The sequence below is a fragment of the Pecten maximus genome, chromosome 2, assembly GCF_902652985.1.
Source record: "Pecten maximus chromosome 2, xPecMax1.1, whole genome shotgun sequence".
Taxonomy (NCBI): Eukaryota; Metazoa; Mollusca; class Bivalvia; order Pectinida; family Pectinidae; genus Pecten; species Pecten maximus.
The window spans coordinates 44682992-44755080 of NC_047016.1; the positions used below are offsets into that span (position 1 = coordinate 44682992).

At 36.1% G+C, this 72089-nt stretch overlaps 3 protein-coding genes across 4 annotated transcripts; 1 reads left to right on the forward strand and 2 right to left on the reverse strand.

Annotated features, from left to right (window-relative positions):
* Nucleotides 1-216: 216 nt before the first annotated feature.
* On the reverse strand, nt 217-21528 carry LOC117322216 (basic leucine zipper and W2 domain-containing protein 1-like). 2 transcript variants are annotated; one of them, XM_033876990.1, is made up of 14 exons: nt 21411-21528; nt 17555-17622; nt 17093-17175; nt 15126-15219; nt 13957-14072; nt 13506-13571; nt 13081-13216; nt 12544-12653; nt 9447-9533; nt 8299-8382; nt 7436-7501; nt 4763-4982; nt 4052-4174; nt 217-2009 (listed from the first exon to the last, which is right to left on the reverse strand). In XM_033876990.1, the coding sequence occupies exons 2-14, from the start codon at nt 17613-17615 to the stop codon at nt 1987-1989; spliced, it is 1269 nt and encodes a 422-aa protein (XP_033732881.1). In that variant the 5' UTR covers nt 17616-17622; nt 21411-21528; the 3' UTR covers nt 217-1986. The 2 variants fall into 2 exon arrangements, with proteins under 2 accessions (XP_033732881.1, XP_033732882.1); XM_033876991.1 differs by having other exon boundaries at nt 21443-21469.
* Nucleotides 21529-21599: 71 nt separating this feature from the next.
* Nucleotides 21600-44703, forward strand: LOC117322217 (39S ribosomal protein L45, mitochondrial-like). The gene is made up of 8 exons (XM_033876992.1): nt 21600-21726; nt 29222-29353; nt 31372-31495; nt 32732-32796; nt 35824-35975; nt 37665-37719; nt 39303-39452; nt 43128-44703. Exons 1-8 carry the CDS (start codon nt 21679-21681, stop codon nt 43419-43421), a joined length of 1020 nt encoding a protein of 339 aa, XP_033732883.1. The 5' UTR covers nt 21600-21678; the 3' UTR covers nt 43422-44703.
* Nucleotides 44704-45589: 886 nt separating this feature from the next.
* On the reverse strand, nt 45590-55677 carry LOC117322218. Its single transcript, XM_033876993.1, has 2 exons — nt 55268-55677; nt 45590-46827 (listed from the first exon to the last, which is right to left on the reverse strand). The coding sequence occupies exons 1-2, from the start codon at nt 55482-55484 to the stop codon at nt 46343-46345; spliced, it is 702 nt and encodes a 233-aa protein (XP_033732884.1). The 5' UTR covers nt 55485-55677; the 3' UTR covers nt 45590-46342.
* Nucleotides 55678-72089: the final 16412 nt, after the last annotated feature.

Sequence of the window (72089 nt, forward strand, 5' to 3'; positions counted from 1 at the left end):
CGTGCAAACAGCTTGTGTTCAAGTATAAAGGGCTTCGACCAGATGTAGTAGCAATTTGCACAAAGTCTGCATGAGTATCAGAAATATAGCTAGATTACAGAATTTCACGGGGAGGAATCCGATTTCAATGTGAAATCAAGGAATTGCTTTCATCAGCCAATTTAGACTGATCCATTACACACAAGAGTACTAGTTTAAATGACAATAAAAACTCTCTTTTCTAACACTGATATTTTAATAGAAAGGATCCATAGAAATTTACAAAAATATTACATGCACTCCCATACGTATAGAGGTCATCGTACCATATAAGGGCTTTGCATAGACGTTGAATTTGGGTTGAGTGAGATCACGACACGAGATCTAGCAGCCTAAAGTAAGTGATGGGTGTTCAAAAATTAGCATTTTCCGACTTTTTACCTATTTTATTTATCTATTTTTTTTCCTTCTTCAAAACAAAAAACTTTTCTCAAAAGAGGACACAATGCATAGCTCTATACAGGAAAACAGTCTTGTTAGTTTACAACCATTTTTCCTCTACAAAAAGAATCACCTTAATTTCTTGTCTGATATTTAAAACATAAGATATTAGTTTTAAAACATAAGAAATGTTTCCTGGGCAAGTATTAAGAATTTGTTCAGACTAAGGATCCCAGCTAATGAGATTCCACCACACAACAGAGACAACCAAGACTAGCCTGACATTTTTTCTTAGAGTTTATTACGTATTTACTTATCTTCAGGAGTACAAAAGGCAGGTTTCATATAATTGGTCTCAACAAAATAAAGTACAAGTAATTCAATATTTTATTATTGCATTGTCCTCTATCAGCTTAGCCAACTACCGGTAGTAACCAGTGACTGATCTGATGCTTTACTTCAAACCTTCAGAAATATTGGAAATGTTTATATTGTTATATTCAGGATCAGCATCAGAAAAATATGTCAACAGGTTTGATGATTTTACTGAATTTAAAAAAAATGTTGATGTAATTGCAGAATTTACAAATTGAAAGATCTTGTTATCAAATATGAACTACCTGAATTGGGTACAACCCTCATAATGAGCTTAAAAATACACAGGACATTGGTCAACCTTGACATTTACATAATCCGTCTCAATAACTTGACCAACGATGAAAATCTTCCTGGTCAAAGTAATACATGATCTGACAAATTAAGATTTTTTGACAAATTGTACAATAACCACAAGATGATAACACATTAAAACAATTAACCATTTTATCACTGACATAGATGTTTTTTGTATTAATACCTATTGAACATTATCACTGACATAGATGTTTTTTGTATTAATACCTATTGAACAGAGATGTACATTTGATTGATAACCAATTTGTGATCAATAGAATAAATAAGTTCTTAAATGTACAACACTTAAAGCAAATGCCTAATGTAAGCAACATGAAATTCATTGGATGGACTGGTTACAATGTTACACTTCAAAAAGAATGGAAATGAAAATAGCTAAAAATTTCTCCATGTATCCTGCAAAATACATCCCAATAATTAAAGATGGACCATTTTATGTACATCCTACCTGTTTCCCTGATCTGAGTGCCCTGTTGACAGTGTCACCCAAGATAAGTAGTCCTCAATACGTTTTCAAATGTACAAAATCTCTATAGCATATCATTTGAATACAAAACTTTCCTCATCCTGTTTTTATTTTGACAAATCAAATCTATATTTTGTTTCCGAGGCTAAATAACATGACCTATATTTCAACCCTGAGCATTGTCAATATTATTAGGTAAAATAATTTCACTTCACTAAAACTCTCTTTTATAACTTACATGTATTCATAACTTGACCTACAGTAACCAATGTCAACTCTGTATAAAGTATTAGCTGTTTTCAGGGGATCTAACTGAAGGTTTTGACAAACATGAGGGATTTTTACAGATTAAATATTGTGCCAGTAACATGGGTACTACATCATTTAGTGATTGTCACAGTTCATGACTAGTCATCATCTTCCTCAGATTCTGAAAAATACAAAACAAGCTTGATGAATTATAGATGACTGACTGGACCTTAATATCACATACATTCTAGATATGTAGCAATTATTTACATCACAAGTACCCTCTCATCAGTGTATGTGTAACACCTAGCTTTAAGTCACAATCGTTACTTCATGCACTGTGGCATTACCAAAGAGGACAAAGTTAATTTAAATCATCATTTCGGATATCATGTCTGCCTGATTAAGTTGTTTTTCAATGAATTTTTACTGAAATGTTTAAAGCCACATACTCCCAAAGAAATATGTTTACATTTTGACCTCTTTACAGTTTTCAGATTTAAAATATACCCAACAAATTATTGTGAATCAAAAACTGGAGGAAAATGTGTATTTATAAAAGTATAGGGGAAATTCCCAAAGATAACAACTTGGTCTGATGGACCAAGTTTCTATGTAAATTAATCCCACAATGCAACAGACAGGTTAATAGTCAACACAAAGTGGCAGAATGCCAAAAGTGTCGTCCTACCAACAAGAGGACCACAGGGCCTGTATCGCTGGCCTGGTTGGATTTGACCATTAACATCAAAATATGTTCATGTGTAATTTGTTAATAGCTTTATTTCTTGATGTCAAACAATGGCATATATGGTTAATGGGAAGGGATCTCAATTGCTTCAAAGATAAAACCCAGAATTGAAGCTCAGACTCCTTAGGGATGTGAAAAGACTCCAGGGACTGTTTTTAATACATGATTGTGTTTAAAGAAACTAAGTCCCTTGGGGTGGGGAAATACCCCAGGGATTTTTTTTACATCATAATTGTATTTATATCTTGATGCCCAACAATGCTGTACATGGTAATGGGTTGGGGATCTCAATGATTTCAAAAATATAACCAAGAAACTATTAAAGTCCCTGGGGTTGAGGAAAGACCCCAGGCCTGTTTTTACATCATGATTGTGTTCATCGTTCAGTTCCAGAGATGTTGCAATATAGCCAAATAGCTTCCTTTTGGCCCAACCACTGAACCCCCTAGGGGTCAGCTGGACCATTTGTAGCTTTTAGAATCCCACCCCCTATCTTAGTTTCAGAGAAGTTGTCATATTGCCAAATGGATCTCTTTTAATCACGCCATCAGGTCCCAGACGGAGGGTCAGCCCCACCATTTGTACAATTTTGAATCCTTACTCCATAGGGGTGCTTCCAATCAAATATGAGCGATATCCACTGGTTAGTGACAGAGAAGAAGTCATAGCCCCAAAAATATTCTACAAATAACATTATTGCATGAACTCTGTCAATTCAACGGTTTTCGAGTTATGGCCATTTAAAACTGTTTAGGTATGACATCATGGCAGCCATATTGGATTTTTCACATGCTTCACCCCTTTGACTTGTGCCATATAATATGAACTAAAATAAATTGACATATGTATTGCCATTTTGTAGCATTTGTTCGGACACGATCGAATGCAGAAAAGAATAATGATAATAAAAATTATAAACAGAACAGAAACAATAGGTCTTTTCAGCAGTTGATGAAAATCCCTAATTATCAAAATCACAGATGGCCGCTTGTCAGCCATGTTGTTTTCCGATCAGTCCCAAAATGCAATATGCATAACTAGGGACGAAGGGAACTTACAGATGAAATTTGAGAAAGATCCCTTCAGCACTTTTTGAGAAATAGTGATAACAAACTTCAATTTCAAAATCCAAGATGGCCACCTATCCACCATGTTGCTTTCTTATCTGTTTAGTACTTTCTGAGAAATAGCAATAACAAGAATTGTTTATGGAGGGACGGACCACGGCCACAGGGCAATTTGAATAGTCCACAATCTGATCTCGCAGCGAGTTATTTTTATACACGGTTGTCACAAGGATTCCCCTGGTCAAGTGTACAATCCAATGGTTATTTTAATGTTAGGAGAGCGTGAATGAGCATCTTGGATTGCCATTAATACACGAGTGCAACTAGAATTTCAGGTTATTTTGGAGTATGTGGCTTTAAGTTAAATGATAAACCTAGGACCAAAATTAAAAGATAGCATCATACCTTCTTCGGCATTCTCTAGCCACTCAACAAACTTGGACATCTGTTCCAAAAAGACAGATTTGCCTTTGGTGGAGTGGGCCTCCTTGTACCACTTCAGGATAACATCCTCACTCAACACATCCACTGAAATGAAGGGAATCAAATGTTGTCAGTGTTTAAGTTTGACATAAAATATCAACTTTATGATATTGCCATTATAACTTTTAACAAACCATATTTCGATAGTAAGAGCAAAGAAAATTCAAACACTAGAATTTCAAAAGCAGAAAACTGATATTACAACACCAGGTTTAATTTTTTTTTTATATATATTTGTTTTATTTTTCAGAAGTTTTCAAGTACATAGTATACAATTGTATTCAAAAGTAATAATCATTATTACAGTATCATAAAATTGCAGAAGATCTAACACACACACACCTTACTCTACATTCATAGAATCATTGATTATCTATTGATGAATTTTCCAAATATTACTTTTACACTATATTTAAAGATAGGAAGAAAGCAGGAAAAAAAAAGTGAAGCAAAGAGAAATCATTATGAGAAAGAAAAAAAGAAATAAGAAACAGAACAGATGCATAGAAGGTATGGACAAGTACATATATAATAACAAAGACACACGCTCTCTCAGTCGGAGAGAGAGAGAGGAGGGGGAGATAAGAAATCAAATATTTACAGTATGATCTGTCTACACCAGGTTTAACTTACTTTTGTACAAAATGACAACAATCTTTTGGAACACCTTCATGAAGGCCATGTTGTCATAGCAATACTCCTGGATTTTCACAAGCAAAGCCAGTTCTGATTTGGGAGTCTTGGCAATGGCAGATAGTAGCTGTCCATATGCTTTGAGGTGGCGCAGAGCTTGTTCAGCCACCAATTCTTCCTTCTTGTTCCATTCTACACAATCCATGATTGTATTCCAGACCTGTCAGGTTCATAGCAGAATAACATACTTATCAACATTTCTGATCAGATTGAGATGGCATGGAAAACAAAAGTCACAAGGGCTTTAATAGTCACATACAAACTGATAGCTGTTGTTTTTGTTTTTAAATTGAAAATTCAACACATTTGAACAGTGTGGTCTTAAGGTAGGTGAAGGTCATATAGTTCGACAAACTTTTAAAAGCATGTCACTGTCCTAATGTCATGACCACTTGAGCTCTGTGACCTTAAATGTACAGTGTACCCTCGACCTATCGCCACCCGAATCTACCGCCACCTACACCCCTAGAACGGACTTCCCTTCTATATAATTCCCTCGTTAAGTTCGCCACCCTCGCATACCGCCATCCGCCACGTTCATAACAATACAAACGTCCCAAATCCCTATATATTACCCTCGACGATATCGCCATCGTGGTCCGTTTTTTCTGCAATCGAGGAACTCTTTAGTGTTCTATTTATAGAATTAGGGTATTTCCTTTTTCACGGGTAACTAAGTTATACGCTTGAATGAGTTTCTATCACTCAATGTTTATATATGTGACATCTACACACAGGTATGGTTTGATTTGTAATAAAGCATGACTGATTTCTGCTCAATAAGTGTCCTTATTTATGGTATGAACAATTTGGCTTCGTCAGTCGAGATGGAAACTCCGAGACGAAAGCGTGTTCTTCGGACTTGATCCAGTGCCGCGTAATTTCCAATAAAATTTGACAGACTTTTTTCAGAAATTACATATGTAAATGTGTATTTGTAAGCTACGAAACGTACGGTCAATACCATGGTGTCTTATATGTTAACTCATTGTGTATTTATTAAAACGTTGGTACAACATCTTTTACTGTTGTAATTTACATGATTCGATAATAACCCCACCCTCGTCATACCGCCATAATTGACACGGACGAAATGTGGCGATATAACGACGGTAGACTGCATGTCAATGTCATATTTTTTTGTTTTTTTAAACAACTTTGGTAGTTTTGGATGACAGCATGAAAAATATAACTAAGAAACTTCCCTCAATATCCGTTATTGGTCCTTGCTCCTCCAACCCCCAGGAAGCCACACAATCCTTTTACACAACATTTGATCACATTTGCCCAATGGTGCTCCAGATCATTCATGTAAATCCATTCAAGTGTTCAGGACTAGTAGGGATTTAAAGGATTAACCTTAATTTCACCTACTGAGCCCCGCCTCTCTGGCCCCTAGAGGAGCCACACACTCTGTTTATACAATGTTTGCTTTGATTTGCCCAATAATACTCCAGACCATATTTCATCAAAATCCATGAAGGCATTCAGGACTAGTAGGGATTAAAAGGATTAACCCCAATTTCCTCTACTAAGCCCTGCCCTTTTGGCCCCAGGGGAGCCACACCCTCCATTTATACGACATTATTTCTCTTTTTCCCAATAATGCTCCAGATCAAATTTCATCAAAATCCATTCAGGCTTTCAGGACTTATAATAGTAGGGATTTAAATGATTTACATCAATTTCCTTATTAGGCCTGGCCCCTCCGCCCCAGGGGAGCCACACTCTCCATTTATTATATACATTTGATCCCCTTTGCCAAATAACTCTACAGGCTAAATTTCATCAAAATCAATAAAAAGCGTTCATGACTAGTAGGGATTTAAAGGAAATGTTAATGGACGCAAGACACAGCACCATGGCATAAGCTCACCAGCCCTTCGGACCAGGTGAGTTAACAAAGGAGTGACGTTTGTCACATTAGACAGGTGGTCGCTACATAGAGGGTTGTTATATAGTAAAATATCATGGGATATCTGAAAATCGGTCGTTATAGACAGGCAGTCGTTATAGAGAGGCAGTCGTTAGAGCAGGTATGACTGTACCCTAGAACAGGTAAAAGTATAGCTGTTTAAATACAAACTCTGATGTGCAAATAGCATTGGAATAATTTCAATAGATTATATATACTGTGTTACCTGTCTAAACCAGATGTTGCTGGGACCAGATAATTTGGCCAGGTTTACACAGGTATCTGGTTTATAGAGATCGGTAATCAACAACATCTGAGAAATGGGTTCTGACTTTAATTTAAAACAAAGTTAATGTACACCCCAGCTATTCAATTACTTACTACAATAAGTCTCTTTGGGTGGGATAAGAACCCTGGGCCTATTTTTACATTAGGATTGTGTTTATCTCTTGAGGATTTAAAGGATTTACCTCAATTACCTCTATTCGACCCGTAATCTGGCCCCTGGGGAAACACTCCCTCTCTTTATACAACACTGGATCACTTTGCCCAAAAATGCTCCAGACTAAATTTAATAATATGTGTTTCTTCAGATTCCACTAGCACATGTCCCCACACATCTGGAAAACCCTCAAAACATCAATAGTAGATCTAGAGTCATTTTGTCCAATTCCCTCACACAACAGCTCATTACTTACCAGGATAGTGGTTTCTTGTTCACCTAGGCCATTTTTCTGCATCTGTTCCAGAAGGAAAGCCTTTATCTGCAAATAGTTTCATATGTAGACAATACCTATTCGATAAATTTGTTTTCGGTAATTTAAGATTTAAAAATCAGAGTGAGCGAGCGATTTTAAAAAAAATTTCAAGATGATTTTAAATTCCTGAAATTGTGGAGCGAGTGATTTTGACGGACACAATATCAGGACATGTCTTTGGCCCTTTAAGTGATTAATCACCATGATAGTGGATTAGGTTTTGGTATTTCCGTGTATTGAAACAAACAATTCTGTTTACCAATTGCATGCCAGTGTGTTTACTTAAATGTGTCAGGAACTTACACCCAAATCCTAAAGGACCCTAGGAATAATGATATGTTGTTTCTTTTCCACAGCTAGGCAATGTAATACACTTTCAACTCGATTTGATCAAGATCAAAACACAGGATTTCCATCTAGGACATGATCATAGATATGTTATCGTTTTAACGGACGCTTTTAGACGTTTTCTCTTCGGATTCATCATTTTTTTGTTGACGCGAAAATTGGAGCGATAAAATTTTGCTCTCATTTTTATTTTCTTAACACACCAACGGTAAATCTGACAAACAAAAATTAAAATTGGTATGGCCTTACGGAATACCTTATTGGTAACATTGTCCTGTAGCATAAACCTCTGTATATTAGCTAGTTAAAAGATAATCCCACTGCCAGTTTTCTAAGCTGTCGTCTGTACTACAGTTTGTGACAATGCAAATTTACATGCATTTCTCAACACTAAAAAATTGTGTTTCTATGCTGAACATTACTCTTTGTATAGAACAACAATAAAACATACAAACCTCATTAGGAGTTTCCTCAGTCTTAACCATCTCTGCAAGTTCTTTCTGTAGATATTTCCTGTTTTCCTGATTCTTCTGAGCTTTCTGTAATGATAAACAATTTTATATTAGAAAATAATTCTTTCTTTTTGTTTTTGGTTAAGGAAATAAATACGATACTCATACTCGTTATCAAAATTCCTTCTTTCCCAGCTTTTCATTATCCAACCTGGTTTTATCCACCATAATGTTATTTGAATCACCGGTCTATCAAAATACTATTTAATACAGTATCTATAACGCATAAACAAAGTGCCAAAGCCACTCATAGGTGCTGTGCATGAGGCAATGAAATACAGGAGAAAAGCAAGTACAGTCAAACCTCGATGATACAAAATTCGTTGATTGAAATTTCTCGCTTGGTCCCGAATTTCCTCACTATATCATGCTAAAACGAACCTATGTATGATTCAAATTTTTACAAATCAAAATTTTCGATGTATCAAACTTTTTTCATGGACCATTAGCTTTGATATTATATGTAAATGACATTTCACGATTTGATTTTTTTTTTCATCTGTACTGACCATTGGACAGGTTGTTTGTCGTGACCCCCCCCCCCCCCCCCCCCCCCTTAGCTACACTTCACAACTCTCTTACTGACAATAGGGATTACGGTAGCATGTGTTGTCTACTCCCGATCATGGGGTTAATTTATAATCATGCCCAATTAATAGATTATGTATTGAGAAGCCATTTGGGTCAGATGACCTAAAAGATAAAAGTATTCCTAATAAGGTGGACCCAAACGGCTGTATTCCTAATAAGGTGGACCCAAACGGCTGTATTCCTAATAAGGTGGACCTAAACGGCTGTAGTCCTAATAAGGTGGACCTAAACGGCTGTATTCCTAATAAGGTGGACCCAAACGGCTGTATTCCTAATAAGGTGGACCTAAACGGCTGTATTCCTAATAAGGTGGACCTAAACGGCTGTATTCCTAATAAGGTGGACCTAAACGGCTGCAAGTATGGGCTCTAATGATTTGGTATATTGTTAGAAAATGAAGACCAAATTGTTGATTCATAAGTTTCACTTGCCCAGTTTTTGTTTTTTACAACCTGAATGTCAGAATGTTGTATGTTAAATACAGAGCTGTAAAACATTACCAGAATATTTGCCATTTGGGGCAAGCCTTCCTTCTCAAAGTGTACCACAAACGCATCATAGCTTCTCTTATTCAGTGGGTACAGCTCCTGATAAACAAACAATGATAGTCTATAACAGATAATGTCAAACAACAAACAATGATAATCTATTACAGATAATGTCAAACAACAAACAATGATAGTATATTACAGATAATGTCAAACAACAATGATAGTCTATTACAGATAATGTCAAACAACAAACAATGATAATATATTACAGATAATGTCAAACAACAAACAATGATAGTCTATAACAGATAATGTCAAACAAACAATGATAATCTATTACAGATAATGTCAAACAACAATGATAGTCTATTACAGATAATGTCAAACAACAAACAATGATAATCTATTACAGGAATAGTCAAACAACAAACAATGATAGTCGATACAGATAATGTCAAACAACAAACAATGATAATCTATTACAGATAATGTCAAACAACAACAATGATAGTCTATTACAGATAATGTCAAACAACAAACAATGATAGTCTATTACAGATAATGTCAAACAACAAACAATGATAGTCTATTACAGATAATGTCAAACAACAATGATAGTCTATTACAGATAATGTCAAACAACAAACAATGATAGTCTATTACAGATAATGTCAAACAACAAACAATGATAGTCTATTACAGATAATGTCAAACAACAAACAATGATAGTCTATTACAGATAATGTCAAACAACAAACAATGATAGTCTATAACAGATAATGTCAAACAACAATGATAATCTATTACAGATAAAGTCAAACAAACAATGATAATCTATTACAGATAATGTCAAACAACAATGATAGTCTATTACAGATAATGTCAAACAACAAACAATGATAATCTATTACAGATAATGTCAAACAACAAACAATGATAGTCTATTACAGATAATGTCAAACAACAATGATAATCTATTACAGATAATGTCAAACAACAAACAATGATAGTCTATTACAGATAATGTCAAACAACAAACAATGATAATCTATTACAGATAATGTCAAACAACAAACAATGATAGTCTATTACAGATAATGTCAAACAACAAACAATGATAGTCTATTACAGATAATGTCAAACAACAAACAATGATAGTCTATTACAGATAATGTCAAACAACAAACAATGATAGTCTATTACAGATAATGTCAAACAACAAACAATGATAATCTATTACAGATAATGTCAAACAACAAACAATGAGTCTATTACAGATAATGTCAAACAACAAACAATGATAATCTATTACAGATAAAGTCAAACAAACAATGATAATCTATTACAGATAATGTCAAACACCAAACAATGAGTCTATTACAGATAATGTCAAACAACAAACAATGATAGTCTATTACAGATAATGTCAAACAACAAACAATGATAATCTATAACAGATAATGTCAAACAACAGACAACTTCAAAACAGATTCAGGTCATATAGGACGTTATTTTAACTCTTTCAGTACCGCTGTCGACTATAGTAGACATAAAAATGTGCTCCCTCTTCCCTGTTGTCGACTATAGACGACATAATTTCAAGCACCCTCTTCCCCACTGTCGACGACTATAGTCAACAGGCTAAGTTGACGTTATTAAAGTGTTGATTTGTTGAAAACATCAACTGACATATACAATTATCCAATGCAATGACATATAAAATGCGTTGAACACTTTTGAAACAAACATTTTGGTTGATGAATTTGTTTTTATTTCGTTTGTGTTACATGTTTTTCCGTTATAGTAATAGGCGATATTTTCTCAATATGTTGTTAATGTAAACAAAATGGTAGCTTGCTACATTTGCATTTTAGATATCAGAGTCTAGGATGTTTCAGAGTGTTCAATCTGACATCTATATCTTATTTTGTTAAATATTTCTTAATCATGTACAAAGATAACACTAATCTTTCCGTTTCTATATGAAAAACACAACACACCAAAAATGCACATGTTGTCTGCCATTTTGTTTAAACTTCTGGGGGCGAGCCTAATAAATTCTACTTCCGGTACGGAATCCGGAAAGATCACAAAGTACGGAAAGAGTTAATGAGAATTTCATTTTTCAATAATTTATATATCCAGTCCAGAATGTACCATGGTTTATGGGTCTATTAGTAAACAAAAACAAGAGGTCAAATCCATTAGTCCATGGGGGTCAGTCGGCCAACAATTGCATACAATCAAACTGCCTTCCAAAAACTGCTAATTTCAACCAAGTTGAATTATTTCCAAAAGAAATCCAATAGATAATAGTCAAAAATGTGATTTCCCTATATAAACAATAGTAAAGTTAACCTCCTCCCCAGGGTCATGAAATTCAAAATTTTGGTAAAGCACATTAGGACCCTTCCATCTATGATGAGTGTTTGATTCTATCTTATTTGGTCTCTTGGGGAGGTGTTTTTTGTCAGTTAATTTGACCTTTTTTGGTCCCGTTCGTCAATCCCCTGGGGGGTATGAGCTTTTTTGGTCCCGTTCGTCAATCCTCTGAGGGGTATGAGCTTTTTTGGTCCCGTTCGTCAATCCCCTGGGGGGGTATGACGTTTTTTGGTCCCGTTCGTCAATCCCCTGAGGGGTATGAGCTTTTTTGGTCCCGTTCGTCAATCCCCTGGGGGGAATGACGTTTTTTGGTCCCGTTCGTCATTCCCCTGAGGGGTATGACGTTTTTTGGTCCCGTTCGTCAATCCCCTGAGGGGTATGACGTTTTTTGGTCCCGTTCGTCAATCCCCTGAGGGGTATGACCTTTTTTGGTCCCGTTCGTCAATCCCCTGAGGGGTATGACCTTTTTTGGTTCCGTTCGTCAATCCCCTGGGGGGCGAGACCTTATGATTAACAATTATTGGTTGACATTTGGCCATGTGAGGTTCCTGCAAAATTTCACTGAAATTGGTTCAAGGGTTTCTGAGAAGAAGTCGAAAACGTAAATTGTTTAGGGGCGCACAACGAAGGACAAAAGGCAGTAAAATGTTGACGCCTGATGGATGGATGGCAGACGCCACACCATGGCATAAGCTCACTTGCCCTTCGACAAAATGGCACTTACCAGCAATCTTAAATCCATCTGTGATTTCTTTAGAGCGGCAAAGACCGCATTAACGTCTTTTTCCTCAAGCCATGTTCTGAACATCAAGGTGGAGAATTCCAATGATATTCCTGTTTAAAAAGTAAGCAGAATTGATAACAAAGACTGGCCTAAACGGTCATATGACCAAGACTTAAAACAGGGACGCGTCCTTCCATCCCAAGGTATCAAACCAACCTCAAATAAATTATGATTATGATTGCCCTCCCTTTATATTTCAGATAAAAACTGGCTGTAATCTGTGAATGCATTAAGGAGGAGCTATATTTTAAAGCAAAATTTCGGCCAAGTTTAACTTTATGGGGACCCACCTCGCTGTTCCTAAGAGTCAGCTCAGCTTAATTTATACAAATTATGACTGCTGTCCCCAAATGATGTTTCAGATCACAGTAGTAAAACCTCTGAGAGCACCAGTCTCACTTTTACGATTATTCCTCCCAGGTGAGACCAAAACCACCCAGCAGGGCAACTATAAACACAGGTTTGGGGAGATCTTACCTTCTTTAACCAAATTATCTTCAAAAAGTCCCTGTAAACATTTTGGTGTGCAGAAACCATTTGCCAGGATGATGCCAGTGATCTTAGCCAATTTTGTCTTGTCTTCATTTTTGAATCCTCTTGTGAACATCAAAATCTGCCAAAGCAAAATAAATCAAATATTCAATACAGCCAATCAAATGTAACCTTAAGTTCAGAAAAACACTTGCAGAGGCAAGAATACAATTTGCCAAAACCATTGAATGTGTACAAAAAGACTCTTGTTTTTGGTACCACAACCTACATTTTCTAGGTACTACATGCAATAACATTGCAGTGGAGAGGTTTTTGATTACTGCAATGTTTTTAAAATTTCATCACCCTGATTATTTCAAATTGATCTGACGAAATACCTGTTATAGAAATATTTTTTTTAGTATGCTTACCTTCTTAAGAGTCTCCTCAAAGGATCTCTCCAGGTACTTGTACCTTCGGAGTAGCTTGCTGAAAACCTGAAATGAATTCCACATTAACTATCTATGGTAAATCAAGACTTAATTCCACATAAACTTTCTATGGAAACTCACTAATTTCCACATAAACTATCTACGATCAATCACTTAATTCCAAAAAGTTGGTAAGTGTTTATATCTATGATAAATCCAGACTTAATTCCACATAAGCATTCTATTGTAAATAAAGACTTAATTTCACATAAAATATTTGTGAACATGAAGACTTAATTCCACGAACTATCTATTGTAAATATAGACTTTATTCCACATAAGCTTGCTAAGGAAACTCACTAAATTCCACATAAACTACCTTTGGTAAATCAATACATGTGATCAATAAATGTGATTTGCTATTGAAGTTTGATGGTTAAAGTACACTTACTTCATAGAAGGCCTTGAGTGATTTAGTGTCTTCTTCACAACAGAAAACACAAACATTAGTTCGTGTAGCCTTTGTTGAGTCTGGGTCTTTGTCTTCAATAATAGTTCCACCAGGGGCTGTATAACACAAACAGAAACTTGTACATTCCTTCATTCCACTTCATACAAGATTGATGTTCATCAAGTTTAGAAACTCCGATTTTCACAAGGAAAAAAGTCTTCAAATTTCCTTTTTCGGAATTTTTTACCATAGCTTTATAGGCCAGTAAAGGTAAAATGTCTACCAATGACAAATGCAAGAACAATAGTCTCAGATTGGAAATTAAAATACAACATTTAACACGGTGGTAGTACAAACATAACTCTAGTACTGACAGCTATGATTAAGAAAGACATTATTGGCTTTCATGTGAGTAAATCTTGTTGACAGATATGACCAGTGTTTGTTTTTGAAGTAATGTGTCCTAGTTGTAATCACAAAACTAACTGACCATGTCAAATGAAGCCACATAGGCACAGTTGCAATGTAACACACTGACACGCTTATGGACTGGCAACTCCTCTTTTACCAAGCCCCAGAACAGCTACACTAATTATAGGCTAACAGGTGGCAGGGGTCTTTTGTTTATATAATCAGGCCAGAACAGCTACACTAATTATAGGCTAACAGGTGGCAGGGGTCTTTTGTTTATATAATCAGGCCAGGGTTGAAGTGTCTGAATATTCCAGGGATATTTTGAGAAATGACTGCCGAGAGCAGAAGTTGCCTGACATTACAGAAATTTATAGCAAACAAACAACCGTCCGCCGTTCAAAAATCAATAGTCAGATTAGAAAGTTGGTCGCTATACAAAGGGCAGTTATATAGTAAAATCTCACTAGGAATCTTAAAATTGGTCGTTATAGACAGGCAGTCATTAGAGCAGGTTTGACTGCAGTTCTCTTTTTAGAATAACAAGCTGATGATCTAAGCCATGCATCAAAAGCCCAACTTATACAATTACAAAGTCTTCATGTGTCCGTAAGACAACAAGATATCCCAGAGGGATCTTGGCGCCCACCATTGAATGATCTTAATAGATTTCATGTCAGATTGATCTTCTCTCTATTTTTCCCCTTCCTCTTACTATCCCTTTGGGCCAGATGAGCGAAAAACATTGAGAGGCTTACCTAAGAGACCTCCGGCAAACAAGATGTCAAAAAGCTCCTCTGCATACCGCCTGTAGTTAAGTTTAGCTCCAGTGATATCCAAATACTTTGAAACCTTAAAAAAAAATGAAATTCAAAATTAATTGCAATCAAATAAATTCCAAATACATATAAGGTTGTGAAACATGGATCCCCCACCTGCTTTGATGTAAATCGTATAAAGTTTGTAGATATCCCCCCACCTGCTTTGATGTAAATCGTAATAAAGTTTGTAGATATCCCCCCACCTGCTTTGATGTAAATCGTATAAAGTTTGTAGATATCCCCCAACCTGCTTTGATGTAAATCGTAATAATATTTGGAGATATATCCCCAATGCAAATATATGTTTCGAAAACCGACAATCAAATCAAAATAATCATTTTAACATGACATTTAAATATGTGAAGCAAACTTTCATTTCATAGGTCTCATGAGTGTTCAGATGGAATCCTGAGTACCCCGCCATCTTGTCACGTCTCGGAGATTTTATTCTAAACTTGAGCAATTGCAGCATGTCGATCTCAAAAACGTTAGAAATATGTTCTTCTTTAATGTGTGTAAGTTTCTGGTTTAATATTTGTTTGATTCATTACAATTGAATGCATGCAGAAAACGGTTGTGAATAATGTCGACAATAACCTATACTTCAGTAAGGTTCTGCCACTAGGGGGTGTTAGTAAGTTGTTGGAACATTTGGACCAATCAGAATGCTAGGATTGTAAGTGTACATAGACTCCAGAGGTAATGACAATAGGCTGCTTTCCAAGAGCTGAGTATAGTTCTTTCCTTGACCTTTATCTTTAATGTTTGTGGAAGATTATTGATACACTTCTGAATCAGTAAAGCTGCTTGTAAACTTTAAAAAAAATCAACTGAAGGACAAATCGGTCTATTAACAGTCACATACATGTACAATATGCAGAGATAAAATCCAAGATGTATACAGCCTTACTGTTTTTTATTTATATTATATGATGTTAATTAGGCCTAGCAAACATGTTTTATGACCCCTAGTAAAATTGAATATTTTACCTCCGATAGAAAACTGCGGTCGTGCTGTCTGACTATAGGCCTACAGTTTTGACACACAAGACACCAGTACATCAGTTACGGATCATAATCGTTAGATTTTTTTCAAATTAACAAAAAATAATCTTATTTAATACAATCCTCATAAAAAACGGCAATGTAATTTGTTACAAGTTGCATTCAATTCCTGTTGATATTTCTTGTGTATTCTAGCGACATACAAATAAATATGAAACTGCAAATGGTCGCTGGTTCAGTTATATTAGACATAACCGCCATTTTGGCCGATAAGTGATGATCATGTGACGGCTTAAGTGTTTGGCTGCACAGCTATTTATAGAATTGTAAACATTTGACTACGTAAACACGGTTGGTTTTAGGCTTATATAAAATGTTCCTGCATATGAACTCAGGATGAACATATGAGTCTAAGATATGTGGATAGTTTCTCTGTGGACACATGTAAATTTCCACGACATTCAAACTGAATTTTTTTACTTTCCTTTTCAAGGCAAGATTGATACAGAACTACGCCCACAAAATTGCATATACTGATGAGGAAAATGTTTATAATTATAATCTTATATAGTCTAGAACACCAAACATTCATATTTCATTTTAAATAATTGCAGTTACATCAGTTAAATCGTGTCAATAATTGCTGTCAAAATAGGGACTATATTAGGTTGCGGGTGTATCTATCATTTTTGTATTACAAGAGAAGTTGTTAGCCGGAAACAAAAGTGTGACTAACAAAATTTACCCACCACGACTATAACGGCAGGTGTCAAAGGCATCCAGACATTAAAAATGATATCAAGAAATGATACGTTTCGATCAACACTGACACATAAAGGATGCAAACTTTTGCACCCCAAAATTGCTGCTTTTGGCAGATTTATTGACAAGGCCCATACCTGCTCTAGATCTGCACCTGTTTCATTGAGACCAAGAACAATAGCATCTCTAAACGATGTAGGATCGTATTTTTCTTTTTCATCTGCAAATAAAATATGTGGTTAACAACAGCAATTGATTTTAATAGTATTCTTCTGATCAGTGACTTAATATAACGGATTGCAATTGATTGATTTTTTTAATTTTCTCATCTTTTATTACAGTATTTCTATATTACTCCAAGCTCAGGTCTGACAAGATTTTCACAAAACAACCAACAATTTTTTCTGCAAGAATCAATATTAATAAACTACCGAATTAATATTGTTTTGCACATTGCAGACATGGATATATGCAAATTCCAATTATCAAAATACATAAGGTTGCTTAATTCATTGATATATCTGGCAAATCTTCTTAATATTTTTACTGAAAACATTTTAATTCACCAAAATGAATCACATTTTGATCTTTGCTCTTACCCCTTTTCCGAGTCTTCAGACGTTGGCCTGACAGCGAGGGTTTTTCTGCCTTCTGACTCATAAAAATTCTGAAACAAATTTTTTTTTCAATATTGTCAATTGACATTTTCAGATATATTTTATGGTTACTTGGATGTCATTTAAGTTAGTGCATTAATAACTACCTATTGTTTGTATTGAAATTGCCTTCAAAGCTAAGAACGACTATACATAAGAGGACGCTGGCCGCATGGTCAGCCAATTTATTGTCTGGTCATTAATGTGCTGATAAGTTTAACCTTATATTTCTCCAGCAATATAGATGCTTTTTTTTCCTGTTCAAAATGAAAAATTCCATAAATTTTCTTTTCATTAATGTTATTTGTAGTCGTAGCTCTGGTGTTAACTCAAGTTTGATTTTAAACAAGATGTCAATGGGGCCTGTATCGCTCACCTGGTTGGATTTGACCAAACGTCAAAATAATGTTCATGTTCAATTCGTTAATACATAGCTCTATTTGTCAATCTCGAACAATGCTATACTTGGTTATAGTGTGGGATCCCAACTGCTTTAAAGAAATAACGAAGTCCAGACTCTCTAAGGGTGTGAAAAGACCTCAGGGAATGTTTTTACCACATGATTGTGTTTAAAATTATGTTTATCCTTTAACGTCCAGCGATGCTATACATGGTTATGGGATGGATGGTCACAGCAACCATTTATGCAAAATCTGTTCCCCTTTCCCCAAGGATGCTTCTGGGTTCAAATCCATTCATAACTTTATGATAAGCACAATTTAAAGGAATAATCTCTATTTCCCCTATTGGGCCAAGCACCTTTAGCCCCATTGGGGATCATAATCAACATTTACGCAAAATGTATTCCCCTTCCCTCAAGGATGTTTCTGACCAAATGAAGTTCAAATCCATTCATAACTTGATGACTAGGAGCGATATGAATCAATTGCCTCTATTGGGCCCCGCCCCTTGAGGGTCCAAGGTTTATACAAAATCTGATCCCCTTCCGCCAAGGATGTTTCTGACCAAATTTGGTCAAAATCCAATAAGAACTTTATGACTAGTAGTGATTTAAAGAAATTATCTCTATTTCACTATTGGACCTTGCCCATCTGAACCCCAGAATCGTCATTAATGCAAAATCTATTCCACTTCCCCTAAGGACCTTCAGAATAAATTGGGTTCAAACCCATTCATAACTTAAGACTACTAGCGATTTAAAGGAATTGCCACAATTTCCCCTATTTGAACCCGCCCCTCTGGCCCCTTGGAGGTCAGAATCTTCATCAATGCAACATCTGTTCCCCTTCCCCCAAGGATGTTTCTGACCAAATTAAGTTCAAATCCATTCATAACTTTACGACTAGTAGTGATTTAAAGGAATTGCCTCAATTTCCCCTATTGGGCCTCGCCCCTCTGGCCCCTTGGGGTCAGAGTAACCATTTATGCAAAATCTTATCCCCTTTTGCCAAGGATGTTTCTGACCTTTGATCAAAATCCAACAAGAACTTTTTGACTAGTAGCGATTTGAAGCAAATGTTGACAGACGATGGAGGAACACCCAACGGACGACGTGCCATGACATAAGCTCATCAGACATTTGGTCCAGATGAGCTAAAAAAGTGTATTTATTATTAAAATTTGAACTTTGAAAATTTGAGTCACCATCAAGTAAATATAAAAATAGGCATTAACAGGTTACTATGGATTAGTGTTGGAAATCGGTTGAGATATCAACATCGATGATCGGATAAAATCGGTTGGTGTGAACCGATCGATTTTCGATTATTAATCGGTAAGCCTATAGTTGCATACTTCTACAAAATAACAAATTTGCTTTTACCCCGGCATTGAATAGCTATAGGTCTATTTTCTCCTTAACAGAGCTCACCACCATTTTGATTTCATACTAGCTTTACTCTGCATAGCTTTGTATCTTTTTTTTATTTAAACTGAAACAGTATAATAATGATTATAATAAATTAAAACTTTAATTTTTATCCAACTGAAAAAATTTAATTAAAGAAATGATATAATTACTTTTTCTTTACAAATACAACTTCTATCTTTCTAAAACTCTGTCTTTATGTGTTATATTAATAATACATGATTTTAAAAACCATCTGTTATTTTTTAGCCCACCCTTAAAATCTACTAGCTATAGACTCATCCGACCAGTGCTCGAACACAAAACACAGTTTTTTGTTGTTTTATTTCCAATACCTATTGAAAAGTTAAAGCTTAATTGTGATTATACAGGACAGACTTACCGTTAGTAATTTCAAGCCTATCACCGTGACTTTTGCACGTTAGTTTATTTTTGGCAGCAGGTCACATGACACCTGTGCAATAGCGGGTATTTACGTAAGTACAGACCAGTGCTCGAACACCCCTATAAAACTTTTGTTTTCAGTTTTTTTTGTGGTAAAGTCGGTTATATTGTAATGTACATACATCCTTTCTTAAAAAAATATTGTTCAGATTATCAAACATCCCGTGGGATAAAAATAGATCGGAACACAGCGGAAGCTGACATTTTGGACCAGTGCGCATATCTTCCGATTCAGATCATAGTAGCATTGACGAGTAAAGATGTCCCATACCTATTATATTTTGCTAGAAATGTCAAAACTTATTCCTCTTGTCTACATATGGTACACAACCATTGGTACTCGTCGTCAATCAAGCTAAGGTCAACCTTTGTTGGGACAGGTGACGGTAGACAATCGTAGTGGTACCTGCTGTCGCACCCAACTCAGAATCTGTCTTCGTCCGTCATTTTGATATTTTTTTCAAAACTATGTCAGATCTACATTTGAATCATTACTTTTCTTTTAAATTATGTATTTTGCTATAATTCTTTCAAAATACAGATTTTTCCATGAATGCTTACCTTTCCGGAAACGATGTTTGTTTGATGATATTTGATTGTACACTATATGATGACCATTGTCGTCTGCTCAAATTTGGATTATCGTCCTTGATAGAGAGCTATCGCTACCGGAGGTAAGAAAGTGCTGTTTACACCCCATAATACTCATATGGAAAGAACGGACGGAAAGTACGATTTAGGAAATGAGAAGCAAAAATAAACAAAGTGTTCGAGCACTGGTCCCGTTCGAGCACTGGTCAGTATAGTCTAGTATAATGTTGGAATGTGTGAATTAAAGGTTTCCAGTTGTGACAATAGGCAATTACATTGATGTTTAATTAAACCAAAAGTTACATCAGAGTTACATGAAATCCGCTTTAAGTAGCATTTTCAAGGTTCATTGTTTTGTAGTGTATGTTTTGAAACACTACCATCAATGGAAGTGAATCGTAGCTCTGACGACGACCATCAGTCAGAAACTGTCCGTCGTCCAGAGAGCTAGACAGCTATAAAATATACTGTATAGAATAAAACATTTATTGAATATTAACTCTAGTTTAGTTGTGCAATCTGGTATCTTTTAAGCGATATATGCAATCGTACTTGAAAGATTTGATATATGGTCCATTTTTAGACTGTGAATATAATAGTTTATAATATCATATGAGTCATTGTGGTGAAATGGTTAACTTTAAACAGAATAAAATTGAGGAAAGTATATGCCTGAAATCTAAATTATTGACTCGTAATTATATATAAAGACAAATTCAAATAAAACAGAAAATACCATGTTAATCCAAAACGGTTAGTGACCAAAAAATACAAGAAAAAATCTTTCTTATGGAAGCGTTCAAATCTTCGGCTTTCAACACGTGATATGTTCAAAACCACGCTCATTAAAGATCAAAATTTGAAATCAAATAAAGCAAGGTGACTGTACCGAATGGGAATGTAAACTACAAATTACAAGATCATAAAGGCCATTACCAGTAAATAAAAGTCCGGTTTTCCGCAGTTACCTTAGAACTTCCTTCTACACTATGTCGCCCAGAAAGAAAAGAATGAATTCTATATAAAGATTGTAATTCACGTTATAAACTCTCGTCATGTGCACAGAAACGGGATTACAAAATTGTCTATATAATGCTTGTAACCTTATGATCTAGGCTGGTAAGCTGTTAAGCATTTAAAGAACAATGATGGTTTTAGTCATTCGGAACATTTCTGCATTTTACATCAAAGAACATTATTAAAAATGTCAGCCTCCTTGGTCAACCTTGTGCGTCACACTGTCAAATTTCAGGTAAGCATCCAGATAACTGAAACAACTAAATGTAGTGTAATAATATGAATGAAGGCAAAGCCTTAGAAGAGCGCAGCTACAATCACCTGACTCGCCTTTAATCAAAAGGAAACACAGGGACCTGCGAATAACAGTCTAAGAACTTGTACTACATTTTAAGATTTTTAGATTATTTGTTTTTGTCATTATTTTTTTTTAATTATGCCACATTGCGTCTGCAAAATATGCTACAAAGTATACCAATAATAGGTCCTAATAAATCCCCCATTCAAAAAAAAAAAAAAAAAAAAACAGCAACATGTAAACACCTTGTAAAATTAACAGTGCAGTACATCTATACGTATATCGGCTGAAATTCTTATTGTTTGTCCAGATGTGACTAGCATTGTCTTCACTTTGCATTGTCGGATTCCAGATGATCGCACATATCATATCCATGATGACATGTGCACTGCATAATGACATCATTATTCTACTGCCACATTACATATGCTACTAACAACGTAAAAGTGCCGACGATACAAGATTGTCATGATATATATAACAGGAAAGCGAATATAGTGCGCCTCCACAGGGGATCGAACCCACGACCCTTACTTACTGGCCTGCCGCTCTACCGACTAAGCTAAAGGGAAAAAAACCCATCACCGACACTAGAAGCAAGACGGCCGTATCACTATGTACTCTATTTACAATTAAAATCTGCCCCACTATTCTCACTTATCAAACGTGTTGGTCTCGAACACACATTAACCCAGGTTTTATCCCCAACGAAGCCTCTCATTTTCTAAAACTTGCTCTCGGAGTGGTCAACGGCACCAAATATAACAGAAAAGCAAGTAGTCTCCACCGGGATCGAACACGTGAGCCCCGGTTTACTAGTCAGCTGCTTTACAGACGAGCAAAAGGGCTAGAAGGCAACTGTATCACTATATAAACTATTTGCGATTAAACTTGCGACGTATATTATCTTTTGTTTTATGCATGTTTTGGGTTTTGGTTCTGTTTTTGTTTTGTTTTTGAAGCACGGACATATATTAGTAGATCTATGTATATCTAAATCACCCACTTAGACTATTATTTGAAATATATTATAAACATCGAGGTTTTTAAATTGAAGTGAGTGCGTATTGAACATGTTGTGAAAAACAGGTTTCGTTTTCCACACATAGAAACAAATTACAAAGTCTGTTTTCTCCTGGAAATTTTGGTATATGTAACGTCCTCACTGTATGCTTAGACAATGAGAATTATAACGTGGAAGTTTGTAATAGAACATCATATAGATTTTGGAAAGATACACGTCTCTGGATAGACTAATACAAACAGAATGAAATCTCCTCATTCACATGTTTTGATACACGCTGTACAATGATAACTTGTGCTATATATTTTTCATTATGCCTTGTTAATCACAATATCTAGTAATTTAAGGCCAGGGTGTAAAGAGGTCGGCACAGTAAGATTTTTTTGATTATGATAAAAAATATATTCTACCATGTTTGCTATGTAACGCCAGTTTTGATTGGTTTAAAACCATGTATTATTTTCCAATAACCCACGCTCGTGCCAATAATACACGCTTGTGCCAATAATACACGGTCGTGAGTCACGGCTGTTACAATTTTAAATATCTAATAGTCTATCAATAAATTTTTATCACGATGCGAGTTCGAATCCTACGGAGGCCCCCCCTTTTTTTCTTTTTTCTTTTCTTTTTTTTTATCTTTTTTTTTTTTAATTTTCAAAATCAATGCCATATGATAGATGCTCTTGATGGTAGTTCTGTATTGCCTGTATATTTCATCAACAAATAATGCAATACTCAAGAAATAAATTACAAGGTTTTCCTGGGGTTTCTTTGCTGTTTTTCTATTAGAAAGAGGTCGATCTCAGAACTAAACAGTACATGGTAGAATAGAAATATTCAACTTTGACTCGTGTATTGTTGCAGGATATACAACTCGGACTCGGATATTTTGCAATTTTAATTAATAACTCAGGCCTGCGGCCTTCGTTATTCATTTAATTGCAAAATATCCTCGTCCTTGTTGTATATCCTGCAACAATACACGAATCATCGTTAATTATTTCTTAAATAAAAAATGCAACAACTACTGCAGTTAATGCAATCTATTCCCACTTAGAAAATACAGAAGATATTGCATTGTTTCCCTTAAATTATCACATATTTCAAAGACATCTGGAAGACGAAAAACTCTTGAAATATATGGGCTTAAAAAGGGTGGGAATCTTTGACGTTGAATTCTCATGACGTCACGCTTGACGACAACAGCACCATTCCGAATGGGATGTTCAACTCGGTAATATTTCAGGGTTTTCGGTTGTAACCTGGAAAGTTGTGCTTACAATGCTGTTATCTAATGATAATACAATTAAAAACTGTTCTATGTAACGCACATATGCAGCAAAATAACCTCTTAGTCCACTCTCGCATCCAATTTGATCAGCACCGAAACTGGGAGGGTTCAAAATATCTCAAGCCAAGCAAAATACATTTACCTCGTCAGTCAAAAGAAAAATAGAAATGGTAACTTTTAAATGAATCAGGCCTTTGACATGGGTTGTGTGGATATTTCGAGAATTGATTAAGTAATTTGAACTAACTTTCAGTTATTTGTTTCGACGAGAGAGAAAAACCAGTCAGATCTCGTCGTGTAGGGAATGAGATTTCAAACATGGCTGCCTCTACTGGAGGCGCGCGACTTTTCCCGCGGGACACGATTTCAATGTTGAAGGGGTATAGATTTGATTGGAAATATAGCTTATACACATGTTGTCTTAAAGAGAGCTTCGCTCTCGCGCCCTTCGGGCGCGATGAGCTGCGCTCTTATGAATGAAGGCAAAGCCGTGGAAGAGGGCAGCTAATATGAATGAAGGCAAAGCCTTAGAAGAGCGCATGCTATGACAGTAATCACGCACCGTTAATCATAATCATTAAATAGCATTCTACCATGTTTGCTATGTAACGCCAGTTTTGATTGGTTAAAAACCATGTATTATTTTCCAATAACCCACGCTCGTGCCAATAATACACGCTCGTGAGTCACGGCTGTTACAATTTTAAATATCTAATATTCACCCGTTTCAGAAAAGGTTACTATAGCCGAGCGGGCTAATGGGTTAGTCTTTCAATATATTTTTATCACGACGCGAGTTCGAATCCTACGGAGGCCCCCACTTTTTTTTCTTTTTTTTTATCCTTTTTTTTTTAAATTTTCAAAATCAATGCCATATGATAGATGCTCTTGATCGTAGTACTGTATTGCCTGTATATTTCATCAACAAATAATGCAATACTCAAGAAATAAATTACAAGGTTTTCCTGGGGTTTCTTTGCTGTTTTTCTATTAGAAAGAGGTCAATCTCAGAACTAAACAGTACATGGTAGAATAGAAATAATCAACTTTGACTCGTGTATTGTTGCAGGATATACAACTCGGACCTCGGATATTTTGCAATTTCAATTAATAACTCAGGCCTGCGGCCTTCGTTATTAATTTAATTGCAAAATATCCTCGTCCTCGTTGTATATCCTGCAATAATACACGAATCATCGTTAATTATTTCTTAAATAACAGGCTATTTTTTTAATTATAGGAAACACTTCATGTTATACATTGTTGGAAAGGTCTTTACAAATAGAGTTAAAATGGTGCAAAAATGAAGACTCTACCTTCAAAATTGACAGAGTTATGGCACAAGAAAAACAACTGGATTCTGCCATCAAAGGATACTTTCCTATTTCTTCAAAAAATAAGGCAACTATCTTCAGGAAGATGTGTTTATTGTTATAGTTCAAGTCAATATAATAGTAAAAAGTTCAGTTGTCTCTTAATTTGAAAACACTCACTTTATACAGTAGGGTAAATAAAATGTTCATGAAGTACGAAGTTTCGCGGACAAAAAATTTCATGATCGAATGACGCCGTTGAAATTTGTCAAATTTGCCTACACTGTTAGTCTGGTGTTCCCAAATTAAGAAATTTCTCGTTTTTCTGTATGAAAATGGCAATATATTTGATTATTGAATTGATTTCTTTGTGAAAAAAATGAGTCAAGTGCAATCTAAATCTGCATTTAAATTAAAGAACATACTGTTATATTATAACCATCCATAAAAACTAGTGATCACCACTCAAATTGACCACTTTTTCGTGTAACAACGCTAGATTAATAGGCCTACCGTACGTTTTTATATTCCATAAGTAGTAAACATCGACTACTAGATTAGAGTTATCCCATCTTCGAAAATCATGGCGAATTACATTTCAGTGTGGAATACTCATCTTCTTTGACCCTGCGCACGGTTGCGCTTCATTCTAAAGTTTTGAAAGTTATGTTTTCTAAAAGAAAAGTGCCCCAGGTTTCATAATATCACTGTCAAGGGGGTGTCACAAAGGGTAAGTAAGGAAATATTAACGATTTTATCGGTACCTCGTCTCTCCGCTCCAGTTTCAGTAGCCAAACTATTTTCTATTCTGGTTTACCACATGGTTAGATATTGCTTTGCATTCCTATAAGTCAAAACACTCAATTGATTCCGATAAACACCTGTCTTTATATATATTTTAGGCCTCTTTTGCTATCACATGATGCCATATTTACACTGTGGGAGGCTATATATGAATAAAGACGTTTTTACTGAAGAAAACATCGATAAACGTTATAATCATATGAAAGACAAGTAGAACATACTTCATTGTGATTACTGTGTAGTGAAAATAGAAAGAACAGACAATTATAGCTGGTAAACATGGAATTCAATATTGACCTATTTAACATGGGGCAGAATGGGAAAGTGCCATAACTTACGTATGCCTGTCATTGCTAATTAAAGTTTATGAACATGTACAGTACTGTAGCCTACATGAATATTTGCACATATCGCAGTGTGTATAAGCTTTATACTACCACATTTTCATAATTTTAGACTTATTTCTTTCTTTTTTGGGGGGGGAGGGGGGGGGGGGGGGGGTTGTGTTAACCTAAAAGAATGACACACAAAATATGCTACAAACTAGGCCAAAATATAATAGGTGATTATACCCTCCCCATTTAAAAAACTCTAAATATAAACATGTAAACACATTGTAACATAAACTATGTATTACATCTATACATATATCAGTTGAAATTCTTATTGTTTGTCCAGATGTGACTTTCATTGTCTTAATTACTTCGCATTGTCGGATTCCAAATGATCGTACATATTATATCCGTGATGACATGTGCACTGAATAATGGCATCAGTATTCTACTGCCATATTTCATATGTTACTAAAAACGTAAAAGGGCAGACAATACAACAAGATTATCATGATATATATAACAGGAAAGCGAATATATTGACTCCACGAGGGATTGAACCCGCGACCCTCTGCTTACTGGTCCGTCGCTCTACCGAATAAGCTTAAGGGAAATTTCCCCACTTGAAATCACTATGTACACTATTTACAATTAAAACCTGTCTCACTATCCCTCACTTTTCAAACAAGTTTGCCCCGAACACACATTAACCCAAGTTTTATCCCCAATGAATCCTCTCATTTCCCTATAGCTTGCACAGAAAAGCAAGTAGTATGCCTCCACCGGGATCGAGCCCACGACCCCTGGCTTAAATGGTCAGCTGCTTTACAGACTGAGCTAAAGGAAGCTAGAAGGCAATCGTATCACTATATAAACTAGTTGCAATTAAAACTTGTACATCTTTTATTTTATGCATCTGTTGGGTTTTGGTTTTGTTTTTAGGTTAAAGCATGGACATATATTAGTATGTATATCTAAGTCTGTGGTTGAAGTAACAAGAAGCAAAATCAATTGATTAGACTATTATTTGAGATATATTATAAACATCCAGGTTTTTAATCTGAAGTGAGTGCATATTAGACAAATCATGAAATTTTATTAATATAATACAAGTTTTGATGAAATTTTATGATAAAAAAATGCAGCAACTACTAGTACTGCAGTTGATACAATCTATACCCACTTTGAAAATACAGAAGTTATTCGTTTCCCGTAAAATATCACATATTTCACAGAAATCTGGACAACGAAAAACTCTTAAAATATATGCCCTGAGAAAGCGCGGGAATCAGTGACATAATCTTTGACGGTGAATTCTTATGACGTCACGCTTGATGGCAATACAGCACCATTCTGAATGGGGTGTTCAACTCAATAATATTTCATGATTTTCGGTTGTTACCTGGAAAGTTGTGCCTACCATGCTGTTATCTAAAGATAATACAATTAAAAACTGTTTAATATAATGCACGTATGCAGCAAAACAACCTCTTATTCTACTATCGCTCCATTTTGATCTCCACCGAAACCAGGCGGGTTCCGATAGAGGTAACGAACGAGTCGAAATATCTCAAGCCAATCAAGTTCACCAAATACATTTACCTCGTCAGTCAAAACAATGATAGAAAAGGTAACTTTTAAAGGAATCGGGCCTTAGACATGTGTTGGGTGGATATTTAAAGAATTTTGAACTGACTTTTCCTTATTTGTTTTGACGAGAGAGAAATCAGTCCGATCTCGCCGTGTAGGGAACATTATTTCAAAATTGAAGGGGAGTAGGATTGATTGAAATATAGCTGATACACGTGTTGTCTTAAAGAGAGTTTTAGGCTCTTTGGGCACGAAAAGCTGCACTCTTAATAATATGAATGAAAGCAAAGCGAGCGCAGCTATAGTCACCTGACTCACTCACCGTTAATCAAGAAGGAAACACAAGGACTTGAAAATTACAGTCTATGAACATGTATAACGTTAACCATATGTAGGGTATGTTTGGACCTATCACAGTAATGTATAAACTACCACATTTTCAGATTTTAGGCTATTTTTATTTTTTGGAGGGGGGGGGGGGGGGATGGGGGGGTGTTAAAAACGCGTATGCAAAATATGCTACAAACTAGGCCAATAACAGGTTATAATCCAAATACACCAGTATAGACTGTAGATTATAACCACCTCTCCCGCACTTTTCAAAAAAAAAATCTAAACATGTAAACACCTTGTTACTTGTAACATAAACTATGTATTACATCTATTCGTATATTGGCCGAAATTCTTATTGTTTGTCCTGATGAGACTAAATAGTACATGTTGCTTCGATTATTTTCTATTTGATCAAATGTTTACTCAGCATTCCATCATTTCAAATTCAATAGATTTATGTTGAATTAAATTGAAATAACTGTCTATTTTATATCCTGCAAACACCGTAAATAACTATAAATAACCTACTCACACCCTATGGACAAGCCTATTGTCTAATCATTGAATTTTCATGGCAACTATGAAACAAGGAGAAGAAGAAAAAAACAAAGAGCAGAAAGGAAGAAAGAAATCCGTCTCACATAGATCTGATCAAGATAATTCAATGGTTGGCACCATTAATTCCCTCTTGTAGAATAATTATTGTTGGGTGATGGCTTACATTCTCTTTATATTTTTTCAGAGTTATCAGAAGATTTTGACAGGTGTGAGTGGTTATGGAGGACTCCAGCAGCCTGTCCGGTTTGCAAGCAACAAACATTATGATCCAAGGGGAAGGAAGTACAGAAGGAAAAAGACTACTTTGATAGAAATGGTAAGACCAGTTCTATGGAATGCTGACAGGGTCAAAATTCAAACTGAAATGCAAAGTAGATAAATACAATGAAGCTGTATCGCTAACAACAAAATCACATTAGAATAACTATAAATTAGAATGAAATATAAGCATCAGGAATTGGGAATAGTAAGCAAGAATAAGAAATCAGAAATTGAACTGAAACATAAGCACTGGAAATGAAGAATAGCAAATAAGAATAAGAAAATAAGCAGTTTGAATTTTGACCCTGATGGCGTTAATCCACTTAAAATTTCCAACACAAGTGTTGGTATGGCACAATACAGATGTTTCGGTATGGGCTAGCGCATTAAATCATACCAGTTAAACTATATACCATATTTTATACAAAACAACAAAGTCCAGTAGTAAGATTAATTAGATTTATTGTTGAACCGAAACTAACTAACTATACTTTTGGTATTCTTAGGGGCTACTCTGTAAAAACTAACATTTTGCCTGGGGTTTATAGTACCAGCACTATAGGTTAGCCCAGGAGGTCCGATGTAGCACCTGGGGAGAGCCCGGCAGGTGTATCCAATAAAATCTAAAAAATAAAAAAGAATGTGATAGCTTTTCATTAACCCTCAAAAATGAATTGGGGGATAGAAATTCAGCAAATTTTGAATTTTAAAAATTCTGCAAATATCAATTTTTTAAAGGCAGTCAATTAAGAACTTTATAATAAAATTCATCATACAGAGTAGCCCAATGATGGCAAGTGACATGATATACAGAAAAACATAATAAAAGTATGCGTAAACCAGCAGGAATATGCAAATATATATACAACCATTCATAAAAAGTGACTGCCGAAAGCAGTCTCTACCATGTAAGTACATATCTTCATAACCTTGTCTTATAACAATCGATTACATGTATAACCATACGATCATGTAACAATGAGAATAGACTGTTACAAGTGTACTGATACAAAATAGACCGTTACAAGTGTACTGATACAAAATAGACCGTTACAAGTGTACTGATACAAAATAGACCGTTACAAGTGTACTGATACAAAATAGACTGTTACAAGTGTACTGATACAAAATAGACCGTTACAAGTGTACTGATACAAAATAGACTGTTACAAGTGTACTGATACAAAATAGACTGTTACAAGTGTACTGATACAAAATAGACCGTTACAAGTGTACTGATACAAAATAGACCGTTACAAGTGTACTGATACAAAATAGACTGTTACAAGTATACTGATACAAAATAGACTGTTACAAGTGTACTGATACAAAATAGAATCTCAAAGAAAACTTAAGAGTTAAGACAATAGCTATCACTATTGAGTACTATACAGTAGTCGTACTACAATCATACTACAGCTGTCCCACATTCAGGAATAACCAGAATTTTTTGTTGCCATGGTAACTGGTCGCTATAAACAAGTTTTTTATCGTCCAGACAACTCTTCCAAAACCTGTGGACTGATTCAACAAAACTTATGACTAAATTCTCTTTATTATGAACAACACATATTCCAGCCATTCTGAATTTCAGAAATAGGGGCATGCACAGGTTATCTTAGTTATAGCCTCTAAATAACAGTTCCAGTTGTCCATTGACTCATGCGGATTGCAGGAGTATTAGTCAGCCATCCTGGTGACAGTTCTAGTTTCTTTTGTTTAATCTTTGAAACCATTCAGATCCCCACCCCGTAATCACATATAGCCTTGCTGGGCATCAAGAGACGAACACAATCCTGATGTAAAAATTGGCCCAGGGTTCTTTCCCCACCCTAAGGGACATATAGTTTCCTTAAATACAATCATGTTGAATCTTGACTCTGGGTTATATCTTTGAAACACTTTGTGATGGTTGGGATTCCCACACATAATCATACATCAACAAATAAAGCTATTAGCAAATGGAACATCGACATTTTTTTGATGTTTGCTCAAATAAATCCGGTGAGCGATACAGGTCCCCTGGGCCTCTTGGTTTTTTTCTGTTAACATTACTACCTGTATTTATTTTAGCATCAGTTGCTGAACATGAAAGACCCAGAAATGGATACCCCGGATAAAGTGAGAATGCACATGAAGCAGTATGGATTGTTACCTAGGAAGATCTTCAGTGATCAAATAGACCTATCAAGTACAAGTAAGCTCGGAAAATGTTACTTATCATAACAGCAATTCTTTACAGTGTTGTATAACCTAGAGCAAGAATGTTGTGATTGTCATTTGTGATTGTCATATCATGGTGTATTGGATACCTCGGTGATGGAAAGGTGTAAAAGACAATTACATGTATTCTTCTGCTTCCAAAGGAATAATGCATTTTCTTAAGAAATCTCTTAAATGGACATTTTAACAAAATGCTTTTATTGAATCAAATAAGGCATATATCATATAATTGAGAAACATCTAATACATATGTAATAACATCTGATCAAAATATACAATCTTGGTGATTGAAAGCAATAGAAAGATTTGCCAAGATTTGATGAAAGTAATCAAGTTTTTTGGGGTTTTTAGGTCATCTGACCCAAAGGCTACTCCTCCTTAACCTCAAAGCGGATTACTACCAAATTTGGTGTGAAACATCATTGGGGGAGGACAATCATATTTTATATAAATGAGGTTGGTCTGACCCCTAGTGCCCCAGTGGCGGGCCCCAAATTGGGAATTTTGGTGAATTATTGCTTTAAAACCCTACTCCTCCTGAACCCTTGGGTGGATTACATCCATTGCTGTGAAATATCATTGGGGGAAGGCAATCATATTTGATATAAATGAGGCTGGTCCAACCCCTAGGGACAGAGGGGGATGCTCAAATAGGGGGAAAAAGGAATTTTGCTTTAAAATCCTACTCCATCTTAACCATTGGGTGGAATACAAACAAATTTGGTGTGAAACACCATTTGGGGAGGGCGGTCATATTTATATAAATGAGGCTGGGGTGACCCCTGGGGCCCTTAAATAGGAACTTTGGTAAAAAATTTCCTTAAAACCCTACTCTACAAAATTGCTATGAAACATTATTTTATATAAATTAGGCAAGTTTGACCCATGGGGCCTGAGGGGCAGGGCCCCAAAAGGGGAACTTTGCTGTGAAAAAAAATGAAGGATGTTGCACTCTAGGGGCCCCATAATCTAAAGCGAAATTTAGCATAAAACAAAAATCTTTTTTCAAGAATGACAGGATTTTGTCCAATTTAAGCTTGAACCATTGTTAGGAAATGCAGTTCAAAAGTAGGAAGATATTTGAAATATAACTTAAATTTGGAGTATTTTGTCGTTATTACTGAAAAAGGTGAGCGATGCTGGCCTTCTTGGCCTCTTGTCTGATACACATTTACAGTGAAATATTTAATACAGAGTCATTACTTTGCAGGCGCCACATTTGATGAATTTGTTCCTCCAGAGGGTGATGGAAAGTCCTCCCTTTTGTCTGTAGAAGTAAGTACCTGTTTTTAGGATGTACTGCAGTTTATGCATTCTTTTTAGTCCAAGATGATGGTGGACTGTTCAAATCGCCTTGCATTTATGGCCCCTTTTCTGTCTGTTTGTGGTTTTTCTCTAGGTGCTCCGGCTTTCCTCCACCTCCAAAACCTGGCACGTCCTTAAATGACCCTGCTGTTAATAGGACGTTAAACAAAACAAACCCAACAAACCAAACAAACCAAACTGTCTGTTTGTAAACAATCCTTGTTACTGCTATTTCTTGAGAATTACGTACTGGGAGGATTTTTCTTCACAGGCAGAGGTCAGGGTCACATTTCTAGCTTATCTGGACCAAAGGTCTATAAGTCCTTCAAATCGCTGCTAGTCATAAAATCATGAATGGATTTGAACAAAATTTGATAAGGAGCATCCTTTGGGGAAGGAAACAGTGTTTGTATAAATTGTAACTCTGACCCCCAAGGAGCCAGAGGGGCGGCGACCAATAGGGGAAATAGAGATAAGTCCTTTAAATCGCTTCTAGTCAAAAAATTATAAACAGATTTGAATAAAATTTGCTCAGGAACATCCTTCGGTTTGTATAAACAGGAACTCTAACCCTCAGGGGCCGGAAGGGTAAGTTTCAATAGGGGATATAGAGATAAGTCCTTTAAATCGCTACTAGTCAAAAAGTAATGAATTGATTTGAACCAAAGGTCTTGAACATCCTTGAGGGAAGGGGAACAGATTTTGCATAAATGGTGACTCTGTCCGCACCGGGCAAGAGAGGCAGGGCTCAATAGAAGTAAGTCCTTTTAATTGCTACTTTTATTTTTGAAATCGTTAAGATCCCCAATCCATAATCATGATTATATAGCATCACTGCGCACCAAGAAATAAACACAAGGAATAGGCTCTTGGGTATTCCGTAAACCGCTGGGTAAATTTCAATGAAACTTCACACAAATATAAGGGGCCCTATGGGGCTCTTGTTATGTTATCCCTGTTTAGCATTTTGTTATGAGATTATGAATCAAAGTTGGTTGGAATTGAAACAAGGAGTCCTCTTGCCAAATGTCAAGGTCACACGGTCAAAGGTAAAGGTTCAATTTTGTATCTTTTCACTTTGTTAAGACATCATAAAGTAAAGTTGGTCACAATTTTAACAAGGAATCAGCTGCCTACATGTCAAGGTCATTGGGTAAAAGATCAAAGATGTTTAGTAGAGGTAAAGGACAACGTGGATCTCTGAATTTTACCTTCGTTCTTAGTGAGAGAAGTGTGCAGTGTTAAAATCAAATCGTGCTGACCTGTTGGTGTTAATAATGTAAGGAACCTTTTAGGTCCTCTGCCGTTTTAGTCATCAAAGAGATTTATCCGGTCAATCATTTCATTTCAACATATTTTTTATTGTATAACATTTATACAAATGGGTTAGACAGCAGGCTTGGCCTATATAAGTCTTCCCCAATACAAACAGAACAATAGTAGAATTAAACTAAAACAATTGAAAGTGAAGAAGTATAAGAAATATGTATATATATTAAGTCAATGGAGATGAAATATCTATGGAGATGGAATTTTTTTTTAAGACTATATTGATTTTTATATATGGTCAAGGGGAGGTAATTATAAAAAGAACTAACAATTAGTGGAAAAGGGAGGTAATAAGGTTCTAGTATATCCTTTGTCAAATTATGATCATGTTACAGAGTTATAAAAAGATTTTGTTCTCAGTTAATAGCTATTGCTTAGATACAGGATTGGCACCCAGCCTTAAATCCAGCAGCACTATAGATGTTCAGGCATAAAATGTCTTACTCCTCCTTCTGTAGCCATCCACCTTAGTGTGCTAGATTCAGACGGAGTGCAATCAATCACGGTCAATCACAGCTATCCCAATTGTATACCTTCCCTGTGCTTATAGTTCCCGTGTTACAAGTGTAATATCGCTCGCTGGTCGTAATTGGTGTATCCTTAATATCTACTTCTGTTTCTCAATTTACTATTAGCTTGATTATTACTGTTGAAATGTCAGGAAGTTGCGAAAAAGAACTGAATATTACTACTTATGGTCTTGTAGTTATACAATTCACGAGAGTGCAGGGACGGGCATTTGATTGGTCATCTAATCACTGTGCTTCTACATCATCAGAGGCTGTGGATGCAAATGTCGCTTGGTAACGCTTCATCAAAGCTCACCTGATTAAGGCTGAAATCATGAAGGCCGTTATTATTATTTCATAATCAAACAACTCCGGCGTAAGCGGTCCAACCATTTGTTCCTGATAAAGGAAAATGGCCCACACTCTCTCATTGCAATTGGAAAAAAAAGCGAAAATAAAGCGAGTCAATAACCACATGTTAGGCATTTTCAATTATGGCAAAAGTGACTCATTAAATGTTACTTTGCCCATAGCTGACTATATATAATACTTTCGATACTTTGCCTTCTGATCCAAATTGTGTAAACTAGATCTTAGTATTGACCAATTCTTTAATTGGCATCAATTGAGATTTTTGGACACAGAAACATCTCGGACTAGTACTGGCAGCTTGTCAAATGTTGCTTATGTTTCAGAATCGATTATCTATAGGACATATCTCCAAATCTTTGATCAGCCATACATCACATCTTTTGATAAGATTCATATAAAAACTTGGTGTCAAGATACACCAGCACCTATATGATGCTATTGAAATTGAAATTGCTATATCTATGGAAAGTGTGCTTAATTTCAATTCACAATTTCCTGACCCTGATGTTTTCAAGGCCTTTGGCCCTTTGATTATTAAGCTCATCTGGCCTGAAGGGCTGGTGAACTATGCCATGATGCAGCGACCGTTGTCTGCCCGCTGTCAACCTTTCCTTTAAATCGCTATTTGTCCTGAACTACTAAATGGATTTTGATGAAATTTGGTCTGATATATCCAGGTGAGTGATGCAGGCCCTCAAATAGAGATACAAATGTATATGACTTGTATATTCATGAATTAAAACATACACATGTGTTGTAAATAATAACTGTATGTTTTTTTTGACAGAGAGGTAAAGATTTATTGAGGGGAAATCTCTTAAAAGGAAGGAACTTAAAAGACCGGAGAAAACTGAAACAATATGACACAGCTTATAACGACAAGTCATTTGCAGAAATGGCTCAGGCACAACTCGTAAAAACCTACACACTTTTACAGGAGTAAGTATTTATAACAGTCTATAAGCTGCAATTGGTTCAGTCTGTAGTTAGAAATACTCTAGTATAATGAACATTGTAAGATGACTGCCTTTCTAATATATGGGATAAATTGACTGAGGTGTATTCCCTGTTAGATATGTTGATATTTAACGATTTTTCCTCCTAAGACTTGTAACTTAAAGATTTATGATTACAGAAAACCTTGATATATGTATTGGTGTCTTACAGCATACAGAAGATGGTAGGGATGTATGAACGACTCTGTACTTCCGGTCTCTGAAGCTTTCCACTTATGATGAAAATTAATCATGTTATTTCAATGCAGAATAGGCGGGTTCAATCACAACATGCAAAGGAGACCTCAATTTCATCTATTTATTGTCGATACGGTTTCGCTTGTACAGTGGGCTTCATCAGGACAAAACAGAGAATATTTGTACCCCTAAAAATGGCGAGATTTTGGTTTAAATTATACTTAATCATGCCTACAGTAAAAGTTGATGTTATGGGGGATAATATAATCCATGTATGTGGTTCAAAAAGGATCCTTTTTATGTGGAACAACTTCACAGCCTCATCCGTAGGCATGAGTTAAATATAATTTAACCCAAAATCAAAAAACCTACACAAATGGCTTAGGCCCATGCCGTTAGCGAAATTCACGATAGGCCACACTAAGAGAGGACATTTCCTTCAACTAGGCCTTTGACTAAAATCAACCATTGGTGTGAAATGTCATATTTTATATAAATTAGGCTAGTGTGACCCCCTGGGGCCTGAGGGGCGGGGCCCCAAAAAGGAACTTTGCTGAATTATTGCTTTAAAACCCTACTCCTCCTTAACTCTTAGGTGGATTACATCTAAATTTGTTGTGAAACATCAATGGGGTAGGGCAATCATATTTTATATAAATGAGCCTGGTGTGGCCTCTATGGACAGAGGGGCGGGGCCAAAAAAGGGAAACTTTGCTAAAATTTTGCTTTAAACCCCATCTTCTCCTTAACCCCTAAAACCCTACTCCTAAACCGTTCAGTGGATTACAACCAAATTTGGTGTGAAACATCATAAGGGGATGGCAATCATAATTTTTATAGAAGAAGCTGGTGTGGCCCCTGGGGACAAAGAAATGAGGCCCCAAAGGAGGAACTTGGCTGAAATTTTGCATTAAAACACTACTCCTACTTTAATGCCTTAATGGATTACAGCCAAATTTGGTTTGAAATATCATAAAGGAGGGATTTGATAAGGGAGGGCAATCATAATTTATATAAACAAGTCCGGTCCAACCTCTTTGGGAAAGAATGGCAGGGCCCCCAAATGGAGGACTTAGGTTCAATATCACTTTAAAACGCTACTCCTCCTTAATGCCTTAATTGATTACAACCATATTTAGTATAAAACATCATCAGGGAAGGGCAATCCTAATTTATATAAATGAGGCTGGTCTGGCCCATAGGGAGAGATGGGCATGGCCTGAAACTGGGAACTTGACTGAAATTTTGCATTAAGATGCTGTTGCTCCTTTAAGCCCAAATGGATAAAAACCAAATTTGATCTGAAACATAACTAGCTGTGTATAGATAATTTATGGTAATTAATTATAATGATGCTTGATTGAGGGGTGTGTCCTTGCTGTAAGTGTTTGTCAGATGACCTTTAAGGCCCATGGGCCTCTTGTTCATGTTTCAGTGTGAAGTCAAACGAGAATGAACTCCATCAGCTGGTAACAAACCTTGCCTATCCTGTAAGTTGACTGTCTGTCCCTGTGTGTCTGTTTGACATAAAAGGTAACATGTTACACAGTTAATTTCTGTTCATAATTGTTCTTTATGACAGAGTTATGGCCTTTTGAAATAACATTGTTGCAACTATGGAGACCTGTATGAGACATGTATAACTTATAGAGGTCTGTGTAAGACATGTATAACTTATAGAGGTCTGTGTAAGACATGTATAACTTATAGAGGTCTGTGTAAGACATGTATAACTTATAGAGGTCTGTGTAAGACATGTATAACTTATAGAGGTCTGTGTAAGACATGTATAACTTATAGAGGTCTGTGTAAGACATGTCTTGCTTCAACAATACTCAGCATACTTGTGATCATTTATAGAGAATTGTGTCAATAAATGGGACATTTTATTACATTTTTACTAGTGAAACATCAAAAATTATTCATTCTACAAAAGTGATATTTTTCACTTTTCAACTCACCTGTGCGAAGGGCATGCAGGAACCACTCCGAGATGCCATATTTGTGTGATGTCGTTTACGGCTGCAATATTTGCATTTCAAGGTCAAAATAAAAACAAATCTGGTCAAACCAATGCTCCTGTTTTGTGCTTTAGACACTAGTGAGCAAATCGACATGGTAAGTTTGTGTAATATATGCAATACGAATTAGCTAATTATGTCCCCCTGAAACATGCATTTTTCGTATGTTTTGTTGAAATTTACAAACAGCTTAACAAATAACATGTCAACAGCAAGTCCCACGATTTGCCAAAATACATACTAAACATTCATAATGCTACTTCTGTTAAATTGCACCATAGTAGGAATTTATAGGCTTGTAAAATATCAGTTTTCACTTGATTTGCTGTTTAGATGCCCCTTAAATACTCAAACTGATATTGTTGGATTCCATCTTCTTGCGGGCAATATTTACCAAAGTCATCAACCACAAATCTCATGTCCAGATCGTATTCAGACTTGTCTGTGTTGCTACTGTTCACACTGTCGTTTATACTGCTGGCCACCATTACAAATTACTCTGTTAAATCTGTGATGTCATAGACTGAAGAGTTCCAAATCAGCATGACTGACCAATACGCTGATTAGAGGTCGACTGACAGGTGTAAATCGTGTACTTCAATGTGCGATATCTCAGCACTTGGCCAACTGATTTTAATGCGGTTTGCGACATTCTTCTTTCATGGTTACTTTGGGGGGTACTTTTTATGCAGGAGAATAAAAAGTATCCAGGGAGTACATTTTATGCAGGAAAATAAAAAGTATTGGGGGGTGGGGGAATTGCTAGGTGTCTTTTATATGCATATGATAAAGTTAAAATCAAAGATTTTTGGTAAGGGGGGGGGGGGGGGGGTATTTTTATGTAGGAATATAAAGTATCTGGTACTTTTGGTAGGGGGGGTACATATTTTGCATGACACCGGGTACACTTTAATACACTGCCATGATGTATTCCAAGGATGCAAAAAAGATCTGAGATGGATACTTTTGTATATCAAAGAGAAGGCTTCATAAAGTCTTACTTTTATGAAATTACAATTCATTGCAGTGTTGTCCATCTTTTTATTTAACAGAAATTGGTGTTTGGCTTGGAGTTTAAGACATTCCGCTGGAAGTTTATTGAATCTATTGAGCCCCCTAGAGTTGTCCATGTACGAGTAGAGAAGATGTTGACGGACGATAATTTGTATGCTCAAGTGACTGTCCGTTGTCACACAAAACAGGTAAGGAACTGTATAATCTTGATCTTCATCTCGAAATGCTTGTTTTACAATGCAATGAAGTTTTGAGTAGTGCTGTGAGGTGGAATAAACATGGATCCACTTTGTTGGTCATGATTTTTGTTGCCATTGTAACCTGGTCACTATACACAGGTTTTCGTATAAGAGGCCATAGCTCCTTTGATTGGTTTCTAACTTAGTGGCTCAGAACCAGGACCAGTCACCTTATCCCATAATGCAGCATTGTCATTTTTCAGTGTTTTGGTAAGCTTATGCCATGGTGCGCCATCCGTCATCTGTTGTCCATCCGTCGTCCATCTGTAATCCATCAACATTTGCTTTAAATCACTACAAGTCATAAAATACTTAGTGGATTTTTTCAAATTTGGTCAGAAACATCCTTGGGGAAAGGGGAACAGATTTTGCATTAATGACGATTCTGACGCCCAAGTAGCCAGAGGGGCACCGCCAAATAAGGGAAATAGAGGGAATTTCTTTAAATAGCTACTAGTCATAAAGTTATTGAGGGATTTGAAACCAATTTGGTCATAAACATCGTCGGGAAGGGGAACAGATTTTGCATAAATGGTGTCTATGATCCATTAGGGGCTAAACGGGTGGGGCCAAATAAGGGAAATAGAGGTAATTCCTTTAAAGTGCTGCTTGTCATTAAGTTATGAATGGATTTGAACCTAATTTAGTCAGAAGCATCATTGGGGAAAGGGGAACAGATTTTGCATTAATGGTTACTGTGACCCTCCATCCCATAACCATGTATCGCATCGCTGGACGTTAAGGGATAAACACAATTCTGATGTAAAAATAAACCAAGGGTCTTTCCCCACCCTAAGGGACTTGGTTTCTTTAAACACAATCATGTTGTAAAAACAATCGTAGAGGTCTTTCAGACCCTTAGAGAGTCTGGACTTTGTAATTTCTTTAAAGCAGTTGGGATCCCCACACTATAACATACATAGCATTGCTCGAGATTTACAAATAAAGCTACATATTAATGAATTGAACATGAACATTATTTTGATGTTTGGTCAAATCCAACCAGGTGAGCGATACAGGCCCCATGGGCGTTTTGTTTTATAATCTGTCATTTTTAAAGACTTTCATATTCTATAAAAAACATAGACATCAAATACACAAACATACATCATCTAGCATATACAAAGCATCATCATCATTACACATTTCATCCTCACTATATATATCACCATCATTATACCCCCGCAACGAAGTTAGGTGGTATACTGGAATCAGGTTGTCCGTCCGTCCGTCTGTCTGTAGACGCATTCTGTCCGGACAACTCCTCCTAAACCTTATCACTTTCATCATCATTATCATCTTCCAACATTATGGTGACAAGTAACATTACAATCACACCCACATCCAGAATGGATTTTGATGAAATTTGGTCTGGAGCATTATTTGGCAAAGTACATGTATATAAAAGAGTTTGTGGGTCTCCTTGGGCTGGAAGAGTCGGGGCCCAATAGGGGAAATTGAGGTAAATCATTTAAATCGCTACTAGTCCTGAACACCTGAATGGAATTTGATGAAATTTGGCCTTATTGGGCAAAGGAAATCTAATGTTGTATAAACTGAGGTTGTGGCTCCCCTGGGCTGAAGAGGTGAGGCTCAGTAGGGGAAATTGAGGCTAATCCTTTAAATCACTACTTGTCATGAACAACTGAATGTATATTGGTGAAATTTGGTCTGGAGCATTACTGGGTTAAAAAATCTAATGTTTTATAAGTGGAGGATGTGCCCCTGTTGGAGTGGGATAAAGGGGGCCCAATAGGGGAATATAGCAGAATTTTTTTTTTTTTAGAAATCTTTTTTCTTTTTTCGAGAATAACAGGATATGGCCCACCTGTAGTTTGAACCATCGTTGGCAGAGGCAGTTCAAAAGTAGGAAAATATTTGAAATACCTGGTATAACTTAAGTTAGTTTATTTTGCCATAATTACTAAAATATCTGGGTGAGCAATGCAGGCCTTCTGGGCCTCTAGTTTTTTAGCTCACCTGGTCCGAAGGACCAAGGTGAGCTTATGCCATACCTTTGCATCCGTCGTCCGTCCGTCCGTCGTCCGTCCGTCAACAATTGACTTCTTCTTAATAACTACTGATCAGAATTTGACCAAATTTGGTCAGAAGCATCCCTATGGGGTGGCAACTAAAAAGTGTACAAATGGTGGGGCTGACCCTCCAGGGGTCTGAGGGGCGGGGGCCAAAAGGGGTCAATTTGGCTCTATTAATATAAACGACTTCTTCTCTGAAAACGAGCAATGGGTAATGCTCATATTTGCCTGTTAGCATCACTTTGGGGTGAGGATTCAAAATTGTACAAATGGTGGGGCTGACCCCCCAGGAGTCTGAGGGGTGGGGCCAAAAGGGGTCAATTTGGCTCTATTAATATAAACGACTTCTTCTCTGAAACCGAGCAATGGGTAATGCTCATATTTGCCTGTTAGCATCACTTTGGGGTGAGGATTCAAAATTGTACAAATGGTGGGGCTGACCCCCCAGGGGCCTAAGGGGCAGGGCCAAAATGGGTCAATAAAGCTATATTGATATTAACAACTTCTTCTCTAAAACCAAGCAATGGATATCGCTCATATTTGCCTGGTAGCATCACTATGGGGTGGGGATTTAAAATTGTACAAATGATGGGGCTGACCCCCAGGGGCCTGAGGGGCGGGGCCAAAATGGGTCAATATAGCTATATTGATATTAACAACTTCTTCTCTAAAACCAAGCAATGGATATCGCTCATATTTGCCTGGTAGCATCACTATGGGGTGGGGATTTAAAATTATACAAATGATGGGGCTGAACCCCCAGGGGCCTGAGGGGCGGGGCCAAATGTGGTCAATTGGGCTATATTTATATAAACGACTTATTTTCTGAATCCGATCGATGGATATTGCTCATTTTTGCCTGGTCGCATCACTATTGGGTGGGGATTCAAAATTGTACAAATGATGGGGCTGACCCCCCAGGGGCCTGAGGGGTGGAACAAAATGTGGTCAATTGGGCTATATTTATATAAACGACTTCTCTGAAACCAAGCAAAAGATATTGCTCATATTTGACTGTGAGCATCCCTTGGGGTCGGGATTCAAAATTGTTCAAATAGTTGAACCAACCTCCCTCAGAGCTAAGAGGGGTCATTTTGGCAGAATTGATATAAACAACTTTTTCTCTGAAACTAAGCGATTGATATCACTCACATTTGTGTGGTAGCAGATTCCCTAATAGGTTGCGCCAAAAGTCAATTTCATTTCATGAATTAATGTATTTATTGGCATAAAAACCTCACGTACCCATATAAAATGCATATGATATATTGACATAGCAATACCAGTGACAAATTTACTTAATCATCATTCTTGTTTCATATCTGGTGAAATCCAGGTGAGCGATACAGGCCCTCTGGGCCTCTTGTTTAGTGTGTTTCCACTCAATAACTTGAGTTCCCTTAGACCAATATCTTTGTTCGGATCACAATGATACCTTGTTTTATATTTGGTCATGTATTTGGGATTTTGCTTCAAACTTGAGTCTTCAGAATTTTCATTCAGAGAATTTGTTTTGTTAATGATCAGATATTGCCAAATTCTGTTTCTTATCGTTTTTTGTTTCTGTTTTTTTTTCCCTGTTTAACAGCTTTTAACAATCTACGATAGATTTGGTCGACTGATGTACGGCAGTGAGACGGTACCAAGGGATGTGTTAGAATATGTTGTGTTTGAAAAACATATCGTAAATATGTATGGAGAATGGCGAATGCACAATAAAATCACTCCTAAATGGATGCCACCACAAGCTCCACAGGTTAATACTCGAGTAAAACCGGACCTGCCAGACACTGACAAAATCACCAAGGAAATGAATGAGATGATCAATGCTACTGGTACAGGTGGTGATGAGGAAGCTGAAAAAGTTCAAAACACAAAGTAGAAAATGAGAATACAGTATATTGTATGATTGTGAATGATGAGTTAGATTATTGTGGTGAGGATTTGATAGATCGTTACCTGACATGAAGTCTCAGTTCACCCATTGCGATCGCCTTTTGTCCGGCGTCATGCATTGTCCATCTGTCATGTGTTGTAAACAATTCACATTTTCGACTATTCTGCAAACTGCTGAACCAAATTAGATGTAATATGGCAGGAAGCTTCCATGGCCAAAGGTCAACCAAAATTGTGAATCCCCCCTCCTCCTTTCAAAACTGCCATTAAGAAACGGCAGCATTCAGTCAAATCAACAATACCATGACGTACGTTGACAATTCAATGATGTCAACATTTGCTGTTGTAGTTGTACTCGATGAATATTTATCTAAAGTCTATAGATATATGTGTCATTGTATCTATAATATAGGTACATTGTATATACATGTATATGGAATGTGGGTGGTGAATTTGTGCCCAGTTCATGTGATCAGAATTCACTAGACATAAATTTATATAGATAATGATAATTTTAAGATAATAACTGTGGCATTGCTTTTAGTACTGAAGCTATAAGTATTGTTGTCTAGGCTTGTTTTGGGAACCTTGAAGTATTTTAGGGATAACTGTATTTTGGACATTTTCTTTTATAATCTCATAAAAGAAATATGAATTTTGTAAGTATAAACATAAAATGCTGATAACTTGTTTGTGTGAGATGTCTGTGTGAAGTGTGCATGCGTGTGAGATGTCTGTGTGAAGTGTGCATGCGTGTGAGATGTCTGTGAAGTGTGCATGCGTGTGAGATGTCTGTGTGAAGTGTGCATGCGTGCGAGATGTCTGTGTGAAGTGTGCATGCGTGTGAGATGTCTGTGTGAAGTGTGCATGCGTGTGAGATGTCTGTGTGAAGTGTGCATGCGTGTGAGATGTCTGTGAAGTGTGCATGCGTGTGAGATGTCTGTGTGAAGTGTGCATGCGTGTGAGATGTCTGTGTGAAGTGTGCATGCGTGTGAGATGTCTGTGTGAAGTGTGCATGCGTGTGAGATGTCTGTGTGAAGTGTGCATGCGTGTGAGATGTCTGTGTGAAGTGTGCATGCGTGTGAGATGTCTGTGTGAAGTGTGCATGCGTGTGAGATGTCTGTGTGAAGTGTGCATGCGTGTGAGATGTCTGTGTGAAGTGTGAATGCGTGTGAGATGTCTGTGTGAAGTGTGCATGCGTGTGAGATGTCTGTTGAAAGTAAGATTGTATTGTGTGATGTTATCTATGAAATAAAAATCAGATCAAATTATCTTGTTTGTTGTTTCTTTGAACATGAGATGGTGGGCTTATCATATTGTGTCCAAATCACTATCCGTCAGTCGGTCTATTCGTCCCTATACAATGTTATCAATATCCCTCCGTCCGTCTATTCGTCCTTACACAATATTATCACTATCCCTCCGTCCGTCTGTTCATCCTTACACAATATTATCACTATCCCTCCGTCCGTCTGTTCATCCTTAAACAATGTTATCACTATCACTCCGTCCGTCTATTCGTCCTTAAACAATGTTATCACTATTTCTCAGAAAGTTTTTTATGGTTATTTCTTGAATTTCATTTAGATTCAGTTTGTATCAGTTGAAGTTTGTAAACCATATATTTCATAGAGTTCTTAATGGATATTTTTCCGATTTAATATGTAGTCAGCATGCTTTCATTTGATTCAGACAAAGAAGATATCAATGTTACAGAGATCCAATAAAGGTCACTTACTCCAAGGGTACCAAAAACCTCTCGGATCTCTTATTTCTTCCTTTCAATCTACATTTTGATCTTATGACTGAAGAGATGTTTTCACTTATCGTAATCTTGATTTCTATTATCCATTTGTGAAATAAATTATTGATAAGTCGTAGGAAAGGTTGACACTCACTTGGCCAATACCGTGGGGTAGATGATGAAAATAAGATGACAGACACTGCACCATGTAACAGACTCGCTTGCCAGTCTGGAAAATCGCCTAAAATTAAGATAGTCATTAAAACAAAAAGATTTGACAAGTGAAACCTTTTTTATTTAGCCTGAACTAGATGGCCACTGTTCCAAGTTTATTTTTTTATGATTGTATCTTTCAATTTGCACATAAAAATAAAAAGAAGTTGATTTCACTTTCCTTCCACCTTTTTTTATGACCGACCCATTAATTAATGTCTTAATTCTTTTTAACATGAAATGTATGTTTCCTGACTGTCCGATGAGATGTCAAAGACAGGTGCTAATTGTATAGGACCAATCGTGCTAATTGTATAGGACCAATCGTGCTAATTGTATAGGACCAACCCAAGATTGGTCACCAATGACACAGCGCCACCAGTATACAAAGTAGGGACACAATTAGCTACACACATGTACACAATTAGCTACACACGTGTACACAATTAGCTACACACGTGTACACAATTAGCTAAACACGTGTACACAATTAGCTACACACGTGTAATTGTACACAATTAGCTACACATGTGTACACAATTAGCTACAAATGTGTACACAATTAGCTACACACGTGTACACAATTAGCTACACACGTGTACACAATTAGCTACACACGTGTAACTATACAATTAGCTGCACATGTGTACACAATTAGCTACACACGTGTACACAATTAGCTACACACGTGTAACTGTATACAATTAGCTACACACGTGTACACAATAAGCTACAAATGTGTACACAATTAGCTACACACGTGTACACAATTAGCTACACACGTGTACACAATTAGCTACACACGTGTACACAATTAGCTACACACGTGTAACTGTATACAATTAGTTACACACGTGTACACAATTAGCTACACACGTGTACACAATTAGCTACACACGTGTACTCAATTAGCTACACATGTTCACATCCATCACTGGTCTGTCGAAAGTTCATCCATCTTCACACTTGATGTAAAACCCATATCTTAATTCGTTCTCATCGCTCTCTTGGGGTTGTGATGTAATTTTGTTCAAGGTTGAAAAGAGGTCATCTGTGTTGCAACACCCCTTTATGGTCTCACGGTGAGAACTGTCATCAGAACGCTTCCTTTTCTGGCGAGATATTCTTTCTGATGGATTTGGGCTGATTTGAAACATGTCTGTGTTGTCGGGCAAGGGGACAGACACAATGATTTGTGGGGATGACGAATATCCAGGAGAGTCGGAACCAGGTGACGTCGCATTGCCACCTATGTAAGGGTCACACAATAAGTCAATCTGTGACTCTTCATCTGGAAATCCCTTGTCCAGCATCTGACCAACAGACCCAGCAGTGGACATAGGTTGTGTCAAATCATTTGCTACAAGACTCCCCACGTCAAGTTTATTGTAGAGGAAGCTGTCGTTCTCATAACACAACAGATCCACATCATCATCTGTAATGTAAACAAAATCTACCATTACTTGGGTACTACATGAAAACAATGACCAAGACATTTGAATATAAAACAAACCTATGAAATACAGGTATGATTTAAATAACCTGACAATTATGGTAATTTGTAGCATCTTATCAAAATCACTGGGAACAGAGTGTGTTTTTTTAAGGTCACCTGAGACGAAGTCCCTAAACAATTTACATTTTCGACTACTTCTCCAAAAGCGCTGAACCAAATTCAATGAAATTTGGAAGGAAGCCTCTGTGGCTAAAGGTCAACCAAAACTAAATTATATGGGTTTTTTCAGATTCGGTCGATAAATTACTACATCAGACCAGTTTTTTTTCAGATTCGGTCGATAAATTACTACATCAGACCACAGGTTGATACAGTGGGAGTAGGAGCTAATATTTTAAGGTGCTGTGGAACAGCCACCTTATATTTTGTATAAATACTAACCAGAAGCAGATACCTGTGATCGGACAGTCCTAGAATTTGAATGTGGATACGATAATAAAATGCACTTTTTGATGTGGAGTAGCAATAAAATGACAAGCGCGACTGTGTGACCGTCGGAGTGTCGGAGTGTCGGAGTGTGACCGTCGGAGTGTGACCGTCGTGAGTGTTGGAGTGTGACCGTCGGAGTGTGGCCGTCGGGAGTGTGAGTGTTGGAGTGTGACCGTCAGAGTGTGACCGTCGGGAGTGTGAGTGTTGGAGTGTGACCGTCGGGAGTGTGAGTGTTGGAGTGTGACCGTCGGAGTGTGACCGTCGGAGTCGGAGTGTGACCGTCGGAGTGTGACCGTCGGAGTGTGACTGTCGGGAGTGTGACCATCAGAGTGTGACCGTCGGGAGTGTGAGTGTTGGAGTGTGACCGTCGGAGTGTGACCGTCGGGAGTGTGAGTGTTGGAGTGTGACTGTCGGAGTGTGACCGTCGGAGGTGAACAAGTCTGTAGTTATATTCTAGATTGCATGATTATCACCAAACTTTATTGTGCAGGACATTTAGTAAATGGAAAATGTCTGTGTATATGCTTTTGGGGAAAATACTTTATTTCGCCATTACTTTGGTCAAGAAAAGATGCATAATTACTAAGGGCCAACTTTGAAGTGTAATATTTAATTCTTGGATAATACTGGATATGGGCCGAATGACTTTATAGCAATATTAATCCATGTAAGACACAAATTAGAAATAAAAATCAACAGGAACTATTGCATCAAAAATGTTTATTAACCCAAGATGGGCTGATTTGGAACTGTTTCAATGTCCATATTGAATTGTGCTCATTTCCGAATTTCTGTGACTTGTATTTGAATAAAATGAAAAGCTCATGAAACCATTTTCTGTATAAATTCTAAGCAGAAATGACAAGTTATATATTTATTATCTGTAAATAATGAAATAAGTCGGATTAACCAACATCCCTTTCCGGGCTAAAGGTGGGCGTGTGTTGGTCAGAACTTCTGGTAGGTTGCAATTGTCATGCTATAACCTTTAATCAGATTGGTGTTTGGAATTCTGGTTTATGCCATATGTTGTATTGTATTCAGTTGATAATAACCCTATGACATCGATAATATGTATGACTGGCTACAAATAGTATGCTTATCTTTGACCTTGAACTTCATTCAAGGTCACAAGGTTCAAACGTTGAAAAAATCGAAAATTCAAAATTCTTTCAAAACTATTTATTTGGGTCATATTTTAAAGGACCTGCTCTTTTGAAGGCGTGTGCGATGTATAAAGGTAAAATTAATTAAGAATGATGCAGATATGGCACTTTGAAAAAAAATCCCGCCAAAATTAAAAAATCGCCCAGAACTGCACATAAAAGGTTTCTTCTCTTTTATCTATTCACATGAGGACTGGTTGTGTGGCACACAGATAACATGTGTGACTGGCTACAACTATTATGTTTATCTTTGACCTTGACTTTCAATCAAGGTCACAGGGGTCAAATGATAAAGAAAATCAACAAAAAATAAAGATATCTTTCAAAATGATTTGTTTTGGTCACACTTTAAAAAAACACCTGCTCTTATGGAAGTGCAAGGTTTCTAGGTCAAATCATCGAAAATGACGCAGATGTGGTCCTTTGAAGAATGTTTCCTATCCCAATATTCTTCAATCAGTTGAAATATACTGATTTACTAGCAAATATTGCTTGTTTGGGGTTTGTATAACTTTGTTTGAAAAATCTACCTTGCAAATATTACGTAATTTCACTTCCGGTAAAGTTGGTAATTGGACACTTCACCTGTGACCCATGCCAATTTGGCGACAGTCGGACTTTGTCACGGTTGACTGACTCATGTAATTATCCCCTAGAGGTCAATTAGTGTCACTGACCATAGCTAACATACACTTTGGTGAGTCGGTATCAAATTTGCCACCATAGATATCACAGCAGTCAAGTAATTTTACAAAACATATCCACAAAGCAAGTGAAGTCTACTGTATTCACAGTCATTCCAGTAGATTGCAGTACATACGTATACTTATTGCCTACATCTAGTGCTTGCTTGTGTGAACAATAAAACAATAAGAAAATAGTTCATATATTTCTGTTTGGCTTCACAAATTATGCGATGACTGAAGGTTTAAATGGAGCGAATAAACGATGTATTGAATTATTTTTATGAAATATTTCAGTCATAGAAATTTTTCTTGTAAAAATGTCGATTTCGGGTCTATTTTGGTAATTCAACTATGACGGCAATCGGATCGCGTATGATTAAAACATTATTTTAGAATACTTCTAGGTAAATTAGATTAAAAATATTTTACATATGACTTCAATACACACATTTTGGTGGATCAACTCGGAAGGCAATCAACTGGCCGCAAATCACGAATGATTAAAAAATTAATTTAAAACACTTCTCGGTCAAATAAACCCATTATTAGCTCACCTGCCCAAAGGGCAAGTGAGCTTATGCCATGGTGCGGCGTCCGTCGTCCGGCCGTCCGGCTGTCCGGCGTCAACTTTTTCATTTAAAAAACTTCTTCTCAATAACCAAGAGGCACAGGAACTTGATATTGGGCCTGTAGCATGCTGGGGTGAAGGGCTACGAAGTTTGTTCAAATCAAAGGACCTTGACCTTCATTCAAGGTCACATGGGTCAAATAGGCTATAATCTTCAAACGGCTTCTTCTCAATAACCAAGAGGCCCCGGGACTTGGTACTGGGCCTGTAGCATGCTGGGGTGAAGGGCTACAAAGCTTGTTCAAATAAATGACCTTGACCTTCATTCAAGGTCACATGGGTCAAATAGGTTATAATCTTCAAACGACTTCTTCTCAATAACCAAGAGGCACAGGGACTTGATATTAGGCCTATAGCATGCTGGAGTGAAGGGCTACAAAGTTTGTTCAAATAAATGACCTTGACCTCCATTCAAGGTCACATGGGTCAAATAGGCTATAATCTTCAAACGACTTCTCAATAACCAAGAGGCCCAGGGACTTGATATTGGGTCTGTAGCATGCTTGGGTGAAGGGCTACAAAGTTTGTTCAAATAAATGACCTTGATCTTCCTTCAAGGTCACATGGGTCAAATAGGCTATAATCTTCCACTGACTTCTCCTTAATAACCAAGAGGCCCAGGGACTTGATATTAGGCTTTTAGCATGCTGGGGTGAAGGGCTACCAATTTTTGTTCAAATAAATGACCTTGACCTACATTCAAGGTCACAGGGGTGAAATCGGCTTAAATATGTTAACAATAATTTTGTGATAGCCAAGAGTCCCCGAGACCTGATATTAGGCCAATAGAATGCTGGAATGAAGGACTAGACAATTTATTAATATGAATAAACCTAGCTTACTATTATATTGGAATAAAGAGGTAATCAGCATAGTATCTGTAGAAATGACCTCAATCAACTTCAAAGTTGCTGTAGAGCCAGGTGAGCGATACAGGCCCATTGGGCCTCTTGTTGTAGACTTGTTTTATCCCCACCAATTAATTATATATATAATGTCATAGTATTGCTAGATTTTGTTGGTATAAAGTCAGTCTTCAGTTCAGAGAATCGACAATATCATTAACGTATACAGAAGTGTCTTATTTTCTTATTTTCATTCTTCATTGAAACTTATTTAGTTATGTAGCATATACAGTACACCTCTAACACCCTATTAATACACAAATGGTGGAGAATGGACTGGATGGAAATTGGCATTGTTGTAATATAGTTTATATAATATACATGTTAAAACGAGGTAACTTCTACAGCAGCAATTTTAGACTGAAAATATAATTTGTAAGCTTTACTGTAACTCCACTCACAAACTATATATACCTCTCTGGTGAAATTGGGTTTTGATCCCCATTAGTGGATGGCTATTATGTTATATACATATTGACTGTCGTCCTGTAGCTGTTGGGGGAATAAGCTCAATTTGACCGAATAGGCATACTTATACATTTCACAACAATTCAATCATCTTTTAAGAAGTTACTTTCTTCTAATCAGGCAAAAATCAGAACGAACTAAGAAGATGTCTCCCTTCTTATTGTATAATCCATATTGGTTGTATGTAAATAATATGTTTAAGTTTGTTTACCTGTTTTATGTAAGGAGAGGATTTATATAGGCTCTGCCTGATGTCCTATCCTATATTGATATAACATCAGTCAATAAAATATGTTGAAATTGAACGTATACAGAAGTGTCCGGGATAACTTACAGCCCAAGTTATTTCTGAAGAAGTCATTTAAAGAATTCCAAACCTTACAAGCACTCCTCGTAGATGTGTACAACGATTTGATGGCATTTCAAAAAAATGGCTGGTGCCAAGACCCATCTGTGGTCTTTTTTAAAATTTGTTGTTTTCTTATTTTTATGTTATTTTTATACTTATTCCATTTTATCATAAATATAAAACGGGGATCGTGCAAAAGTTCTCTGACTTATATGAAGTCATTCCCAAACAGCATTACGCCACACATAAGTAGTTACACAAGAATTCAAATAAAACATCAAATGATATGATTTTCGGGAAATTGTGTTTAGGTTGGATAGAGATGGGGTGTAAAAAATGCATTGGGGGGGGGGGGGGGGGGGGGGGGGGGGGGGGGTTATGTGAAGATCTGCTTCATTTACAGTTATGAAGAATACTTTGGATAATATACAGGTAAGGTGATACCTATCGGTATAGTCATAGCAGTAAAAAATGAAAGGCGCCACGGGAAAAGAGATTTATTCAATCCTCATTTCGGTACATCATTTTGATACATAAGTCGACATTTAAATTTTAGTCAATTTTTAAAGCTGCCTATTACAAAGTGATAATAGCCAAGTAAAGCCAGACCACCAGTGAAGGCTGGGCTCAACAGGACATAGTGAAACACTAATCTATTTATAAATTGGAAAATAATACCACGAGTTTTAGTAAATGTAACGGTTACCCAATGAGTGACCAGGGAGTCCTGCTCTGCGAGTATATAAATTGTCTCTTGCACTTATCTACTTTTTTTATGTATTTATTGATGTTGTCAATGTTATGTAAATGTATATGTTGTGTATGTGTATTATTCTGATGAGTCGAAAGACTCAAAGTTTATAAAGAACTTGAACTTGAAGGGACATTTCGCATGCCCACAAATTTGTAAGGATTTTTTTGATAATTTGATGCAATATAATAATGACACCATTATCTAACAACCATGCAAAATTACACTTCGATCAAATGATTGCACCGCTGAATGTGCACTGCAGCGTGCACTCTGGTCACGGTCCAGGACATATTTTTAACGCCAATGAAGTCGTTAATTGATATTTTTTGTTATATTTTTACTGTAATATACAAATTACACATGTAACTAACACCATGCAAAACTTCACTTCGATAAGACTTGGGCATATTACAAGATTTTAGCATTAAACCTAAGAAGTTACGATAAAGTTGCCCTGCAGTCCGGCCGTGGTCGACACACGAGTGTCCAGGTAATAAAAGGGTGTCACACCGGGGTGTTCTCTGTAAGGTAGCAGTGTACTGTAAAAATGCCAAATTCTGAAAAATATGGCACATGTTTTAGATATGTAAACATTGCCAGTTAACCTTACATATATAACCTCTAATAAAGTATATATATTTGAAATCTGCACAACATTTGCAATTTTAATAGAGCTCTGAAGGATAAGTAAACTGATATTTTCTGTGATTTTTAGAGCTGTGAATACCATGGTAACAGCTTAAAAAATTCTCAAAAATTGCAAAATATTATGACATTTGACCCAAAATGGCACAATTCTCTGCACAATTTTTTTTCTGAAACCTATTTAAAATTAAATATCTCTATCCCAAAGACAGAATTAATCTTGTTTGGACATATGTTGTAAATTAAGTTTTTCCGCTATCTTACCTTTTCTGTGGGCTTCCATTTTGCGCTGTAGGCAAAACTAAATTTCCTGTGTAAACACACGTTCGGAAAATCCGGATATTTAAAATCCGGAACCAATTTATTAATTTTTGTTTTAACAAATGTGAAGCCTGTATGTACTACTTCATACTGAATATACCAATTATAGTGTACATTTATTTTTTCATTTTTTATGCATATCATAATACAGGAGTTATTTGCTTAACAAAAAAATTGCCCATGGGCCAGGCTGTCTTACTGTGGTGTGCTACCTAAGCTGACATTTTTTTTAACAATAGGTAGGTGTTGTTTCAGGGAACAATGGGAAGGCAATTATATCCTGCTTCATATAAGCTGTCTTTTTTTACCTGTACAGGTGGAGGTGTGTGTATTTTCTATAGACCTCCATTTTTCACCTGTGAGATATACCCAGAGTTTCCTAGGACTGTCTTTATAATAAATTAAACCAGATGTAAATCATCTTTGATGGTAAGTTTAAAGATACAGTAAAAATTCATTATATTGTATCGAATAAAAAAAATCCATTGACCTTGTTACTTATCTTTTTAATTAAAACATATTTCCTTGTGCAATCAATATTAAGTACAAAAACGTTGAATGTGTTTCTTTTGATCGGGCATATGTCAACGTTTTTGTATCAACAAACAGAAACACGATATTAAAACAAGCTTGAAAGCTTATACTAGTCCACTTCCTTCAATTGGAATTTACATTATTGAGATGGACAAAAGATGTGATCATATATAAACCTTAATATTATCTACTAGAAGGAGAGGGTGTGCAGGGAAGAGGGGATAGAAGAAAGTGCAATGGGCTTGCCAGCTTAATTACTAACAGCATCAAATCTCTCATGATTATAATTATCTCCATTTAGAGAAAATACAGGGTACCAAATGATTTATTAACAGAGGTAGTAATTTCCTGTTGACGGTATTACCATTCACCTACACTAGCTTTACATTAAATATTCCAAAATTATACATTACAATCATTGTAGATATCATAAAACATATATGATATAAGCAATATTAAAAACAGGATATTACAATCAAAGAACATTTTACCAAAATAACATATCAAAAATACTCATACGTAACCATAACTTATACATTACTTTAAGATTAGTTAATCTAATTACTGATAAAAGAGGGCAAAATATCACCAAAATATGTTATATAGATTCCATGGAGACTCTTAAAAATTTCATGGAGAATAATATAAGACCATCAGGTGTTAGTTGGCTTTAAAAATTCAAAATTTACAATGTGATAATATGATTGAAAATTTGTCTTTTTTACATTCCCATTTAAAATATTTAAAGTCAATTTACGGTCAATATTTAAAAAAAATCAGCGAAGATAGACAACATAGTTTTTACAAGAATTGATTTGATATACCTCTGTACCCTATGTTTCTTTTATATTCTGAACACTTTAAACATACAGTTATTACACAGACACACGTATGATTTCTACAATAGTAGTCAAAGGAATGTGTTCCATATTCGCCGTCGAAGATGGTATATACGGACTAGAAAACCGATTGGAGACAAAATGTTTTTTTGGGTAAATAAAAATTTTATTTATTCATATATGTAAGGTAGGTCTAGGTGTTATGTCACGCCCGATTTTATTGTGTTTGTACGAAAATCTTAGCGACACCAAACGGTGTCGGATAATACATGTATATATACATAGTAGTGCGCTATGGCCCTACACCAGGCATGGTGTCAGGGCCAGAGGAAACTCGGGCTATACCGTATACCGATAGATTAGTTATTGATGAACATGCAAACAATTGATTTAGTTAAAATAGCTATCGATATCTATTCGTGATCGAACTGAAAAGGTTCATGCTCGTATCTCTAGCCTTATTCACGCTTCGCACTCTCTCCAGGTGCGCCGCGCGCGCTACCTAATTATAATACAAGGGGACGCAAGTCATGCGCCCTCCGTCCGTCAACTTTCTCCGCGGTGGATAAGCATCATCATATTACTTACTTTAATCAGAGAACTTCTATAAGTCAGGTCTGTTAATTTTGACTCACCCATTATGGACGCCAGTTCGTCTTCAGTAGGTGAAATACACGACGGACAAGAGTCAGTTCTTAGGAAACAATCACAGGTACAGAAATGCTGGAGATACAGCATCCAGGTAGGGTATGTCCTATCATACAATGTATCACTTCCTGGGGATCGGATCGTGTCCTTCTCAGTCTCCTCATCATCTTCCTCGGACAGCAGGTGAAGAGGCAAGTCGTCCATTATGTCTTGTGATGTGAGTTCGCCAAACGGTCAGTGTCCAGCACGCGCTACCAAGGATCTGTCACTACCCTCTCTTTACTGGCCGGAGTTGGCCACGCTACTGACCATCAATAGCCCGTTAGAAGTTCCATGAGGAAACAAGTGTTCGTCTGATGTGATACCGACGTCCATCACCCAAGTGACCACCTGCTGACCAGGAGGTAGCTACAGCCGGTGACTATACACAGTCTATCTCTGACCAGGAGGTGGCTACAGGGGACTATACACAGTCTATATCACTTTTAATTAACACTAATTAGTACTCCAAGGAGGTGTCTCTACGTACGCGTTACCGCATACAAGGACATTTGTCTTTCATTTTTATAGACTCTACATAAACGGAAAACGGTAGCGTCCTGGAAATGCCGATTTTGATGAGGAGATACAAGAACCGCAGATGTGGTAGAAGATCTAACAGCGGACAAGGCACAAATCTCTGTACGCAATCCTTCCACCCCTGATGGACAATCCTCACATGAACCATGATGAACGTCAGCTCGGCAGATCTCGCTAGCACGTCAACTCTAAGGAGAGTCTCATTTTAATCACATTTTATTAGAAATATTCTAACTGAGATACGTCCTTTTTTGTTAACAGTATATATGTTAAGGAGATAAGCCGTAAACTGTACAATATGCCTGTGAAAGAGAACAGAATCGAGGCCCGTCAGCTTATCTCTTACTTACAACTTGATCGCACTGGTAATTCTCTCGATGATGATGATGATGTACTTTTAGTTGATTATCCTGTAATATATGAAGATTTAGATTCAGTTATTACCAGAGAAGAAATTGTAACAGCTATCAATAACCTTAAACGTGGGAAGTCGCATGGTAACGACTGTCTGTTAAATGAAGGTTTTATTGACGGTAAGCAAATGTTTCTTCCCATGTTGCAATAATATTTTAAATTCTGGATGTTTTCCGTCTGAATGGTCAAAAGCTGTAGTGGTACCGGTACATAAGAAAGGTGATCGTTCAGATCCCAATAATTTCCGTGGCATCAGTCTTATAAGTTGTCTGTGCAAATTGTTTACCTCTATTCTAAACAAGAGATTGATGGATATTTGTATAACCTACGATTTTTTAACGGATGCACAATTTGGTTTCCGACCAGGGGTTAGTACTATCGATGCTATATTTGCGTTGCAAACTATAATTACAAAAACGCTTTAAAAGAAAAAACGCCTTTATTGCTGTTTTGTTGATTTTCGGAAAGCATTCGACTATGTAGACAGAGTAAGCCTGTGGTATAAAATTTCTAAATTGGGTATACGGGGTAATTTCTTAAAAACTGTTAAATCTCTATATAATTCAGTAAAATCATGTGTCTTGCTAAACGGGAAATGCTCGGATTTCTTCTCAAATGAGGTCGGTTTATTTCAAGGGGAAATTTTATCACCATTACTTTTTTCCCTGTTCATTAATGATTTTGAAAACTACTTTATTGAAAACGAGGCCCCAAGTTACGATTTCGGAGAACTGAGTCTCTTTCTCCTGTTGTATGCAGATGATCTTGTACTGATTTCCGAATCAGTCGAGGGATTGCAAAGCCTTTTAAGATAATTTAAGGTCTTACTCAGATAAATGGAAAATGACAGTTAATACAGATAAAACAAAAATCGTAGTTTTTCGGAAGGGCGGTACATATAACGGTATAAATATCTCAGTGGTAGACCAGTTCTGTTATTTAGGATTTCTTCTTAAGTTTAATAATAAATTTAACTTTATGTCTAAGCATTTAGCCGAACAAGGTCGTAAAGCTCTTTTTGCCCTACGTTCAAAGTGTAATAATTTGAACTTAAATGTAAAAACTATGTTGCATTTGTTTGATACTTATATTAGCAGTATTCTTTGCTATGCCTGTGAAGTATGGAGTACTCATAATGCTTTGGAAGTTGAAAAGGTACATTTAGAATTTTGTAAAAACTTACTGGGCGTTAAAAAATCTACCTGTAACGCTATGATTTATATCGAACTTGGGCGACTCCCACTGAAGAATATGCAACTTAATAGAATGTTAAAATTTTGGTTTAAATTGTTGAATTCTGATAATTGTATTCTAAGAGAGGCTTACAACTTGCTCTACATGGAAATTGAGAAAGAGAATCCAAAACAGAATTGGCTCTTGCATGTGAAGCACAAATTATTTGAACTTGGATTTGGATATATATGGTTACGTCAGTTACCTTCTGATATTGTTTATATGCCTATTATAAAAGAAAGAATTAATGACCAGGCCTCTCAGACATTGTTTAACTCATTACATATGTCGAGTAAATGTGATCTATACAAACATATGGTTAATAAAGTAACACTGCAATTCTACCTCACCAAATCATTACCAAGTCAATTGAGAAAAATGATAACAAAATTGAGACTTTCAGCACACAATCTAGCTATAGAATCAGGAAGGTATAGGAATATTCCCAGGTGTCATAGGTATTGCATTAACTGTAATTCTTTAGAAGTTGAGGATGAATTTCATTTTTTACTCGTATGTCAAAAATATTCAACTCTTAGAGGAAAATATATAAAGAAATATTTTTGGAAAAAACCTTCAGTCTTCAAAGTAATAGAATTACTGAACACAAATAATCATAAAGAATTGAATTTGCTAGGAAGATTTATCAAAGAAGCTTTTAGTTGCAGAATTGTGTAAATATACTCGGTTTGTGTAGGTGTTGAGTTTTGATGTTACACGTTATTGCATAATAGTGTGCTAATAATTGTTGAACCTCCCGGTGTCCGTCTGTCGTGTTTACCAAATGGTATTATCTGATACTTTTTTTTTCCATGTCTCTCTGACTGACTGTTATAAAAGTTCTCCTAGAATCCTTATTCTGTAACAGTGTATTATAATTAGTATCAATTCTGTGATTGGGCGCAGCCCTTGTAAGATTAAGTGGTTACAATGTATTTTTTTGCTGATGTTGCCAGTAGACAATATGGTTGATTAATATTCCTCATAATATAGTACATATGATGGTTAATCGGTTTCCGTATTTAATTATAATAAGTCAATTACGTTTTGTAATTTTATTATAATACATGCTGTATTCATATAATATATATACATGTATATTAATTTATGTACTGATGGGTCATAGACCTAAAGTCAATAAATGAATTGAATTGAATACAACACAGCAACCCTTTATGTTAATATAGAACACCTTCATTTTTAATATAAACCAGATTTGTAGCCTATTGTCTATAAACTCCGTAGTTCTACCTGTGTGCGTCCAACCATAGCAATGCCATTCATTACATACCATACAGACAGAGGTAACATATTAGGTAGTACATACCATACAGACAAAGGTAACATATTAGGTAGTACATACCATACAGACAGAGGTAACATATTAGGTAGTACATGCCATACAAAGGTAACATATTAGGTAGTACATGCCATACAAAGGTAACATATTAGGTAGTACATACCATACAAAGGTAACATATTAGGTAGTACATACCATACAAAGGTAACATATTAGGTAGTACATACCATACAAAGGTAACATATTAGGTAGTACATACCATACAGACAAAGGTAACATATTAGGTAGTACATACCATACAAAGGTAACATATTAGGTAGTACATACCATACAGACAGAGGTAACATATTAGGTAGTACATACCATACAGACAGAGGTAACATATTAGGTAGTACATACCATACAGACAAAGGTAACATATTAGGTAGTACATACCATACAGAGGTAACATATTAGGTAGTACATACCATACAGACAAAGGTAACATATTAGGTAGTACATACCATACAGACAGAGGTAACATATTAGGTAGTACATACCATACAGACAAAGGTAACATATTAGGTAGTACATACCATACAAAGGTAACATATTAGGTAGTACATACCATACAGACAGAGGTAACATATTAGGTAGTACATACCATACAGACAGAGGTAACATATTAGGTAGTACATACCATACAGACAAAGGTAACATATTAGGTAGTACATACCATACAGACAGAGGTAACATATTAGGTAGTACATACCATACAAAGGTAACATATTAGGTAGTACATACCATACAAAGGTAACATATTAGGTAGTACATACCATACAGACAAAGGTAACATATTAGGTAGTACATACCATACAGACAAAGGTAACATATTAGGTAGTACATACCATACAGAGGTAACATATTAGGTAGTACATACCATACAGACAGAGGTAACATATTAGGTAGTACATACCATACAGACAGAGGTAACATATTAGGTAGTACATACCATACAGACAAAGGTAACATATTAGGTAGTACATACCATACAGACAGAGGTAACATATTAGGTAGTACATACCATACAGACAAAGGTAACATATTAGGTAGTACATACCATACAGACAAAGGTAACATATTAGGTAGTACATACCATACAGACAGAGGTAACATATTAGGTAGTACATACCATACAGACAGAGGTAACATATTAGGTAGTACATACCATACAGACAAGGTAACATATTAGGTAGTACATACCATACAGACAAAGGTAACATATTAGGTAGTACATACCATACAGACAAAGGTAACATATTAGGTAGTACATACCATACAAAGGTAACATATTAGGTAGTACATACCATACAGACAGAGGTAACATATTAGGTAGTACATACCATACAGACAAAGGTAACATATTAGGTAGTACATACCATACAGACAAAGGTAACATATTAGGTAGTACATACCATACAGACAAAGGTAACATATTAGGTAGTACATACCATACAGAGGTAACATATTAGGTAGTACATACCATACAAAGGTAACATATTAGGTAGTACATACCATACAAAGGTAACATATTAGGTAGTACATACCATACAGACAGAGGTAACATATTAGGTAGTACATACCATACAGACAGAGGTAACATATTAGGTAGTACATACCATACAAAGGTAACATATTAGGTAGTACATACCATACAGACAGAGGTAACATATTAGGTAGTACATACCATACAAAGGTAACATATTAGGTAGTACATACCATACAGACAAAGGTAACATATTAGGTAGTACATACCATACAGACAAAGGTAACATATTAGGTAGTACATACCATACAGACAAAGGTAACATATTAGGTAGTACATACCATACAGACAGAGGTAACATATTAGGTAGTACATACCATACAGACAAAGGTAACATATTAGGTAGTACATACCATACAGACAGAGGTAACATATTAGGTAGTACATACCATACAACAGAGGTAACATATTAGGTAGTACATACCATACATACAGAGGTAACATATTAGGTAGTACATACCATACAGACAAGGTAACATATTAGGTAGTACATACCATACAGACAGAGGTAACATATTAGGTAGTACATACCATACAGACAGAGGTAACATATTAGGTAGTACATACCATACAGACAGAGGTAACATATTAGGTAGTACATACCATACAAAGGTAACATATTAGGTAGTACATACCATACAGACAGAGGTAACATATTAGGTAGTACATACCATACAGACAGAGGTAACATATTAGGTAGTACATACCATACAGACAGAGGTAACATATTAGGTAGTACATACCATACAGACAAAGGTAACATATTAGGTAGTACATACCATAAACAGAGGTAACCTATTAGGTAGTACATACCATACAGACAGAGGTAAATATTAGGGAGTACATACCATACAGACATAAAGGTAACATATTAGGTAGTACATACCCTACGACAAGGACTTTTTTCTCCTCAACAAATTTACTATTAGGGGTTCTCCACCGGTACATTTATATCTCCATCAAAACATATTGGATCCCACCAACCAAAGGTAACACCCTTTGGGGACTACCCCCTAAAATAAAAAAATTTTTTTCCCCCTCCTCCAAAGGAAATTGGGTTTCCCCCCCTTACAAAGTCCCCAAAGGGGCTCCATCAACAAGGGAACATATTTTTAGACATCCTACAACGATAACATATTAGATTACATCCATACAAAATTTTCATATTGGTGTAATACCCTACAAAGGGCCCCAAAAAATCCATCGGCAAAGGGGAAATTTATATAATTTTCCCTCGCAAACTATTTTATACCCATCTACAAGGGACATATTTGACCCTCAACAGGGAACACTTTTTGTTCCTCAAATAAAATTGTGTTCCCAAAGAAAAATTTTTCAACTTTTAAAGGGTCTTTAAATTTTTTTACCATTAAAAAAGGAACAATTAGGTAGTACATACCATACAGACAGAGGTAACATATTAGGGTAGTACATACCATACAGACAGAGGTAACATATTAGGTAGTTACATACCATACAGACAAAGGTAACATATTAGGTAGTACATACCCTACAGACAGAGGTAACATATTAGGTAGTACATACCATACAGACAGAGGTAACATATTAGGTAGTACATACCATACAGACAGAGGTAACATATTAGGAGTACATACCATACAGACAAAGGTAACATATTAGGTAGTACATACCATACAGACAAGGTAACATATTAGGTAGTACATACCATAGACAAAGGTAACATATTAGGTAGTACATACCATACAGACAGAGGTAACATATTAGGTAGTACATACCATACATACAAAGGTAACATATTAGGTAGTACATACCATACAGAACAAGGTAACACATTAGGTAGTACATACATACAAAGGTAACATATTAGGTATACATACCATACAAAGGTAACATATTAGGTAGTACATACCATACAGACAGAGGTAACATATTAGGTAGTACATACCATACATACAAAGGTAACATATTAGGTAGTACATACCATACAGACAGAGGTAACATATTAGGTAGTACATACCATACAGACAGAGGTAACATATTAGGTAGTACATACCATACAGACAAAGGTAACATATTAGGTAGTACATACCATACAGACAGAGGTAACATATTAGGTAGTACATACCATACAGACAGAGGTAACATATTAGGTAGTACATACCATACAGACAAAGGTAACATATTAGGTAGTACATACCATACAGACAAGGTAACATATTAGGTAGTACATACCATACAGACAGAGGTAACATATTAGGTAGTACATACCATACAGACAAAGGTAACATATTAGGTAGTACATACCATACAGACAAAGGTAACATATTAGGTAGTACATACCATACAGAGGTAACATATTAGGTAGTACATACCATACAGACAGAGGTAACATATTAGGTAGTACATACCATACAGACAGAGGTAACATATTAGGTAGTACATACCATACAGACAGAGGTAACATATTAGGTAGTACATACCATACAGACAGAGGTAACATATTAGGTAGTACATACCATACAGACAGGGTAACATATTAGGTAGTACATACCATACAGACAAAGGTAACATATTAGGTAGTACATACCATACAGACAGAGGTAACATATTAGGTAGTAACATACCATACAGACAGGTAACATATTAGGTAGTACATACCATACAGACAGAGGGTAACATATTAGGTAGTACATACCATACAGACAAGGTAACATATTAGGTAGTACATACCATACAGACAGAGGTAACATATTAGGTAGTACATACCATACAGACAGAGGTAACATATTAGGTAGTACATACCATACAGACAGAAGGTAACATATTAGGTAGTACATACCATACAGACAGAGGTAACATATTAGGTAGTACATACCATACAGACAGAGGTAACATATTAGGTAGTACATACCATACAGACAAAGGTAACATATTAGGTAGTACATACCATACAGACAAAGGTAACATATTAGGTAGTACATACCATACAGACAGAGGTAACATATTAGGTAGTACATACCATACAGACAGAGGTAACATATTAGGTAGTACATACCATACAGACAGAGGTAACATATTAGGTAGTACATACCATACAGACAGAGGTAACATATTAGGTAGTACATACCATACAGACAAGAGGTAACATATTAGGTAGTACATACCATACAGACAGAGGTAACATATTAGGTAGTACATACCATACAGACAGAGGTAACATATTAGGTAGTACATACCATACAGACAGAGGTAACATATTAGGTAGTACATACCATACAAAGGTAACATATTAGGTAGTACATACCATACAGACAGGTAACACATTAGGTAGTACATACCATACAAAGGTAACATATTAGGTAGTACATACCATACAGACAAGGTAACATATTAGGTAGTACATACCATACAGACAAGAGGTAACATATTAGGTAGTACATACCATACAGACAGAGGTAACATATTAGGTAGTACATACCATACAGACAGAGGTAACATATTAGGTAGTACATACCATACAGACAGAGGTAACATATTAGGTAGTACATACCATACAGACAGAGGTAACATATTAGGTAGTACATACCATACAGACAAGGTAACATATTAGGTAGTACATACCATACAGACAAAGGTAACATATTAGGTAGTACATACCATACAGACAGAGGTAACATATTAGGTAGTACATACCATACAGACAAGGTAACATATTAGGTAGTACATACCATACAGACAAGGTAACATATTAGGTAGTACATACCATACAGACAGAGGTAACATATTAGGTAGTACATACCATACAGACAGAGGTAACATATTAGGTAGTACATACCATACAGACAGAGGTAACATATTAGGTAGTACATACCATACAGACAAGGTAACATATTAGGTAGTACATACCATACAGACAGAGGTAACATATTAGGTAGTACATACCATACAGACAGAGGTAACATATTAGGTAGTACATACCATACAGACAAGGTAACATATTAGGTAGTACATACCATACAGGTAACATATTAGGTAGTACATACCATACAAGGTAACATATTAGGTAGTACATACCATACATACAGAGGTAACATATTAGGTAGTACATACCATACAGACAGAGGTAACATATTAGGTAGTACATACCATACAGACAGAGGTAACATATTAGGTAGTACATACCATACAGACAAGAGGTAACATATTAGGTAGTACATACCATACAGACAGAGGTAACATATTAGGTAGTACATACCATACAGACAGAGGTAACATATTAGGTAGTACATACCATACAGACAGAGGTAACATATTAGGTAGTACATACCATACAGACAGAGGTAACATATTAGGTAGTACATACCATACAGAGGGAACATATTAGGTAGTACATACCATACAGACAGAGGTAACATATTAGGTAGTACATACCATACAGACAGAGGTAACATATTAGGTAGTACATACCATACAGACAAGGTAACATATTAGGTAGTACATACATACAGACAGAGGTAACATATTAGGTAGTACATACCATACAGACAAGGTAACATATTAGGTAGTACATACCATACAGACCAAGGTAACATATTAGGTAGTACATACCATACAGACAGAGGTAACATATTAGGTAGTACATACCATACAGACAAGGTAACATATTAGGTAGTACATACCATACAGACAAGGTAACATATTAGGTAGTACATACCATACAGACAGAGGTAACATATTAGGTAGTACATACCATACAGACAAGGTAACATATTAGGTAGTACATACCATACAGACAGAGGTAACATATTAGGTAGTACATACCATACAGACAAGGTAACATATTAGGTAGTACATACCATACAGACAGGTAACATATTAGGTAGTACATACCATACAGACAGAGGTAACATATTAGGTAGTACATACCATACAGACAAAGGTAACATATTAGGTAGTACATACCATACAGACAAAGGTAACATATTAGGTAGTACATACCATACAAAGGTAACATATTAGGTAGTACATACCATACAGACAGAGGTAACATATTAGGTAGTACATACCATACAGACAGAGGTAACATATTAGGTAGTACATACCATACAGACAGAGGTAACATATTAGGTAGTACATACCATACAGACAGAGGTAACATATTAGGTAGTACATACCATACAGACAAAGGTAACATATTAGGTAGTACATACCATACAGACAGAGGTAACATATTAGGTAGTACATACCATACATACAAAGGTAACATATTAGGTAGTACATACCATACAGACAGAGGTAACATATTAGGTAGTACATACCATACAGACAGAGGTAACATATTAGGTAGTACATACCATACAGACAAAGGTAACATATTAGGTAGTACATACCATACAGACAGAGGTAACATATTAGGTAGTACATACCATACAGACAAAGGTAACATATTAGGTAGTACATACCATACAGACAAAGGTAACATATTAGGTAGTACATACCATACAGACAGAGGTAACATATTAGGTAGTACATACCATACAGACAGAGGTAACATATTAGGTAGTACATACCATACAGACAGAGGTAACATATTAGGTAGTACATACCATACAGACAGAGGTAACATATTAGGTAGTACATACCATACAAAGGTAACATATTAGGTAGTACATACCATACAGACAGAGGTAACATATTAGGTAGTACATACCATACAAAGGTAACATATTAGGTAGTACATACCATACAGACAGAGGTAACATATTAGGTAGTACATACCATACAGACAGAGGTAACATATTAGGTAGTACATACCATACAGACAGAGGTAACATATTAGGTAGTACATACCATACAGACAGAGGTAACATATTAGGTAGTACATACCATACAGACAGAGGTAACATATTAGGTAGTACATACCATACAGACAGAGGTAACATATTAGGTAGTACATACCATACAGACAAAGGTAACATATTAGGTAGTACATACCATACAGACAGAGGTAACATATTAGGTAGTACATACCATACAGACAGAGGTAACATATTAGGTAGTACATACCATACAGACAGAGGTAACATATTAGGTAGTACATACCATACAGACAGAGGTAACATATTAGGTAGTACATACCATACAGACAAAGGTAACATATTAGGTAGTACATACCATACAGACAAAGGTAACATATTAGGTAGTACATACCATACAGACAGAGGTAACATATTAGGTAGTACATACCATACAGACAGAGGTAACATATTAGGTAGTACATACCATACAGACAAAGGTAACATATTAGGTAGTACATACCATACAAAGGTAACATATTAGGTAGTACATACCATACAGACAGAGGTAACATATTAGGTAGTACATACCATACAGACAAAGGTAACATATTAGGTAGTACATACCATACAGACAGAGGTAACATATTAGGTAGTACATACCATACAGACAAAGGTAACATATTAGGTAGTACATACCATACAGACAGAGGTAACATATTAGGTAGTACATACCATACAAAGGTAACATATTAGGTAGTACATACCATACAGACAAAGGTAACATATTAGGTAGTACATACCATACAGACAGAGGTAACATATTAGGTAGTACATACCATACAGACAGAGGTAACATATTAGGTAGTACATACCATACAGACAAAGGTAACATATTAGGTAGTACATACCATACAGACAGAGGTAACATATTAGGTAGTACATACCATACAGACAGAGGTAACATATTAGGTAGTACATACCATACAGACAGAGGTAACATATTAGGTAGTACATACCATACAGACAAAGGTAACATATTAGGTAGTACATACCATACAAAGGTAACATATTAGGTAGTACATACCATACAAGGTAACATATTAGGTAGTACATACCATACAGACAGAGGTAACATATTAGGTAGTACATACCATACAGACAGAGGTAACATATTAGGTAGTACATACCATACAGACAGAGGTAACATATTAGGTAGTACATACCATACAGACAAGGTAACATATTAGGTAGTACATACCATACAGACAGAGGTAACATATTAGGTAGTACATACCATACAGACAGAGGTAACATATTAGGTAGTACATACCATACAGACAGAGGTAACATATTAGGTAGTACATACCATACAGACAGAGGTAACATATTAGGTAGTACATACCATACAGACAGAGGTAACATATTAGGGTAGTACATACCATACAGACAGAGGTAACATATTAGGTAGTACATACCATACAGACAAGGTAACATATTAGGTAGTACATACCATACAGACAGAGGTAACATATTAGGTAGTACATACCATACAGACAGAGGTAACATATTAGGTAGTACATACCATACAGACAGAGGTAACATATTAGGTAGTACATACCATACAGACAGAGGTAACATATTAGGTAGTACATACCATACAGACAGAGGTAACATATTAGGTAGTACATACCATACAGACAGAGGTAACATATTAGGTAGTACATACCATACAGACAGAGGTAACATATTAGGTAGTACATACCATACAGACAGAGGTAACATATTAGGTAGTACATACCATACAGACAGAGGTAACATATTAGGTAGTACATACCATACAGACAGAGGTAACATATTAGGTAGTACATACCATACAGACAAGGTAACATATTAGGTAGTACATACCATACAGACAGAGGTAACATATTAGGTAGTACATACCATACAGACAGAGGTAACATATTAGGTAGTACATACCATACAGACAGAGGTAACATATTAGGTAGTACATACCATACAGACAAGGTAACATATTAGGTAGTACATACCATACAGACAGAGGTAACATATTAGGTAGTACATACCATACAGACAGAGGTAACATATTAGGTAGTACATACCATACAGACAGAGGTAACATATTAGGTAGTACATACCATACAGACAGAGGTAACATATTAGGTAGTACATACCATACAGACAGAGGTAACATATTAGGTAGTACATACCATACAGACAAGGTAACATATTAGGTAGTACATACCATACAGACAGAGGTAACATATTAGGTAGTACATACCATACAGACAGAGGTAACATATTAGGTAGTACATACCATACAGACAGAGGTAACATATTAGGTAGTACATACCATACAGACAGAGGTAACATATTAGGTAGTACATACCATACAGACAGAGGTAACATATTAGGTAGTACATACCATACAGACAGAGGTAACATATTAGGTAGTACATACCATACAGAGGTAACATATTAGGTAGTACATACCATACAGACAGAGGTAACATATTAGGTAGTACATACCATACAGACAGAGGTAACATATTAGGTAGTACATACCATACAGACAGAGGTAACATATTAGGTAGTACATACCATACAGACAGAGGTAACATATTAGGTAGTACATACCATACAAAGGTAACATATTAGGTAGTACATACCATACAAAGGTAACATATTAGGTAGTACATACCATACAGACAGAGGTAACATATTAGGTAGTACATACCATACAGACAGAGGTAACATATTAGGTAGTACATACCATACAGACAAAGGTAACATATTAGGTAGTACATACCATACAGACAGAGGTAACATATTAGGTAGTACATACCATACAGACAGAGGTAACATATTAGGTAGTACATACCATACAGACAGAGGTAACATATTAGGTAGTACATACCATACAGACAGAGGTAACATATTAGGTAGTACATACCATACAGACAGAGGTAACATATTAGGTAGTACATACCATACAGACAGAGGTAACATATTAGGTAGTACATACCATACAGACAAAGGTAACATATTAGGTAGTACATACCATACAGACAGAGGTAACATATTAGGTAGTACATACCATACAGACAGAGGTAACATATTAGGTAGTACATACCATACAGACAGAGGTAACATATTAGGTAGTACATACCATACAGACAGAGGTAACATATTAGGTAGTACATACCATACAGACAAAGGTAACATATTAGGTAGTACATACCATACAGACAGAGGTAACATATTAGGTAGTACATACCATACAGACAGAGGTAACATATTAGGTAGTACATACCATACAGACAAGGTAACATATTAGGTAGTACATACCATACAGACAAGGTAACATATTAGGTAGTACATACCATACAGACAAGGTAACATATTAGGTAGTACATACCATACAGACAGAGGTAACATATTAGGTAGTACATACCATACAGACAGAGGTAACATATTAGGTAGTACATACCATACAGACAGAGGTAACATATTAGGTAGTACATACCATACAGACAAGGTAACATATTAGGTAGTACATACCATACAGACAGAGGTAACATATTAGGTAGTACATACCATACAGACAGAGGTAACATATTAGGTAGTACATACCATACAGACAGAGGTAACATATTAGGTAGTACATACCATACAGACAGAGGTAACATATTAGGTAGTACATACCATACAGACAAAGGTAACATATTAGGTAGTACATACCATACAGACAGAGGTAACATATTAGGTAGTACATACCATACAGACAGAGGTAACATATTAGGTAGTACATACCATACAGACAGAGGTAACATATTAGGTAGTACATACCATACAGACAAAGGTAACATATTAGGTAGTACATACCATACAGACAAGGTAACATATTAGGTAGTACATACCATACAGACAAGGTAACATATTAGGTAGTACATACCATACAGACAGAGGTAACATATTAGGTAGTACATACCATACATACAAGGTAACATATTAGGTAGTACATACCATACAGACAGAGGTAACATATTAGGTAGTACATACCATACAGACAAGGTAACATATTAGGTAGTACATACCATACAGACAAGGTAACATATTAGGTAGTACATACCATACAGACAGAGGTAACATATTAGGTAGTACATACCATACAGACAGAGGTAACATATTAGGTAGTACATACCATACAGACAAAGGTAACATATTAGGTAGTACATACCATACAGACAGAGGTAACATATTAGGTAGTACATACCATACAGAGGTAACATATTAGGTAGTACATACCATACAGAAGGTAACATATTAGGTAGTACATACCATACAGACAAGGTAACATATTAGGTAGTACATACCATACAGACAGAGGTAACATATTAGGTAGTACATACCATACAGACAAGGTAACATATTAGGTAGTACATACCATACAGAAGGTAACATATTAGGTAGTACATACCATACAGACAGAGGTAACATATTAGGTAGTACATACCATACAGACAGTAGGTATACATACCATACAGACAGAGGTAACATATTAGGTAGTACATACCATACAGACAGAGGTAACATATTAGGTAGTACATACCATACAGACAAAGGTAACATATTAGGTAGTACATACCATACAAAGGTAACATATTAGGTAGTACATACCATACAAAGGTAACATATTAGGTAGTACATACCATACCAAGGTAACATATTAGGTAGTACATACCATACAGACAGAGGTAACATATTAGGTAGTACATACCATACAGACAGAGGTAACATATTAGGTAGTACATACCATACAGACAAAGGTAACATATTAGGTAGTACATACCATACAGACAAAGGTAACATATTAGGTAGTACATACCATACAGACAGAGGTAACATATTAGGTAGTACATACCATACAGACAGAGGTAACATATTAGGTAGTACATACCATACAGACAGAGGTAACATATTAGGTAGTACATACCATACAGACAAGGTAACATATTAGGTAGTACATACCATACAGACAGAGGTAACATATTAGGTAGTACATACCATACAGACAGAGGTAACATATTAGGTAGTACATACCATACAGACAGAGGTAACATATTAGGTAGTACATACCATACAGACAGAGGTAACATATTAGGTAGTACATACCATACAGACAGAGGTAACATATTAGGTAGTACATACCATACAGACAGAGGTAACATATTAGGTAGTACATACCATACAGACAGAGGTAACATATTAGGTAGTACATACCATACAGACAGAGGTAACATATTAGGTAGTACATACCATACAGACAGAGGTAACATATTAGGTAGTACATACCATACAGACAGAGGTAACATATTAGGTAGTACATACCATACAGACAGAGGTAACATATTAGGTAGTACATACCATACAGACAGAGGTAACATATTAGGTAGTACATACCATACAGACAGAGGTAACATATTAGGTAGTACATACCATACAGACAGAGGTAACATATTAGGTAGTACATACCATACAGACAGAGGTAACATATTAGGTAGTACATACCATACAGACAAAGGTAACATATTAGGTAGTACATACCATACAGACAGAGGTAACATATTAGGTAGTACATACCATACAGACAGAGGTAACATATTAGGTAGTACATACCATACAGACAGAGGTAACATATTAGGTAGTACATACCATATAGACAGAGGTAACATATTAGGTAGTACATACCATACAGACAGAGGTAACATATTAGGTAGTACATACCATACAGACAGAGGTAACATATTAGGTAGTACATACCATACAGACAGAGGTAACATATTAGGTAGTACATACCATACAGACAGAGGTAACATATTAGGTAGTACATACCATAC

What these genes read in the sequence shown, in the direction of transcription:
- LOC117322218 (XM_033876993.1), bottom strand. Translation starts at nt 55,484, where the DNA reads ATGGACGACTTGCCTCTTCACCTGCTGTCCGAGGAAGATGATGAGGAG. An exon ending in CGAACTGGCGTCCATAATGG is followed by an intron (nt 46,828 to 55,267) that starts GTGAGTCAAAAT and finishes TTTACATTACAG; the next exon opens with ATGATGATGTGGATCTGTTG.
- LOC117322217 (XM_033876992.1), top strand. Translation starts at nt 21,679, where the DNA reads ATGTCAGCCTCCTTGGTCAACCTTGTGCGTCACACTGTCAAATTTCAG. An exon ending in GTCACACTGTCAAATTTCAG is followed by an intron (nt 21,727 to 29,221) that starts GTAAGCATCCAG and finishes ATATTTTTTCAG; the next exon opens with AGTTATCAGAAGATTTTGAC. An exon ending in CCTCCCTTTTGTCTGTAGAA is followed by an intron (nt 32,797 to 35,823) that starts GTAAGTACCTGT and finishes TTTTTTTGACAG; the next exon opens with AGAGGTAAAGATTTATTGAG.
- LOC117322216 (XM_033876990.1), bottom strand. Translation starts at nt 17,615, where the DNA reads ATGAGTCAGAAGGCAGAAAAACCCTCGCTGTCAGGCCAACGTCTGAAG. An exon ending in CAGGTGCAGATCTAGAGCAG is followed by an intron (nt 15,220 to 17,092) that starts GTATGGGCCTTG and finishes TTTTTTTTTAAG; the next exon opens with GTTTCAAAGTATTTGGATAT. An exon ending in CACTCAAGGCCTTCTATGAA is followed by an intron (nt 13,572 to 13,956) that starts GTAAGTGTACTT and finishes AATTCATTTCAG; the next exon opens with GTTTTCAGCAAGCTACTCCG.